This window comes from Dasypus novemcinctus, chromosome 30 (assembly GCF_030445035.2).
Source record: "Dasypus novemcinctus isolate mDasNov1 chromosome 30, mDasNov1.1.hap2, whole genome shotgun sequence".
In the NCBI taxonomy this organism is placed as follows: Eukaryota; Metazoa; Chordata; class Mammalia; order Cingulata; family Dasypodidae; genus Dasypus; species Dasypus novemcinctus.
In genome coordinates, this window is record NC_080702.1 from 25,781,736 (window position 1) to 25,853,824 (window position 72,089).

Genomic DNA, 72,089 nt, shown 5'->3' on the forward strand with positions numbered 1-72,089 from the left:
TTTCAGATTGTTTGCTTCTATGTTATAGAAATACAACAGACTTTTGTGCAAAAAAAAAAAAAAAACCAACCTACAGTATCCTTGATCCCCAACCCCTTAGCCTCTTACCACATATCCCTCCTCAACCCACCCATTACACAGTAATAGACTCAAAATGCCTTTTTCACAACCCCCCTAGAGGAAGACTTTCAAAACATCTTTGATTTTACATGGACACACTCAATTGAGCCCCTAAACCCTACACAATTAACTTGGGCTGTTCTTCCTCAAGGCTACAGAGTTAGGGCCCATATATTTGGACAATCAGGACATCTAGATCTCTCTACTCTAAACCTCCCCTCCAGTACTCTTCTCCAGTACATCGGTGATCTCCTCGGCAGTCCCTCCTTATCCATTGTTATCTCTAATACTATTACCTTACTCAATTCCCTTGGAGAAAAAGGTTCTCAGTTATCTCCCAATAAAGGACGGTTTTTCAAAACATAAGTTCCTTACCTAGGGCTCTTACTGTCTCCCACCCATAAATATATTACAACAGAACGAATTCAACTCTTTCAAAATTACACCTTACCTCAAACTAAATCTGACCTCTTATCTTTCCTTGGTTTTGTTTATTTCTTTAGGCTCTGGGTTCCTAATTTTGGACCCACATCCAAACCTCTTTACCAAGCTGCCTCTGGAAACCCTCATGAATCTCTAGAAAACCCTTGAGCCCTCTCTGGCCCTTTTAACCAACTCAAATAAGCTGTGTTAACAGCTTCTGCCTTAGCTCTCCCCAATTCCTCCAAACCTTTTTCTCTTCACCTAGATACCCAGCAGGGCTCTGCAGTAGGACTCCTAAACACAACCACAAGGACCAGGTGAATTCATCACTGCTTACTTCTCAAAGCAATTAGACTCTCACTCTGGGTTTGCCTGCTTGCCTTAAAACCCTCGACACTGCAACCCTCTTTATACAGGAAAGCTTTAAATTAACTCCTATCTTGCATCTTGATGCTTTTTCCTCTCAGTCTCTTTCTCCCCTTCTCACATGCTGGGTTATAGCCTCCATCTCATCTACTCGATTGCAAACTCTCCATGCTACTGTATGACAAAATCCCAGTGTCTTCCTACACCAAAGCTCGTTTCTTAACCCTGACACCTTACTTCCGACCAAAACCCCCTCTTCAGACCCCCATAACTGCCTCAAGGTTCTGGATCTTTTCCTGCAACCACTTCCTAATATCTCCGACAACCCGCTTCCCAACCCAGACCATGTGGAGAAGTAGGAGCCTGTGACCACCCCCACCTGAGAGGAAAATTCCACAGCCCCCTAACTGCCTATATCTTGATTCTGTAACAAGCTTGCTTGACTGTAAAACCTTATCTCAAGGCCTCCTCCTGTAGAAAGTCTCATCAGCCCCTGCCAAAAACCAACCTGACCCAGATCCTTGTAAACAACAAGAACTCTCCAACTGCTTGTCTCCCCTGATAGAATTCCCAGCACTTGATTGACCACAAACACCTGCTTCTGTACATGCTTGCTTGCTGAGCTATTGCCCCCCACCCTGAACATATAGGCCTATATAAGCAAACTCCCCCCATGACTCAGGGCTGCTCTCCCCTCTGCATAGGATGAGACAGTCACCGCATGGCTAATAAAGCTCTCAGTTGGAACTTTATTCAGAGTCTGAGTCTGGTTGATATTGCTGGTCTATAACAACCACACTTGGTTCAGTGAGGGCGCACGGCGGACAGCGGGCGGTGTCAAGGGCGGACGCACAGCTGGCGTGAAGAATGCTGCGGAGACGGAGAGTGGTGGCAACGCGTCTGCTTTATTGAGGAAGACAAGCGTTTATATAGGCTAGGGCACTGGCGGTAGCAAGGCTAAGCCAAATAAGGCAATGTATGTGAGGGGAGGCCGCTAATTGGCTGGGGGACGGTTGGGGGTGAGGTACGAGGGTAAGGGGCGACGTGTGGGGTGCGGATTGGCTTAAGCTGAAGGCGACCTCCGATTGGTTGTTGGAGGCTGTTGCTAGGTAAAGGGGCAGAGGTGAGGTTACCATTCTGGCGGGGGGGTATATGGGGGCTGGGGCAAAAGATAAGGGGAAGTTGTGGGTTGGGTTCTGGTGAGGCGCGGGAGAGGCAGGCCAATTACCCTAGGGCGGCCCCTATGGAGACCAGATGCTGGGTGGAGATAGAGGAGGCAGCCCTTACGGGCAAGAGTAGCAGGGGGGCGACAATCTACCCGCACCGAGCACTCACCCAGCAGGAGACGAGGCCTCATCTCAACGTGCTGGGCCTGCCCAACGATGGTAGCATGCTTGTTACCTCAGTTCAGAGACGGCAGTTCCACAAAAATTAATGGCACCGCTCAGGCAGGATATGCTGTAGCCACTCTGATCGATGTGATTAAATCTGGCCCACTTTCCCCAGGAACTCCCTCTCAACAAGCCGAGCTTATAGCCCTCACTAGAGCACCAATTAGAGGCAAAGGCCAAACTCTCAACATTTACACAGATTCCAAATATTCCTATCACATTATACATCCACAAACCTCTATTAGGAAGGAAAGGGGCTTCCTAACTTCTAACAGTTCCTCGATTGTAAATAAAAACCTTATCTTACAACTCCTTCAGACTGCTTCACTTCCCACATGTTCAGTCATCCCTCACTGCAAAGGGCATCAAAAACCCCATACCCTGATAGCCAGAGGAAACCACAAACCTGACACTGAGGCAAAAACTCAAGCAATGAACACTTACCCATCACCACACCCAGTCACTACCCCTATTCTTTTAGCCTTTCCTTTTCCAACTCCCCTCTATTCTCCTGATGAAGCCTCTGAATATTCTCAAAAAGGGGCAGTTCAAATAGAAAGTGGGTTTGTTAAAGATGGCAAAATCTTACTACCTGAATCTGAAGCACATAACATCCTCACTACTCTGCATACTCAATATCATGTTGGGAGTAAACCGCTCTCCCATCTCTTATCCAACTCCCTAACTTATACTCACCTCTCAAAAACCCTGAAAGAAATTACCAAAAATTGTACAATTTGTCAGCAAACCAACATACAAGGAATCCACCACCCTTTACCCTTTAAAACACATTGTATTAATCAGCCAAAGGGGTACTGATGCAAAACACCAGAAATTGGTTGGTTTTTATAAAGCATATTTATTTGGGGTAGGAGCTTACAGATACCAGGCCATAAAGCATAAGTTACTTCCCTCCCCAAAGTCTATTTGGGGCAAGATGGCTGCCGACATCTGTGAGGGCTCAGGCTTCCTGGGTTCATATGTTCCTGGGGCTTGCTTTTCTCTGGGTTCAAGGTTCCTTTCTTCCTGGGACTGGCTTCTCTTTCCTCTGAGTGCTGACTTCCTGGGGCTCCAGCTTAAGTCTTCAGCATCAAACTCCAACATCAGAAACACTCAACTCTGTTCTTTGACATGCCTTTTATCTGTGAGTCCCCCACCCCCTTGGTGGGGACTAATCATAACTCAATCATGCCCAGGTACAGATCAGATTACAAGCATAATACAATATGATGTTGGAAACTGAGGCAAAGTGGCCTCTCAAGGAGAGACGTGCTGTGTCCATGGTTACGCTTGCAACCTAAGCAATGTGGTAATTAAGAGTTCCTGGCAAATGGGAGAAACTGTTAAAGGCTGAAAGAGAAGATGAGCACATACATTTTTTAGTGAATAGAACACTTAGACTTTGTACCTTGAGATAAGATTTTTTAAATTCCTTAGACTATGGGTAATGCTGATAGTTAATACATGTTGCTGCTTGATGGCACATAGGCTGCTATGTGTTTATGCTTACTGGCACATATGCTACATATGCCTGCTTCTTGGCACATACACCATGGTATATAAAGAGCCCCTTGTAAACAATAAAGTTGTCTGAGGAGTCATTACTCGCAGACCCCCTGATCCCAGCTCTCTCGTTCTTTTGTTGTAGAATTTGAGACAGGTTCAATTATTTGCGTATAGAGAGGCCAGGACTCAGGAATGATTTTGAGAAGGAAAAATGGTTTATTGATGGCCAGCAGGACTCAGGAGCTTTTGTTTCAATCCTGAGCCCCAAACAAGATTTTTGAGTTTCTTTTATACAGAGAGGAAAGGTTAAATGGTTCCTTTGTTTCAGTTCTCAATAGGCTTGAATTAGCATATATATCTTCCACATCTTAGGTAAGCTTTTAGCATGGACTTCATACATTCTAGTAAACTTTTAGCATATTTTGTTTGCATTTCCCCTGAATACTTAAAGTTTATAGACCTTGCATTGTTGAACTGTTTCCTGGGACTGGAGTCATTGCCATTGTCACTAAGGGCAGGACTGCAGCCTCTTACCATCTCACACCCACAAGTCAGACAGCTTAGGTTATCTCCGAAGAGACAAAGAACCTCCCACCCATAGCCTACATCAATTTCTCTTTGTTTCCTTCTCCCTTTTCTCTTACTTTCATTCCCAGTACCCTTCAGGTCCAAATCTCCAACACAATATTTCTTTTTGGAATTCATCAATTATATCAAACTGCTACACTCCACCCTCTGAATTCCAAAAAGGTCTTAAATCAGTTACAATGCAAGTACTAAATCATATTATAATCAATTTTTTAAAAAATACAGTTTGTCTTGGGGCAAAGCCCTGTCTCCTATAGATCTCTGAAATTTACAAAACAATTTATCTGTTTCCAATACACAAATGGACAGACATATTCATTACAATAAGGAGAAATTGGGAGGGAAACATGAGTCACCGGTCCTCTACAGTTCAGTAAACCTGCAGGGCATCCTCCATTTGAGTTCAGTCTGAGAGCCATTCTTCAGAAGATGGTTTCTTCTCCTTGGGGCCATATGGGGACCCACCCTTTCCACAGTCTTGCCCAAGAGCAGTTTTCTTGGTTCCACCCTCATCAAGCATCTGGGTGTCGATCAAGCTCCAGACCTCACCCTTCAAGAGTGTTGGGGTGATTGCCACACCTTATCCAATCTTTGGGTTACAGCCTTAACCCTCCTAGTAAAGTGATGTAAACACAATATTCCCCCTAACCTTTGGCATACAGGCTCAACCCTCTCAGAGCAATGAGTTGACCACCTGGTCTTCCCTAACCTTTGGGGACAGGTAGACCCCTCTCAGACCTGTTGGGTGCTGGCTTTAATTGTCCTAATCCTTGGGGAATGTGCTCCACCCTCTCTGTACCCCAGGGCAGCAAAACTCTCCCAGAACATCAGACAGGAACTTCCACCTTCTTCAACTGCTGGGGCAAACTCACCCTCTCTGTACACATGGGTGGGTTCCTCTCTTGGCCCAAGGTGATGTCGTAATTCCAGATCTCAGCTTCCATGATTTTCCTCTTAAAGGTGTTTCTCCTTCAATATCTCCTTTCCATGTCCCCTTTTATTCCAGGCTGACAGTAGTTTTGTTTATACAGCTCTCTCAAAAAGTCTGTTGGTTTAGCATGTAGGAAACAGGGGTCTGAGGCGCCAGACAGTAAGTCTTTCCACAAGTCTTTCCTAGATAACTGCATCTTCAATCTTGATTTACCGGTTCCAAGTTTAGTTAAGTCCTAAATATCCACAAATCCTGGTGACTGGGTACACATCAAAACACTACATCCCAAACCTCTGACTCCAATGTGGATGGGCCCCTTCCTTGTCCTTTTAACAATTCCAACTGCAGCAAAACTTTCAAACCATCGCCCTGGGTACACTTTCCAGGTTGAACCCAGCACCACCACTGCCGGATTCCTCCACAATCAGCCCTGATGTTGCGAACCGGACCGGCCCATGAACTCTTCAGGTAAGTGTTTCTGTCAACCCCTTAGATGACCTGAGTGAAAATCCTTAAAGAACCCAAAACTCATATCACAAGACACTGAAACCTTCTGTAGAATTTTGTTAGAACATCTTACTCACTTAGATGTTCCACAGATTGTTACTGGTGACCAATATTTAGATATTATCTGAGATCTCTGGCTGCAAGGAGATTTTTCTGATTTCAAACCTGAAGAAGAAATCATGTTCTTTTATTTTGTCACTACTACCCTTCTTTTTTCTGCATCATGTATCTTTTCTACTTCTTCCTCATACACTGCCTCAGCATATCCACTTTACAAATCACTCCATGCCATCGCCTAACATATACTATCTAATCTACAGCTTCAGTCACTAGTCACTCCAACGGCTGGATTTGTCCCGAACACACTCATGCTGAAACCATCTCCATATTAGCATTCCCTTTTAAAAAAAAATTTTTTTTAATTTTAATTTTTTTATTTCTTTTCCCTTCCCCCACCCCAGTTGTCTGCTCTCTGTGTCCATTTGCTGTGCATTCTTCTGTGTCTGCTTGTATTCTTGTCAGCAGCACTGGGAATCTGTGTCTCTTTTTGTTGTGTCATCTTGCTGTGTCAGCTCTCTGTGTGTATGGAACCACTCCTGGGCGGGCTGCACTTTTTTTTTTTTGCATGGGGAAGCTCTCCTTACAGGGTGCGTTCCTTGCATGTGGGGCTCCCCTATGTAGGGGAGACCCTGCATGGCACAGCACTCCTTGAGCACATCGGCACTGCACATGGGCCAGCTCCACACGGGTCAGGAGGCCTTGGGTTTGAACCCTGGACCTCCCATGTGGTAGGTGGATGCTGTCTCAGTTGAGCCAAATCCACTTCCCTTAGTATTCCCTCTTGGTCCTGAAACCCTAGTATGTGTCCTCCCTCAATACACTGTTTTCAGAGGCTGCTGGGTTACTACCCTCCTCCATCTCTACCTGAATATGAAGATACCCTCATTCTCTGACAAGCTTTATTTTTTTTCCTTTTTTAGATTTTTATTTTATTTCTTTCTCTCCCCTTCCACCTCCCCCCATTGTCTGCTTTCTGTGTCCATTTGCTGTGTGTTCTTCTGTGTCCACTTACATTCTCTGCAGCACCAGGAAAGTGTCTCTTTTTTGTTACATCATCTTCCTGTGTCAGCTCTCCATGTGTGCAGTGCCACTCCTGGGCAGGCTGTGCTTTTCTCACGTGTAGCAGTTCTTCCTGTGGGGTGCACTCCCTGTGCGTGGGGTACCCCTACATGGGGGCACCTCTCTGTGGCACTGCACTCTTTGCATGTGGCACCTGGGCGAGCTCACCACATGGGTCAGGAGGCCCTGAGTATTGAACCCTGGACCTCCCATATGGTAGGTGGATGCTCTATCTGTTGAGCCACATCTGCTTCCCTCTGACAGGCTTTAAACTATTCACAAAGGGAAGACAATTCACATGCTATTGGAATAATCGCTACCCTCCTGGATAAGCCCTTCTTATGTCTCAAACACCTCTCATCCCCACTCAATGAAGCTAACTTGGGACACATCTCTTCTCGCTTTTTTAATCACACTATAGTTTTCAATACAACCTCCTTAACTTGGCAAACTAACTCAAAGGTCACTAAAAAACACCTCAGTTCTGCACTAATATGGAATGACGGTGGTATTAATCAAACAATACCACCTAAGTTTAGCAAAAAAACCTATAGAGGTTTTTTGAAACACAAGCTGTCTTGTGTTTCAATATCTCATAAAAGAAAGAACTATTAGGAATTGACATTTATTCTGAACAACTATATAATTCTGTCTAGTCAAAAGCTAAAAAGAACCCAATGAACATCTTTACCTTTCCATTTAAAAACCTTTGTGCCAATCCAATCTCCCTTATGACCCATCTAAACCGTACTATTCTCCATGGTGTGTCAATGTGGTATGTGGTGGGACCCAAATGTTCCAAGATCCCAGTCATCCCAAGGCTTACTTTACCCCTTTTAATCTTTATAACCCCTTATAATCAAAACCCTGGCAGAAACCGAATTTTATTTTCTTTGTGGTAACTTGGCATAGTTAGTTTTGCCAGTAGCCTGGACAGAAATCTTACTGTTGCATCTATAACCCCTAATGCTGCAATCCTACAACCACAAGATATTGCCACCTCTGATTCAATCCCCAACCTTGACTCTTCCCTTGAAACCTCACTTTTCCCAAAACATGAATGCAGAAAAAGACCCTTTTTGGGTGATCCAGAGTTTAAGTACCAGGCCTACAACAACCCAATCCTAGAAAAACCCAGAATAGGACACACTATCTTCCAGAGCCTTTTTTGGTTTGCTGGAATTTCTGTCCTAGAAAGAGCTATTTTCTTTTCTTTTTTTCTGTTTTTCTCTTTATTTTCTTTTACATGTTACATTAAAAAAATTTGAGGTCCCCATATACCCCTCCCCCATTCCTCCCACATCAACAACCTCTTTCATCATCATAGGGCATTCATTGCATTTGGTGAATTCCTTTTGGAGCACTGCTGCATCACATAGTTTACATTGTAATTTACACTCTCCCCCAGTCCAACCAGTGGGCCATGGTAGGACATACAGTGTCCAGCAACTGTCCTTGCAGTACCACCCAGGACAACTCCAAGTCCTGAAAATTCCCCCACATCATATCTCTTCTTCCCTCTCCCTGCCCTCAGCATCTACTGTGGCCACTTTCTCCACATCAATGCTACAGTTTCTTCCATTACTAATACAATAGTTCCATAGTAGAATATCAGTAAGTCTACTCTAATCCATACTCTATTCTTCCAGCCTGTGGACCCCGGGATGCTTATGGAAAGAGCTATTTTATTTTATTTTATTTTAAATTATTTATTTATTTTTAAAAATTACATTAAAAAAATATGAGGTCCCATTCAACTTCACTGGCCCCACCCCCCACTCCCCCCACGGCAACACTCTCTCCCCTCATCATGATACATCCATTGCACCTGGTAAGTTCATCTCTGAGCGTCACTGCACCCCATAGTCAATGGTCCTCATCATAGCCCACACTCTCCCATGTTCCACCCAGTGGGCCCTGGGGGGACCCACAATGTCCCGTAATTGTCTGTGAAGCACCACCCAGGACAACTCCACATCCCAAAAACGCCTCCACATCTCATCTCTTCCTCCCATTCCCCAACCACAGCAGCCACCATGGCTACCCTTCCCACACCCATTCCACATTTTCTCTGTGGACTTTGGATTGGAAAGAGCTATTTTAAACATCTCCTTACAACTACAGCTATCCTGGAATGCCACAGTACAAGCTATCAAGTATCAACTAATAGAAATCAATAGCCTCGCCTCAGGAGTCATTCAAAATCGAAGAGCCCTTGGCGTTCTTACTGCTGTAGCTGGAGGCACAGGTGGTATTACTAATGAAACCTGATGCTTCTACATAAATAAAACTGGACAAGTAGAAGAGAATTTAAAAAGTCTTAAAAGAAAACATTGATATTGTTCAGAGAGCAAGAGATGAAAATGATGGGAGCCCATCTTGGCTCTTCTCTTTTCCCTCATATTTTTCTTCACCTTTAAAAGCTATGCTAATACCCCTAATAACCCCACTAATAGTTATTTTCCTCCTTCTCATGTGTGGCCCTTTTCTCCTCCAGCTCCTCTCCGGATTCATCCACTGAGTTGTTTAAACCACCCCCATATGTAAATGGAGCCTTCCTGTTAGAGAAAGTCAATCAATAACCACCTCAGAATGCAAAACCCCGCGAGCTGTGCCACGCGAGAGGGAAAGTCCTCCTCCCCTAACAGTAGGAAGCAGCCAAAATGAGTGACGCTCCCTTTCCTCCACCCAGCACATGCGAACCTGGTTGTCCACTTTTAAACCTACTTTATTTTTATTTATTTTTTAAAAGATTTATTTATTTATTTCTCTCCCCTCCCCCCCCCCCCAGTTTTCTGTTCTCTGTGTCCATTTGCTGCGTGTTCTTCTCTATCCGCTTCTGTTGTTGTCAGCAGCACAGGAATCTGTGTTTCTTTTTGTTGCATCATCCTGTTGTGTCAGTTCTCCATGTGTACTGCACCATTCCTGGGCAGGATGAACGCTCCTTCACGCTGGGCGGCTCTCTCTACCGGGCGCACTCCCTGAGCATGGGGTTCTCCCATGTGGGGACACCCCTGCATGGCAGGGCACTCCCTGCGTGCATCAGCACTGCGCGTGGGCCAGCTGCACACATGGCTCAAGGAGGCCCGGGGTTTGAACCGTGGACCTCCCATGTGGTAGACGGACACCCCAACCACTGGGCCAAATCCTCTTCCCTTTATTTTTCATTATTATAATCAAAACCCAGGAATGACAAGACTAGGCCCCATTCCTAGTGCACATAACAGCCACAACCTGCAGAAGCTGCAAGTTTATTATTAAACCTATCTCACTGTGAAAGGGCGACTAACCGTTTACTAGAAGAAACTACATCCCATAATATAGAATACCCCCGTCGTGGACCTACATGTCCAGATACAGTTCATTTCCTCAGAAGAGTAGACAAAGAAGCCACCCACCCCACCAACCCCTCCTGCACCCCTAGAGTTCACTGCCCTTAGCCCACCACTCCCTAACCAGCCCCACAGGCACTCAGGCCTTACCTAAGCGCAAACTCACTCCCATTAGCATGTTCCCACCTATAGATGTACTGTATAGATTCATGACTGCCTCTGCCGGGGGTGGGCTGAAGTTTCTATCTTCAGTCCCCTTCCTGTTGGATTTTCTCAATAAATCCTTGCCTGCGATCGCTGGTCTCTGTGTCCCAATTGTCTCACCCTGACATCCAACAAGAGGGAAGAAATTTTATACAAGATTATTCCAATGGTACGAAGTCCAAGAACAGGGAAACTTATTCCTGGAGATATTATCTAGGGAGAATATTAACAAGGAAAGTGGCACCAGGGAATGCTGCGGTGTTGGGAATGTTCTCTAAGTTTGTCATAAATGCTCATCAGTGTTCATATGTGAAAAATCATCTCGGGCAATTAAGATAAGTGCACTTTATGCTCTTTATTATATATTATAGCTTAAAAAAAGTAAAAATAGTTTGTAATCTTGAGTTTTCAAAAGAACTGCACCTTTCACAGTCTGTTCCTCATAATGTTTGGTGTATGTCTACCTCTCACGCTACTGAACCTCTCTCTCCAAGTTCCATTAAAATGTAGATATAGGGGAGCAGATGTGGCTCAACTAATAGAGCATCCGCCTACCATATAAGAGGTCCAGGGTTCGAACCCAGAGCCTCCCGGCCCGTGTGGTAAGCTGGCCCACACAGTGCTGCCTCACACAAGGAGTATCGTGCCTCGCATGGGTGTCCCCTGTGTAGGGGAGCCCCATGCACAAGGTGTGTGCCCTGCAAGGAGAGCCGCCTTGCGTGAAAAAAGCACAGCCTGCTCAGGAGTGGTGCCGCACACACTGAGAGCTGACACAGCAAGAATATGCAACAAAGAGAGATACAGATTCCTGGTGCTGCCAAGAATGCAAGCAGACACAGAAGAACACACAGCAAATGGACACAAGAGAGCAGACAATGGGGTGGGGGGAAGGGAAGAGAAATAAATATAATAAATCTTAAGAAAAAAAAAATGGAGATGTAATACTCTGTACCTTCAATGTGACCTGTTACTTGGGAAAGATCCCCAATGGTTAATGGATATATAAGTGATGACGCACCATGAAACATGAGCCACACTTCTGACTTCAAGGATTTTGAAGATGGATAATGTTTAGGAGTAGCAAAAAGAGAAAATAATTTCTTAAAAAATATACTAAATTGTGTTCAAATGTCCAATCCTGAAACAACTTACTTTCTCTGTTCCCCAAGAGGATTGGAAAATTTTCACTTCTGAAATCCGTGATTACGTTTATATACTCATTTAAGAAACCCTGAAGCTTGTCTCCACAGAGGATATAAAGACAGCACAAGTTCGATTTTTTCCTTTTATTATCATTATTTTTTTTAAAAGATAAATAGATCACATGAAATGTTACATTAAAAAAACTAAGAGGTTCCCATATACCCCACTCCCCACCCCTCCTGCTCCTCCCACATCAACATCCCCATTCATCATCAGTAAGGCACATTCATTGCATTTGGTGAGTACACCCAGGAGCACTGCCACACCGCATGGACCATAGTTTACAAGCTTGCTTTATTATTATTTTCTTCTTTCTTTTCTTTTAAATGTTACATTAAAAAAATATGAGGTCCCCATAGACCCCCACCCTCCCCACCCCAACCCTCTCAGATCAACAACCTCTTCCGTCATCATGGCACAGTCACTGCACCTGGTGAATACAATTTGGAGCACTGCCGCACCACATGGACAGTGGTCTACATTGTAGTCTACACTCTCCCCCAGTCCATGGCAGGACACACAATGTCCAGCATCTGTCCCTGCAGCACCACCCAGGACGACTCCAAATCCTGAAAATGCCCCCACATCACATCTCTTCTTCCCTCTCCCGACCATCAGCAGCCACCGCAGCCACCCTCTCCACATCAATACTATAATTTCTTCCCTTACTAGTCACAATGGTTCCCCAGCAGAACACCAGTGAGTCCACTCTAATCCATACTCTATTCCTCCATCCTGTGGACCTGGGATGGTTGTGTCCAGTCTCCCTCTACATGAAGAGGAGGACAAGCTCCATTTAAAGGCAAGGATAAGGATTCAACAAATGCAATGAGTGTGCCATCATGATGAAAGAAAAAAACAAAAAACGTATGACAGTTTTAAACCTTGGGACAAAAAAAAAAGAAAGCTTGCCACAGTTTTGAACTTGGGGAAAAAAATAAAGCCAAGGATAAGACAGTGAAACCCACAGGTAGTGGGCGGGGCTTAGCGCCTTAAACGGGGCCCCGCCCCTCAGGTGCGCACACCGGAAACAGGAAGTGCGCTCCCTGAGGCCGCCGCCATCTTTCCCCTGCTGCTGCCTCCGGCGGGTTTTCCGCTCTCGGCTCTGGCTGCGGCTGCCTCGCTCTCGGGGCTTGACGCGGGGCTGGAAGGACCTGGCGCGGGGAACGGGCTCTCCTGGCGTTCCCCGCGCAGTCCTGGTCGCTCCGGCTTCGCGGCCTTCCCTGTGGCTTCCTCGCCGGACTCGGCGTCCCGGAGCTCCGGCCCCTTTGCCCGTCCCCCTCCTCCCGGCCTCGCCGCGGGGCGTCTCCTCCGACGGTCCAGGGCTGCTGCCGCCTGCGCCGCCGGTGAGGCCGGGCAGCCAGGGGGGCCTGGCCCCGGGGTGCTCCTACAGGTACTGGTAAGTCCTGTCCGCGCCAGCGTGTTTCCCAGACCCGTGGGGCCTCTAGGAAGCGTCAGCGGGCTCCAGGGGCCCCGCGCCCCTCAGCCTGCCGCGGCCGCTCTCGGGTTCCTTTTCCCCTGCTTCAGCAAGGCAAGGGGTTGTGAAAGTCTTTCTGCTCATGCAAAAGCGGAGACTATTGTGCGGAATGTTTTCCTTCTGCTTTGATGGTGATAGACTTTTAAACTAGATGAGAAGCTAAACTTATATTGGAATTATGAGGTGCGCTGAGAATCCTATTTCTTATCTGTACTTTACTAGGACAATAGTGAGTAGTGGGCCCATTTGGACAATTTCTTAGGCTGTTGTGATAAGCCATGAGTCAAGCCCTGGTTTGTGTGATGCAAAATGTAAATAATGTGGCTGGAGAAGCTTAATGTAGAGTTCTAGAGATCACACACCCGGTCTTCTCTAAGACCTTAAGAACTGACTGAGACAGTAAACGTGCGGGACTGATGGCATGTCAAACAATTTCCGGTAAGAAGGAGCCGTGCTTCTTAATAGGGTGAAGGATTCTTCCAGCAGAAACCCAGCATATTCCCAATGCCAGAGCATCAGATTCTGGGAATGAGGCCAGACGGAAGCCATGCATTGTGAAAGTAATCAGAATACTAAAACAGGTGCAGTACAGCATTGGCAGAGTGCCTAACTCTTTAAATTAGTAATTATTTAGCAGAGTGCTTTTGTTTGGGCAAATTTGAAATGTGCAAGCATTAGAAAGTCATGGTTTCCAGGCAGTCATTCTGAATGTAAAGTAAAACTTTAGTCAATAATAAATGTGTGGCATCTGTAGAGAATTCATTTATTTTAAAACTAAAAGTAATGTAGAATGAAACTAGTATGCATATATCTAATCTTTTAATAAAGGACACAAGGGGAGAAAATGAACAGACAAAAAGTTGAGCAGTGACAGTATATATCTTTAAATATTTAAAGTATGGGTGAGGGGAGTGAAACCAAAAGAAGAAAGAAATGTTAATTGCCAAATGGACAGGAAAAATATTGACCACATATCAAGTGATATAAATGACGTGGATATGTGAAGATAGAACCGTTTTAACTGCACATAATAAAAATCAAGAAAGCATGGTGGATTCATTCACCACATTTGGAATACAAGTTCTCCAGAAAATTCACCTATGTTGATATCGAATGTAAGTGTCTGGTTGATTTATAAGGCACAAAATTACCTAGGTGAACCCAGAGCCTCGATCTTGGGCCCCTAATTCCCTGAGAAAATGAGCTTCCTGTGTTCCAGCCTGGCTAGACCAAGGTGATTTTCCTACGATCAGATAATGAAATTTCGTCATCTCTGATCCTGCTGCCAGAAATAAGAGGCCTGTGGTTCAATATGAAGAATGATGGCGTGTCACACGTTCACATTAAATATAATACTTTTAGGGTAAAACAGTGCCCCAGACCTGGGAGGAAACTGCACAGGGAAATGGCTAAATTCCAAGAACTAGTCACTCTGGCATTCAACCCATCCCCTCCCCATCCATCTTATACTTCAGGTTCCAGCTGTGGCACGGGGACAACTGGTCCCATCTAGGGAGCTTGAGACCCAGGGTGTCCACCTTGTACATCCATACAGTACAAGTAAGGATTTCAGCTGTTCTGACCGACTGTGGACCAGACAATCACCTGCTTCCAAACTCTCTTGGCCCTGCTTCCACTCCATCCCCCTTACGTTCAGTGGCTTCCTGGGCTGTAGAGTACACTTACTTGGACTTCTAGAAGCTGGAGGCGGGAAATGGTGAGTACTACCTAGAGAATAGGGTTATCTTGAGCCTAAAGGGTGAGGCTACATATGGCTTGGTGGTGTACCACCTTTGTCCTAGCCCTTTAGTTTCTTCTCTGGGAAAAAAGGTCGCAGAGAGAAAAAGATCGCTGAACACCGCGGGGCATCCTGAGATACCACCCACTGTCACTAGGCCCTTCTTGACCAAATGGAGTTTTCCAGGCCCTGGAAGCCTAGAGCTATCTTCCTGATGTGATTTTTCAGACTTGGCACCACAGGGATTTAGCTTTCCCATCCTGGGTGTTGGTGCTCTGTATAATGTCAGAATATCCTGACCAGAGCCTATTGGAGTAGCTTATTTCAGCTCCCTCTGGCAAGGAGGCCAAGCCCCATTCCTCCATAACCACCGGCGTCCCATCATTGCTCACACTTCTCTTGGCTTCCTTCAGGCACTGGGGCCTTCCTGTAACTTCAGCTCCACCTCTCACAGTGGGTTGTGGGGTGAAGAAGGGGAGTGGCCGTTATTAGGGGAAGAGCCCTGACTTTATTCTTGGGGTCCTGAGTGGCGTTTGGTGCTGGTGAGAAGGAGCCCTGCTGGATCATCCTTCAGAATATGCTTCAGAATATTACGTGGTCACTGACTCCAGTCACTTCTCTGACTTCACTTATAATGACCCCTTGGCATCTTGTTCTGCCCCCATAATGCTCTTCTCTGCTCTTCCTAAAACCTGCTGAACACACGTACGCCTTCTGCCTGTCCTCTAGCTCTTTTCTTTTTCTAGTATGTTAAATTCCCTGATGTCACCTTGGCATCCGTGGTGTGTCAGCACAGGTGTGTCTTTTTTTTTTTTATGACGCCAAATTAACTGTATAGCCAAATTAACACAGTATGGTCACTTGAATTGTCAGCACTGCCAATACCCTGGTTCCTACTCTACTTTTTTTTCTGCACTATACATAAGATGTACAATTTAATTTTGGATTGTTTAGCTCTCGTCAGCCCTTAGAGAAGAGATCTTTGAGTTTTTTATGGGTTAATCTTAATTATGTAGAAGTGTCTGTCACTCTTGAGGTTCTGTGATTTTCTATTCAGTTGCTTTTGTAATATTGCCTTTCTTTTCATGCTTCTTTCCTTGTGCATTTCATATATGCTGCTTTTTATACTTCCCAGTGTTGTATTTTATATGTTTAGTCTGTTGATAAGGAATTTTCCTTGTTTTTGTTTGGACAGACAGTGATTCTGTCTTTTGGGTGAGGGGCAGTTGTACCCTTTCATTCTCTTGCTTCTGTGTTGAGCATCTGAGATGTATATTGACTTTTGGAAAAATCATCACACTTAGTTCCAACTTTTTAGAATGAAAGTACCTTTTTAAAAACAAAAAAAACCAACCAAAACAGGATTCACTGTCCTGTATTTTCTGAAGTGATTATTTTGCTTTTCTGTCTCATCCCTGCACTACCTCACTATAAGTATACCTTTGTGACTTACTCTGTATCCCCTAACTGAATTGCATTTTCCGTAGAATTTACTACCTCCTAATATGTTTTATCTTACTTGTTCATTACTTTCCAAAGTATTTATAATCCATATGCATCTGAATATTTCTGTTTGTTCCCTGCTTTATCTCCTTTGCCTTGATGAAGTGAGATCTGTGTAAATACATTTTACTAAATGAAATAGCCCAGAGTTAAAGGCCTGGAGGGAAGCTGTCTTGCCTGAGACACAAGGCTTTGGAGGAGGAGCCCGAGGTCTAAACTGAATACAACTTTTGCTTTGCCTACTCTGTACAATTTCCAATAAGGCTTTCACTCATTCCTGGTCTTCTTGGAGAATAATAACCAGAAAAATACCGAAAGTCAACAGACATGACCAGAAATGTAGTGGTCAGGAATTTAGGCCTCAAAGACAAATTGTCCAGTATTCTGACCCAAGCAACAATTGATTCTTTCTAAACTTCCTTGCTTGTGAACTATTTTAAAAATCTGTTTAAATGACCTAGTGTGTGGGAAACTTTTGACAAAACCTTTCACTTATCATGGTTCCTCAGTAGATGGGCCATTTTATCATTTGTATATTGTAGTAATTATATATCGTAGTAATGGATATTTTTAAAATTTACCATTTTTAGAAAAGTTATAATTTATTTAAAAATGCAGAAAATACATAACTGGTATAAACCCTCCTCTGCAACACTTTACATTAGTGCGGGGATTCTTAACTAGGGGTCTGCAGACCCTTAGGGGTCCATGGAAGGATTTCTGGGGAGAAGGGGTCCTATCAGCTTGAACTAATTTTTCCTAAAGATTGATTGATTGATTCATTCATTCATTCATTCCCCCCCTTGCGGCTTGTTCCTTTCTTTGCTGTCTCTTCTCTCTGTCCATTCGCTGTGCTTTTTTTTTTCTGTATCTGCTTGTCTCCCTTTTGTTGTGTCATCTTGCTGCGCCAGCTCTCCGCAGCACACGGGCCCTCAGTTCTCTGGCACACGTGCCAGCTTTGCCTTCACAAGGAGGCCTTGGAACGTGAACCCAGGGCCTCCCATATGGTACATGGGAGCCCAACTGATTGAGCCATAGCCACTTCTCTAGTTTGAATTAATTTTGAATAATGCTAAAATTTAATTTATAGGCTTGCTGATGTTGAGTGTCATAAAACTATCTGTTGCTACATTCTGAGAAAGGGTGTGTGATTTTCAACTGACTGGCAAAGGGGTTCATGGAACAAAAATGGTTAGGAACCCCTGCATTAGTGTGATACCTTGTTACCAATGAAGAAACAATATTATAATTATACTATTAATTACATAATCCAGAGTTTACATTAGGGTTCATTGTGCTGTACAGTTCTGTGGATTTTATTTATTTATGTTTTTAAAGATTTATTCATTTCTCTCCTCTTCCCCCACCCCCCCGTCCCAGTTGTCTGCTCTCTGTGTCCATCCGATGCGCGTTCCTTTGTCCGCCTCTGTTGTTGTCAGCGGCATGGGAATATGCGGTCTCCCCTTGGTGCGTCATCCTGCTGTGTCAACTCTCCTCGTGTGCGGGGCCACTCCTGGGCAGGCTGAACTTCCCTTCGCGCTGGGCGGCTCTTCCCATGGGCGTACTCCCTTTCTGCGGGGCTCCCTTACACGGGACAACCCCATGGCACGGCACACCCTGCGCACATCAGCACTGCGTGTGGGCCAGCTCCACATGGGTCAAGGAGGCCCGGGGCCCGAACTGGGACCTCCCATGCAGTAGATGGGTGCCCCAACCACTGGGCCAAGTCCGTTTCCCTGGATTTTAAATTTTATATTCTAGTAGCACAAATATAACCTAAAATTTCCTCTTTTAACCACTTTCACATATATAATTCAGCCTTGTTAATTACATTCTTAATTTTGTAGTATCATCACCACCACCTGTTACCAAACAATTCCATCATCCCAGATAGAAACTCTTTACCAATGAAGCAATAAATCCTTATTCCCTATTGTCACCCTGACCCTTGGACATCTGTATTCCAGTTTCTGACTGTAAATTTGCTTATTCCAATTATTTTATACTAGTGAGATCATACAGTATCCTGTTGTGTCTGATTTATTTCACTCAACATGATGTCTTCAGGTTCATCCATGTTTTCACATGTATCAGAATGTCATTCCTTTTTAAGGCTTAATCTTCCACTTAATATATATGCCCATTTGTTTATCCGTTCATGTGTTGATAGACACTTGCGTTGCATCATCTTGGCAATTACGAATAATACTGCTGTAAACATCAGTGTACAATTATCTGTTTGACCCCCTGCTTTCATTTACTTTGGGTATATATCTAGAAGTGGAATTCCACATCTTATGGTAATTGTACTTGAGTTTCTGAGAAACTGCCAGCTATTTTCCATACATATCAATAGTGAATGTGTTCCTCTTTCTTCACATCTTCTCCAAGATCTGTTACTTTTTGTGTTTATAATAATAGCCATTCTAGTGGGTGTGAAATGGTATCTTATTTTTGGTTTTGATTAGCATTTCCCTACTGGGTTTACTGATGAGCATATTTTTATGTACTTATTGGCCATTTGTAGATCTTCTTTGGAGAAATATTCAGTTCTTTTGCCAATTTTTAATTGGTGGTTTTCTTTTCATTATCAGGTTGTAAGATTTCCTTTTATGGTCTGGATATTAAACCCTTACCTGATAATGTGGTTTCCAGATATTTTCTCCAATCTGTAGGTTGTCTTTTTATTGTCATGATAAAGTTCTTTAACAAATATGAGGTTTTGATTTTGATGAAATTCCATTTATCTAATTTTTTTCCCCTTTCTTGGTCATACTTTTAGTGTAAAATCTAACAAGCCTTGTCTACTACAAGTTCTGAAGATGCTGTCCTATCCATAATAATCACACATGATTATAGATTTTGGATGCTAAATTTTAGGTACCATGGTGTATTAGTCAGCCAAAGGGGTGACACAAGGCCAACTGTAGACTATTAGGTGACTAACTCTGTTTCTCTCCCAGGACTTGAATCTCTCTGGGCTCAGCGGCTCTGCCTCTCTGTGTGATTACTTCCTGGGCTCCAGCTCAAAACCCCAGCATTAAAACTCCAACATCAGAACTCCATCTACCTCATCTGCTGTATTGTGTAGTTTTATCTGTGAGTCTCTGCCCACCAAGGGTGTGGGAACTCAGCCTACTGACATAGCGCAATCAAAGCCCTAATCATAATTTAATCATGTCTAGGTACAGACCAGTTTGCAAACATAATCCAATATCTATTTTTGGAATTTGTAAACCATATCAAACTGTGATACTGCACCCTCTGAATTCCGAAAATACATTACAGTATTCCAAAAAAACCTTAAATCAGTAGCATTGCTAAGTATAGAATCACATTATAATCAGTCTAAAGAAATACAGTTTGTCTTGAAGCAAAGTCCCATCTGACTATAGAATTCTGAAACTTATAAAACAATTTATCTGCTCCCAATACACAAATGGACAAAGGATAAACATTTCTATTAAAATAAGAAGAATGGTGGAGAGAGACATGAGTTATGGGTCCTCTACAGTTCAGTAAACCTACAGGGCATACTTCATTAGATGTCAAAGTCTGAGAGTCATTCTTATGATAATGGTTTCTTCTTCCTGGGGCCTCACGAGGATCCACACTTTCTACAGGCTTACCCAATGGCCGTTTTCTTGGCTCCACCCTCATCAAGCATCTTGGAGGCAACCAAGCTCCAGACCTCACCGTTGAAGAGCATTGGAGTAGTTGCCACACCTTACCCAATCCTTTGGGTTAGAGACTTAATCCCTAGCACAGTGACGTGAAGACAATATCCTCCCTAACTTTTGGCATATAGGCTCAACCCACCCAGAGTAAAAAGTTTATCACCTGACCTTCCCTAATCCATGGGGTATAGGTACACCCCTCTCAGCTCTTTGGGGTGCTGACCTTAACCACCCTAACCCTTCAGGAATGTGCTTCACCTGCTGTGTACCCTGGGGTGGGAGAACTCTCCCCGCACATTGGGTGGGAACATCCACTCTCTCCCACTGCTGGTGCAAACTCACCCGCTTTGTACAAATGGGTGGGGTTCTTCTCTTGGCCCAAGGTGATCTCTTAATTCCAGATCTCATCTTCCATGGCTTTCCTCTTAAAGCTGTTTCTCCTTCATCCTCTCCTTTCCATGTCCAAGCTTGACAGTGGTTTTGTTCATACAACTCTCTCAAAAAGCTTGTTGGTTTAGCATGGAAGAAGCAGGGTTCCAAGCCATCAGGCAGTAAGACTTTCCCCAAGTCTTTCCGAGATAACTGCATCTTCAATCCTGATTTACAAGTTTCAAGTTTAGTAAAGTCCTCAATTGAGGCACTATCATCTGGGGACTTGATTTCCAGAGGTTTGGAATTTCCAGAATTCTGTTTTCTTTATGCCCAACATTTCAGTCCTCAGCATATTTCTCTTGTCCAGCATTTTGCTATAAGCTGCAAGGAGAAGCCAAGCTGCATTCTCTGGGTTTATGTTAGAAAGTTCTTCAGCTCAATGCCAGGCTTGTCATTTTCAAATTCTTCCTCCCGTAAAACATCAGGTGTCAATCTTGGTAAGTTCTCTGCAACTTTAAAAATGGATTGCCATTCCCTTAGTTTCCAATAATAGTTTCATCGGTGAATTCTAAGGCATCATAAAAAGTCTCTCTAGTATCCATATTGCTCATATTGCTATCAACATTCTCTTCAAAGGTTTTTTTTCCATCTAGCATTTCACAATTCTTCCATATACCCATTATCCATTTATATTAAGAAAACTGTTCCAGCATTTTGGTAATTGCAAAAGCACTTCTCCACTCCTTGACACCAAACTCTGTATTAGCCAAAGGGGTGCTGATGCAAAATACCAGAAATTGGTTGGCTTTTATGAAGGATGTTTATGTGGGGTAGAAGCTTAGAGTTACCAGGCCATAAAGTGTAGGTTATTTCCCTCACCAAAGGCGGCTGCCAGGTGTTGGAGCAAGATGGCCACCAACATGTGGAAGGGCTCAGGCTTCCTTTTCCTCTTCAGGTTCCATGGTCTCATCTTCTTCCAGTATCAGCTGTAGGTTGGGATAAGTCTCATCTCTCTTCTGGGGCTCGTTTCTCTTTGGGCTCTGCTGCTCTGCTCTCTCCACAAGGGCACCTGTAAACTATCAGGTGAACAGTCTTATCTCTCTTCCTAGGGCCTCTGCCTTGTCTTTTTCCTCAGATACCTGCTTCTCTGTGTGTTTACTTCCTGGGGCTCCAATATAAAAGAAAAACCGACACCTGCTCTGCCATGTGGTTTTCACTCTTGAGTTCGCGCCCACCAAAGGGGTGGGGAATCAACATCCTACTTATGTGGCTCAATCAAAACCTTAATCATAATTTAATCAAGTGCAAGTGAAACCTCTGAATCCAATATAATCTAAAATACCCAAAGGACAGACGAGCTCAAAAACATAATCCAGGGAAATGGACTTGGCCCAGTGGTTAGGGCATCCATCTGCCACATGGGAGGTCCGCAGTTCAAACCCCGGGCTTCCTTGACCCGTGTGGAGCTGGCCCATGCACAGTGCTGATGTGTGCAAGGAATGTCGTGCCACGCAGAGGTGTCCCCCATGTAGGAGAGCCCCACACACAAGGAGTGCGCCCAGTGTGGAACAGTGCAGCCTGCCCAGGAATGGTGCTGCACACATGGAGAGCTTACACAACAAGATGACTCAACAAAAAAAGAGACACAAATTCCTGTGCCGCTGATGACAACAGAAGCGGACAAAGAAACAAGATGCAGCAAATAGACACAGAGAACAGACAACTGGGGTTGCGGGGGTAGGGGAGAGAAATATGTAAGTAAATAAATAAATCTTTAAAAAAAAAAAAGCATAATCCAGCATGTATTTTTGAAATTCATAAACAATATCCAACTGCTACAGTGTGTGTTGCCCTTCTTGGATATTGATATTTCTGTCTTTCGTAAGGGTAGGAAAGTTTTCAATCATTATTTCTTCAAATATTTTTTCTGTCTCTTTTCCATTTTCTTTTCCTCTGGGATACCGACAGTGTGTATGGTTTTGCATTTCACATTGTCATTCAGTTCCCTGAGACACTGTTTCATACGCTTCTCTTTCTGTTCTCCTGTCTTTTCCAGTTCAGATGCTCTATCTTCAAAATAACTAATTTTGTCTTCAGGCAGTTCAGATCTGCTCTTATGTTCCTCTAATGTATTTTCTTAAAAGATTTATTTATTTATTTATTTCTCTCCCTCCCCCCCTCACCCCAGTTCTCTGTTCTCTGTCTATTTGCTGCGTCGTCTTTGTCCGCTTCTGTTGTTGTTAGCAGCACGGGAATCTGTGTTTCTTTTAGTTGCGTTGTCTGGTTGTGTCAGCTCTCCCTGTGGGCGGCGCCATTCTTATGCAGGCTGCGTTTTCTTTCACGCTGGGTAGCTCTCCTTATGGGGCGCACTCCTTGTGCATGGGGCTCCCCTACGCACGGACACCCCTGCATGGCAGACACGCCTTGCACACATCAGCACTTTGCATGGGCCAGCTCCACACGGGTCACGGAAGCCCGGGGTTTGAACCGCAGACCTCCCATGTGGTAGACGGACGCCCTAAACACTGGGCCAAGTCAGTTTCCCCCATCACTCTTTTAAAGCTGCATTTTCTTCACTTGGCACTTGCCCAGTTACTTCAGGCATTTAAATGTTTTCTAAGGTTTTGCATAAATTGGCTGTTAGTTTTACTTGTTGGTCAGAGAATCTGTGGGAGAACAACACATGTTGGCTGACTGGAAGACACGGTGAAGGTTTTTGACTCCTGCAAAATGTGAAATTTGACCTTTTGCAATGGAGGAGCCTTGAATGTTGGCTCTGGGTGTAAGTTGGCAGTGAAATCACCATTGTAAGAAGTAGAGATGACATAAGCAGCTGTCTTTACCCCTGCCCTGACACAGGGAGCCTTCCTATTCTGCTTTATTGCTCGGGCAAATTAAAAACATCAGAATTCTTTTCTTCTATCACTGTATGTGGAAGCCACCAGGTCGATGATCTTTCTTCTCAGGGTCCAGTTATCAGGGTGAACCTTAGAGCCCCCAAGTTGCTACAGTAATTGGAGTTCAGATAGTCATGGGCAGTGATGTGAAGAAATTTTAGTGTCAAGCCTCCAGAGGACTGGTGTGAAAGTCTCTGTTTCCTAGGATGCACAGACAAATTAACCGATAAAATAGGAATCTCAACCGTTTCCTCTCAGTTAGCAAAGAAGACAGCATCTTCTGGCTCCTGTGGAAATAGGTCTCTGGCATATTATGACATTCAAATGTTCTTATTTGTGTGTCTGGGTGTATGTTTGTTGAGCAGAGTAGTCACTAATAATTGGTGTGCACATAGTTCCAGGCTAAGTGTGGGAATTGTGGGGAAGTCTGTATTCTCTTGCTTCTGCTCTCATTTGAGTTCTTTTAAATTCTCAATACCCTTGCCTTTCTTAAGGGAATGGATAATATGACAGTGAAATTGCTGAGTTCTTGAAAAATGGACAACAGATATGTAAAACTTAATACTTTTCCAGAAGATTTTCTTGGCAGATGATTTTGAGGATGTGTAGTTCTTAAAGGAATTATGGTCAGCTCAAGGCCTGGGTTGAGAATTTGTTCTTACACCTGATAGTTTGTCTCTAGGACCTTCCATGGCTGATGTGGAACAAAAGGAAAAGCTGCCAGTCCCTAACTGATTCCCAGTTATTGCTATCTCATCCCGGTTCCACCCTTTGCCTCATTGTTGTTGAATGTTCTGGTGGGCTTTATGACAAGAGGAGAAAATATGTTTTGTATAAGGAATTAATGCTCTGACTGTGGAAATAAGGCTTTCATTTGTAGGGCATTTCTCTCGTTTGTGCTATGTGCTCTGACTCTTCGAAGCCGTAGAGACAGAGGAAGGAGACTGGAATTGTTCACCAGCAGTGTGAGGAGATCTGCCATGATAGAAGGTTGTTGAATCTGTAAGACAGAATGCAATGACTTTAGGAAGTGAATGTATATGGTGAGAGCAAGATGCTGATAGCCAAGCCCTAGTGTAGGTCTTGATAGAACCCAAAATTCTCTGAACTTCCTAAGACTTTAGCTCTCAGCCTCACTCATCCTCTTACACACACTGGGGAGATGGTTCCTTGCTGACTCAGAATATGTGGGGTGTTTCAGGATTCAGTAGTCTTTGAGGATATTGCCATGGACTTTACCCAAGAAGAGTGGACTTTGCTGAATCTTGCTCAGAGGAAACTCTACAGAGATGTGATGGTGGAAAACTTCAGGAACCTGACCTCAGTAGGTAAGGATGACATCATTTTTAAATGTAATCTTTAGTGAACAAATATATTTTACTCATTGACCTAAGCCTAGGATTTTGTGTGAGGAATTGTACTAGATTAAGAAATAAGAAAGGCGTGGTTGTTTTTTCTCTGAAACGTTTATCCACTGGCCTTCCCATGAACATTAAAGATCTGTATACTAATCCCACTTTTTATTTCTGTTATGCATTAAAAAGTCTTGAAACTCTTCAGGGTGGTAAGTGTGGTCCTTGGCCTCAGGTGTCACTTTGGGACATAGAGAAGATGAATGATTTGGGAACCTCATTAGAATTGTAATGTCTTTGAGAAATTTGACGTATTGAATTTGCTGCAGATAAACTCATGCCTTGCCCTTTTCAGGAAACCAGATTATTGGGCTTATGACCAGGCAAATGTTTGATGTTCTTCCTATTATGCCTTTATCCCATGAGGACAATGTCACCTATATTCATCCCATTTTTTCCCCTAGAGATGAAAGGAAAAGACCTGAGGAGAGTAAAGACAGGAATTATCCAGAGCCATTGCATTGGGGAGTACCGGAAGGCAAAAACCCTCTAAAGGATGAACCATGTATAGTGGGAATCCTATTTTAATAAGTTGAAAAAATTCTCTCGGTTTGAGAAATCTTAACTTCCTTTTTGGCTCCTCAACACTTCTTTCACATCTGCCTTGTTCATAGAGAAAAAGGCCTTCCCTGTTTCCTTCTCTAATATATGTTTGGGCCCATGAGCTATATACAGTACCATTCTTCTTTTGCTCTGCTAACTATACCCTAATTTTATCATTATCACTCAGTCTTCATGGAATTATTTTTTGGTAAGGTTTATCCTATGTTGGCCCTTTCTCACTATTATTTCTAAAGTCTTGACTAGCAATGGAAGAAATTTCATCATTGATGTGAAGACAGTGTCCACAGGAGGTGCTGAGTGCAGGGAGAGAGAGTGAAAAGGAGGTGTGATGTGGGGGCATTTTCAGGACTTGGAGTTGTCCTGACTGATACTACAGGGACAGATGTAGGACATTATATATCCTGCCATAACTCACTGAATGGACTGGGAGAGGATGTAAACTACAACATGAAGTATAATCCACGCAGTATAACAATGCTCCAAAATGTACATATCAAATGCAATGAATGTACCACACTAATGGAAGAAGTTTCTGATGTGGGAGAAGTGGGGAGTGGAGTATATAATAACCTCTTTATTTTTTGTTGTAACATTTTGTGTGATTTATGTATGTTTAAAAAAAAAAGATAAAAAAAATTAAAAATCCTGAAACACATAAATGCCTCAAGCTTTTCGTTGCTCACAGATGTCTTCTTCCTCCTAAAATTTCTTTACCTTTTTGTTTCATATTGTAAAACTCAACTTAAAATCACTGGTGCAGTTTTTCAGCAGGATAATCATGGAGAATACTTATCCAATAAACATGTAATAGTGCAACTCATGAAGAATGACTCCTGTCCCTCCATGTTACGAAAAATATGCCGATTCCATGGCATTAAAGATCCACACAACAGCCAGAGAAGATGTGGGAGGTGAGTGTGATTCACACAAAATGAAGAAGCACCTCAGTAATTCTATTATGGCATTAAATGCCATAATACATAAAAATGATAAAAAGAAAACATACATCATGCATAAATGTATGCATATAAGTTTTCCATACATGTGTACATATGTACCTCTAAAAGTGTGTATTCATGCAATATCCACAATATTTCTAAAGCTGTGAGTTGCATATTGAGTATTTGAAACATCTCTTATATGCCGTTATGAGAAAACCACATACTTCAGAAACACTATCCCAGTAAAGCCAGCATTCTGCTGGATGATTCAGCTTCTACAACATGAGACTACATACATATAGGGCAGACAATTTACATGTTCACTGTGGATGGCCATGGTGAAGTGGTAATTTTTTTTCTGACAGCATGCTGTTTAATTTTAACAGAATGCCTATGTTCAAAAGACTCCATGAAAGTGATGAAGGTCATCATGGAAAAATCTTCAGCCAGATTCCAAATCTTACTGTGCTTAGAATAACTCCTACTGGAAGAAAATCTTATGAATGCCACGAGAGTGGAAAAGCCTTCACGAATTCTTCATCACTTAAGCATCACATGAGATCTCATACTAGATGCAGAGCATGTCCGTGGAAAGAATGTGAAGAAGTGTGTAGTTCTGCTTACCTAAGCACTCAAGTGAAAACTGTTACAGGAGAAAAACCCTACAAATGTGAGGATTGTGAGAAAGGCTTCCGCTGTCGTGCATCTCTTAAAAGACATGTGACAGCGCTTCCTGGAGAGAAGCCCTATGAATGTAAGGAATGTGGAAAAGCCTTCAGTTGTCCCTTATTTTTTCGGAGACATATGAAAAGTCATCATACTCAATGTGAAGAATGTGGCAAAATTTTTACTCGTTCTTCATCCCTCACTTTACATAAAAAAATCCATAGTGGAGATAAACGATATGAATGTACTGAATGTGGGAAGGCCTTTATTCGTTCCTTTGCCCTCGCTGAACATAAAAAATATCACACTGGAGAGAAACCTTATAAACGTCAGGAATGTGGGAAAGCCTTTATTCGCTCCTCATCCCTCATTGTCCATATAAGAAGTCACAGGGGAGAAAAGCCTTTTAAATGTAATGAGTGTGGGAAAACCTATGCTAGTTGCTCGTCGCTCACGGAGCACAAAAGGTGTCACAGTGGAGAAAAGCCTTATGTATGTAAGGAATGTGGGAAAGCCTTCAGTTGCTCCTCATCCCTTACTAAACATATCAGAATTCACACTGGAGAGAAGCCTTATGAATGTAAGGAATGTGGGAAAACCTTCAGTCGATCCTCAACCCTCAGTCAACATAAAAAAACTCAGAAATCTATGAATGTAAAAAATGTGGAAAAGCTTGCAATTTGTCAGAATAGGAGCCACTTAGGAGTGCTGTATACAAAAGGGCACTCCAGGGAAAATGACCTATAGAGAGACTATTAATAACTCTTGTGCCCTCACTAATCCAGTTTCAGTCAGCTGGACCATCTTAAGGCAAAAGAGACTTCTGAAGAGACTTGCCTTTCTGCACTTATTCCATTTAGCTCCTTGGGGTGGAGTACTCTACTGGGAAGAGTCTGGAGGTAGGAGAGCCTCATGGAGGAAGAAAAGGGGCAAGATAGAATTGAACTATTGTAAGATAGTCTCAGAACTGACACGTGTAAGGAAAATGGGACAACAAATAAGCCTGAGAATTTAAAGGTGGCAAGAAGCTCTGGCAAAAGTCTGCAAAAAAAAAAATCAGCATTTCTGAAGAAGGAACAGAGAAAATTAAGCACAGTCCAGGAGATGAAATAATTGCACAAAAAGGGCAATCTTAAAATTACACCACATATTTCAAGCAAGAATGAAGAAAACCTATACAGCTATACATGAGCTATTCTGAAAGTCTAGAACAAGTTAGACCAAGCATGAAAGTAGAGTCAACACAAAACCAATCAACAATAAAACCCTAGACAAGAGTGAGAATCAGACCTTCACATTTAACTCATCAAGGTAATTCATATGCCTGGAGAGGACCAAAATAGTTAACAAGTCATGCTAAGAAACAGAAAGATGGCTCTTTGTAGAGGACAAATTAAATTTTAGAGGACACATAAGTTGGGACAACTAATAACCTTAAAAAGAACTTTCTAAATCAGTTCACAGAGATGAAGAAAATATGCATAAAGAAATAAAAGATATTAAGAAAATATGTGGCCATAAAGTAGAATTTGCAAGTATAAAAGAAGTAGAAGAGAAATTATGGGGCTGAAAGGCACAATAGTAGTGTTTAAGAGTGTATTAGTCTATACTAGTAGTGAGCAAGCTGAAGATTAAATCAAGGAAAAAAATCCCATTTTCAAAAGCAACTAAGAATCAAATATCTAGGATAATTTTGATCGAGAATGTAAAGGACCTATAGCCAGAAAATGACAAAACATTTCTTCTATCAAAGACGATTTAAGTCAGTGGAATGACATTCTGGCCATGGATTGGGAGACTAAGTATCATTAAGATGTCAATCCTACCCCCAAATGATTTATAGATTCAGAACAATCCCAATCAAAATTCCTGCAGGCCCAAATTTATTTGGAAGGTACGTGTCCCATATAGCCAAAAAACATCTAGAAAAAGAAGAACAAAGAGGACTCACATTTCCCTCCATCAAAGAATATTACAAAGCTACAGTGGTCATATTATGGTAATGGCATAAGGATAGATATATAGACCAATGGAATCAAATTGACAGTTCAGAAAGAGACTCTCACACGTAGGACCATTTGATTTTTTTATAAGGCTTCCAAGTCTGCCCAACTAGGACAGTGCTGCTCAAATGGTGCTGAGTGAACTGAATATCCATATGCAAAACAATGAAAAAGGACACCTATCTCACACTCTGTACAAAAGTTAACCAGAAGTGGATCAGATGTTTATGTAAGAGCCAGGAGTACAAACCTCACGGAAGAAAATGTAGGGGAGCATCTTCAAGGTCTTGTGGTAATCAGCAGTTTCTTAGATAGACCTGGCTCGCAAAGCACATGCAACAATAGAAAAAACAGAAAAATGGGACCTTCTCAAAATTCAAAAGTTTTTGTTCATCAAAGGACTTTGTCATAAATGTGAAAAGACAATTACTCAATGGGAAAAGATACTTGGAAACAACATATCTGATAGGTGTAATACCCAGATAAAAAGAAATCCTACAACTCTAGCACCCTGCACTGAAAACTTACAGAGAAGTATAAGATCCAGGCCCATTTTTCATAGGACAGGCCAAAAGGATGAATTTGCTGCTGAGTCATTGCATTGATTACCAGGACAATGACCAGTGTGTGCCATTGTCTTATATTCGGTGTGATAGCTTAGCTCTTGGTCCCAGCTGTCTTCCCTTCCCCATCATGGCCTGCTTTTCTCTGTACCACTTAATATGATACTTACCGTATATCAGGCATTGTTCTCATTGTTCATGAATTAACTGGGTTGCCATTAATTCCGTTAATATTAAGTAATCTCAGTAAGCAAAGTACTTCTGTTTCATTTTGTAGGCCTAGAGGTCATAAGCTAAATGTGAGGACAGAAGCCAAGAGCTCTAGGCTAAAAGCACTTCAAGGCACACCAGTCTGTGGGTGTCAGGGAAGATAATCCAGAGCTCTGGGCCTTAACCACAGCCCCACTTTCCAGGATAGGATACTACCCCAGCTTGGTATGGACACAGGCCCATGGCACATGGAGCAAAATAGTATTTCATGCCTTTAAACACGTGGGAGAAAAGGTTGCTGACTTTCATTTCCTTGGCCAGTCTCCATGCAGAAACTGGAAGTGGCTATGGGAGCCTGAGTCTGCACACTGGTGGCAATCTTAGCTGTTGTACCCTCCTGCATCTTGAGATAACTTGTATCCAGCCCTGCCCAGGTGTAACCATACAGGACGGGAAAGTTTCAAGGAGGGGAGTGCAGAGACAAAAGCCTTCAGTGCCTCCAGATTGTGATGCTTCAGGATCCTGGGGACCCTGCTGAGTGGTGTTGCATCCTCTGGGAGCCTGACCCTTTCCACCTGCACCAGGTAGGGCTGGGATTTATCCTAGCTCTCCCAGGATTATGATATCTGCTGGGGGCTCAGTTCCCGGTTGGAAGGAGTTTGGTAAATTAGTTCTGGGGGGATGGGCAGGGCCTTTTCTCCTTCCTTGTTCTACCTTTCAGGGAAGTGTCTCAAGCGACTTTTGTGGCCCCAGAACCCTCCTGTCACTGGCGTAGGTGATTCTAGCCTGTGCCAATGAGCCCTGGAAGGGATTGCTCAAACTGTGGGTATTGTTATTTTATTGAAGTTGGATGAATTATATTCCAGTGGAAAGATCAGGTTTTTTGGAAACACAAGTACCTGATACAAATTCATACAAGTCCAAAATATACCACCTAGGAAAGGTCAGACTCCTCAGCTTTTCTCTCAAGTCTTTTTTTTTAAAGATTATTTTTAAAATTTCTCTCCCCTAACCCCCCCTACCCCCCACCCCCTCCGTTTTCTTCTTTCTGTGTCTAGTCAGTGACTGCTTCTATCCTTATCAGCGGCACCGGGAATCTGTATTTCTTTTTGTTGTGTCATCTTGTGTCAGCTCTCCATGTGTGCGGTGCCATTCTTGAGCAGGCTGCACTTTCTTTTGTGCTAGGTGGCTCTCCTTACGGGGTGCACTCTTTGCACATGGGTCTCCCCTATGCAACGTGAAAAAAGTGCAGCCTGCCCAGGAGTGGCATTGCAGACACAGAGAGCTGGTGCAGCAAGGTGACACAATGAAAAGAGACACATTCCTGGTGCCACCGACAAGAATATAAGCAGTCACAGAAGAGCACACAGCGAATGGACACAGAGAGCAGACAACTGGGGGGAGGGGAGCGCAGGAATAGGAGAGAAATAAAAAATCTTAAAAAAAAATAATGCCAAAGGTGAGATATTTGTGTTAAGGCCATGTGGAACAGAGAATGTTTTTACATTGAAACCGAAAAATAAAACAGTAGGAATTAGCTGTGTGGGGAAGGGGTGGAAATAAATCAGAACATAGTCTGGATTCTACTCCTAGAGAAACTTGATTTTGTAATTAATTGGCTGATAATTGAAGATAAGGTTGAGAGAGTGAATGGGAATCTTCCCAGGATTTCTGAAAAGCTTCTGCATTGGTGGTGTCATGACTAGAGATTGGGATGGGGGTGTGGGAAGCAAAGCCAAAGGAAAAAAGAAATAGCTTCTTTATTTTTTCTCTATTAATAATAGAAATATATTGATATATTCTAATAGAATAGTAGAAATAGCTTCCATTCAATCCCTCATACCTTAACTGGCTTCCCAGGTTGTAAAGAGAATATTCACTTGATCTTGCAGAAGATGGAGATAGGGAAAGGTAATACCACATAGAACTGGGTTATTTTAAGCATGAAGGGCTGAGGCTAGATATGACTTGTTGGGGCACCAACTGTGTCCTCCAGACCTGCATTTCCTCTCTGGGAAAACATGGCAGAGGAGACCATGGGCCTGAGCACTGAGAGGCATCCCGTGTCTCTGCTCCACTGTCAGTGGGCCCATCTTTACTAAATACTTTGGAAGCCTACACTTGTCTTCCACATTTGATTTCTCAGACATGGTATCATGGGCAATCAACATCTCCTCCCTGGGCCTTGGTTCTTTGTGTTTAAGACAGAATCCTTAAGCAGAGCCTGTTGATGGAGCAACTCTGCCTTCAACTCCATCTGGCTGAGGAAGCTGAGCCCCTGGCCTCCATAATCACCCTTCTCCTCTCATTACACAGTTCTCTTGTCATCCTTCAGGTATTGGAGCCTTCCATGCAGTTCTATAACTTCAGCTCCCTCACAGTGGGTTGTGGGCTAAAGAAGGAAAGAGTTTGTTTTTAGGGGAAGGGCCCTCACTTTGTTCATGGGATCATGAGTGGGGCTTGGTGCTGGAGAGAGTGAGTGTAGTTGGATCATATCAGGTCTCCAGGTCCATTCTTTTTTCCCAATGGGGAATGGTTTTGCTTTGAGGCTTTCAGGTGAGTAAGAAGCATGCTACCCGATCTAAGTCCTGGTCCTCCCAGCCTAGGTGATCCCAGCCCTGGATTAGAATATAAAATTAATGTGTTTTGTTGTTGTTGTTGTTGCTAGAAAAGTTCAAGATAAAAGAAAGTTGTATTTAAATTCTTAACTTTATAATTTACAGTATAAGAAGATTTCAGGTTCATTTTATATTTCTGAGAAATTTTCAATTTAATGGATAGAAAACTTCTAAAGCACAGAGGAATGCCTTTTTAAACTGATGTAAAATTTACTCTGATTAATTAGCTTATAATAATCTATTCACTTATAGTAGTTTTTGTTGTTTTTTTTTTTTTTGTTTTTTTGCCTGTGGTGTTGATGGAAATTCTCTTTTCTGACTATTAAAATCATCACTTCTCCTTTTAAGGCCTTCAGTTGATTGGGTGAGACTTCTCTCATAGTTGAAGACAGTCTCCTTGGTTGATCGTGGATGTAATCAGCCATAGTGCAATCACCTTACTGAAGATTTAAGTCCATGATATATCTTCACAGTGACAATCAGGCCAGTGCTTGCTTAACCAAACAACTGGACACCATCACCTGGCCATGTTGACACATGAACCTAGCCATCGCATTCCACCCTTTATCAACCTGGTAGCCATACCGCTTACCTTAATCATAATCTCTGAATTAAAAAAACCATATTTCTCATCTAATACTCAACTGTCCTATATAAAACCAGAAATGCACTAAATCTATCCAGAATACTGTACAAGTCCTTGGGTAAAATTTACTCTTGAACTTGATATAACTTAAATTCCATGCCATGAAACTAATGTAACTTATGGCATATGATAAGGTGATGGGTTAGGGGGAGAAAAGATATTTTGTCTTATGTACATACACATATAACAACACAAAGAAGAAATATTCATAAATATTACAGTCCTCATGTCTGTACCTGCTCATGTGATCACAGTTCATATATATATCACTACCTTCTTCCACTCCCCGGTCCATATTCCTCTACCCTCATCAAGCACTTCAGCTAGCCATGGTTCTTTGTCAGGTGGGGTGGCCCAAACCTTTATTCCTGAAGTTTCTGGGCCATTGTTAGTCCTGCCTGGATTGGGTTGTTGCAGTTTTCCATTGACTTTAGTCACAGGGTGTAGTAGAACTAAGGGACACAATAGGGGATCTCCTGATTTCCAGGCTCTGCATTACCTCATTTGTGTGGTTGGAATCCTATTTCCTCTTGGTAGTCAGGATCAATCACCCCAGCCAGTACAGTAATTCCCTTCTTTACCTGTTGTTTTCAGAGACATGAATACAAGGTGGACAAGTGGCAGTGTTAACTTGCAGTCCAATGGCATTGTATCTCCTGATGGAATCAGACCTCCTTTTGGACTTAAGACCTGTAGACTAGCAGAGATTAAGTTTTCAGGGACAGGAAGGTAAACTTCATTTGGTATGTCATTAAGGGTAATAGCGAGTGGTACCACTCCGATTTCCATGCCTTGATTCCTAGACCTGTGAATCCTGGTGTTTTAATTTGCCAAAGGGGTGGCAATGCTAAGCACCAGAAATAGGTTGGCTTTTATAAGGGGGATTTATCTGGGGTAAAATCTTACAGTTCCAAGGACATGGAAAGTTCAACTCAAGGTACCATGAAAGGTGCTTTCTCACCAAAGTCAGCTGCCACATGGTGAAGCAATATGGCCACTGATCTCTGCAGAAGTTTTGTCTCTTACCAGGCCTCCTCAGTCTCATGTCTCCACTTTCTCCCTGAGTCCAGCTGTAAGCTCTCAGGCATATGGTCCATTTCTCTCTGGGCCTCAGCTCTTTCAGCCTCTTGGGAGCTTCTTGCAACTCAGCTGTGGGTGAAACTGGAGTCCCTTCTTTCCCATTGCAGGGTCAATATGGCAGCTTTCTTTTCCTGTGTCTGTCTCTCTGTGTGTCTCCATTCATATCAGACCGAAACAGAGATTGGAGATCCAATCTGGCTCATACCTCACTGATGTAGTCCAGTCAAAAGCCCTAAAGCAATCTTATCAAGGAATCTAATGAAGCCCCCTCATCTGAATTTATTGCAATCAAAGGGTTTTGCACCCACAGCAATGAATTAGTTTAAAAGCATAACCTTTCTCTTTCAGGGATTCATAAAATAATCTCAGACTACCACATCTGGCCAAGGGAGAAACAGTACCATAAAGTTGATGCTGATTTTAAGCATACACATCTACCTGTAGAACATTGCACCATTCCTGCAAGTTACTGCCACGTAGTTGTCACCATAATTGAGTCTTCAAAGACCTTTCCACTGGTCTATCATTCTAACTGCTTTAGGATTCTGAGGAACATGGTAAGACCAGTGAATCCCATGAGCATCTACCCATTTTTGCACTCCATTTACTGTGAAGTGGATCCATTATTCAGAAGCATTGCTGTGTGGAATGCTGTGGCAGTGGATAAGGAATTCTGTAAGTAACAGGTGGTGGTTTTGGCAAGAACATTGTGCAGGGAAGGAAACCCCATATCCAGTGTATGTGTCTATTCCAGTTAGAACAAATCACTGCCCCTTCCATGATAGAAGCAGTTCAATGTAATAAATCTGCCATCAGGTGGCAGTAATACCATTTATTAGAATGTATCAGGGATGGTGTGTTGACATTTGCTGTTGGAAGATTGTACACTTGGCAGTGACTATAGTTATGTAAGTGGAAGACAGTGTGGAGTACACGCATATTTTCCATTTCCATCACAAGTTGGCCCTCTCATTATGCACCCATTGGACAATGAGAGGAGTAGCTAGGGAAAGACACTGACTGGTATACACAGAACAGGGCATCTTACCTGCTCATTAAAATCTTACTCTGCTGAAGTCACTCTCTGGTGAGCATTTATATGCCATGCAAACATCTTCATGTTTTTTGGCCCCTTAGATCTCTCCTCATACTTCTTCCTCAGATCTCTTTGTTACCAATATTCCAAGCATGTTATTTCCAAGTCTTACCATCCAGCTAAACCATTGGTGACAGCCCAAGAAGCAGTATATAGTTACGCCTCTGGCCATTTATCTGTCCAAGCAAAATGACAAGATGCGGTGCTCAAACTTCTGCCCACTGGGAGGACTTCCCCTCACATCTCTTCAGGGATTTCCCAGATAGGGGTTGCATAGTGGCTGCTTTCCACTTTTGGGTGTTACCTACATTTATGTTCAAAACCATCTGTAAACCAGGCTGGAGTTTGGTCTCCTCTGTCTACGATTGTAAAGAAGTCCCAGGAGGCCATAGCTGAAGCTGGAAAAGAATGTTGTAGAAGTGGGGGTTGTGGGCATTTGGACCACTTCCTCATGTAATTTACTTGTGCCTTCAGCACCTACTCCAGCTTTTTCTCCTATATACCAGTTCCATTTTATGATGGACTGCTGTTGCGCATGCCAAACTTATAGCAGGCATGTCAGAAAACACTGAGCTGATGTCCTGGTGGCCCATGTTTAAGTGTTCTGTCTCTATTAAGGCCCAGTGGTAAGCCAAAAGCTTTTCCTCAAAAGGAGAGTAGTTATCTTCAAGATGGTAAGGCCTTCCTCCAGAATTCTAAGGGTCTGCATTGTGATTTTCCTCTAGGGCCTGCCAAAGGCTCCTGGCAGCCTATTTGCCGCTGATGACTTCCAGCACCTTTGGGTCTGCTGGCCCATATGGCCCAATGGGAAGAGAAGCTTCCACAGCAATCTGCACATATCACAGAGCTGCCTGTTATTTTGGTCTCAGCTCAAAACTAGCAGCTTTTCTTGTCTTGGTAAATGGGCCAGACGAGCACACCCAAATGAGGAATATATTGTCTCCCAAATCCAAAGAGGCTAATTAGGTGGTATGCCTCCTTTTGGGTCATAGGAGAGCCAGATGCAACAAACTATCCTTCACCTTAGAACGGATATCTCAAAATTCTCCACACTACTGGACACCTACAAATTTTACTGAGGTGGAAGACACCTGTATTTTTGTTGGATCTGTCTCCCATCCTCTGACAATTCCTTACCAATAAGTTCATAGTGGTTGCTACTTCTTGCTTACAAAGTCCAAACAACGTGATATCATCAAATATAATTGGAGGGAGAGATGAAGGTCCCTGCAGACTTAAATTATGACTTAGGGCTGGAGAGTTGATATATCCTGAGGTAGGACAAGAATGTGTATTCCTGGTCTTGCCACTGCAAGAAAACTGTCTCTTTTGGTCTTTACTAATAGTGATTGAGGAAAAAGCATTTGCCAGACCAAGAGTTGTACCCCCAAATACCAGGGGATGTGCTGATTTGCTCAATCAGTGATACCATATTTGGAACAGCAGCTGCAATTGGAGTCACCATCTGGTTAAATTTATGCTAATCCATTGTCATCCTCCAAGATCCATGTGTTGTTTAGGCAGGTGAAATAGGTCAGTTGAATAGGGATGTGGTGGGAATCTCCACACCTACATCCTTCAAGTCCTTGATGGTGGCACTAATTTCTGCAGTCCTTTCAGGAATCTTGTATTCCTTTTGATTTACTGTTTTGCTAAGTAGGGGCAGCTTGAGTAGCTGTTTCTTCTTTTTTTTTTTTTTAAGATTTATTTCTCTCCCCTTCTCCCCCCCGCCCCAGTTGCCTGTTCTCTGTGTCTATTTGCTGTGTGCTCTTTGTCCGCTTCTGTTGTTGTCCGTGGCACAGGAATCTGTGTTTCTTTTTGTTGCATCATCTTATTTTGTCAGCTCTCCCTGTGTGTGGCACCATTCCTGGGCAGGCTGAACTTTCTTTCACGCTGGGCGGCTCTCCTTATGGTGCGCACTCCTGGCGTGTGGGGCTCCCCCATGAGGGGACACCCCTGCGTGGCACGGCACTCCTTGCATGCATCAGCACTGCATGTGAGCCAGCTCCACACTGGTCAAGGAGGTCCGGGGTTTGAAACACGGACCTCCCATGTGGTAGATGGACACCCTAACCACTAGGCCAATCTGCTTCCCAAGTAGCTTTTTCTTGACCATCCCTACCATATTAACACTCATTATACAAGTCAGGGAACCAATGTTGCTATTCGGCCATTTGCTGAATGTATCTATTTCAATCATACATTCTGGGCTGGGAAACTAACCATAGAATGGATCTACAGAATTGCTGAACCCACTGTGAGATGCACTGGGCCAAGACTCCCTTGGTCAGCTTTCCTCTTATATTAGGATTCTCTAGGGAAACGTAATTGACAGGAGAGATCTGTAAATAGAATGAAATTTTTAAAAATTGTCTCATAACAGTCATGAGGATGCAGAATTCCAAATTCCACGGGGCAGGCTACAAGCCAGCATCTCCAATGAAAGTCCTTGATGAGTTCCAAAGAGACACTGGCTGTCTGAAGTAGAGGTCAGAATTCTCTGTCTGAATGCTGAAATTAATTCCCCTTTTAAGACCTCCAACTGATTGGATGAGACATTACTCATTGCTGATGGCAATTTCCTTAGTTGATTGTAGATGTAACCAACCATCTATGCAGTCACTCACTGATGATTAAAGTCCATGAAATGCCTTGTATTACAATTAGCCCATTGCTTGCTTGACCAGACAGCTGGACACCATTACCTGGCAAAGTTGACACAGCCTAACCCTCACAGTCCACCCCTTTTCAACTTGACAGCCATACCATACACATCAACTTAAACGGTACTTAGTTTCTAAATAAAAGCTATATATATATACACACACATAACAAATATATATTTCTGTCTAAAAATATTCAACTGTCCTGTATACAATTGGAAATGCACAAATTTCCTCCCAAATAGGGTTCAAGTTTTTAGGTAATCTCTTAAACTTGACATCCTTGAATACTGTGATATGAAACGAATACAGCCTATGTCATATGATAAGGGGAAATGTTAGGAGAGGAAATAAAGATATTCATTTTATGTACATATACAAACATACTCAAAACAAGGAAGAAATATCACCATTACAGTCCTTGTTTCTTAACTGGTCATGTGGTCTGAGTTCATAGTTGACATTACTTTCTTCCACTGCCCATTCATTGTTCCCTTTATCCTTAGGAACAACTCAGCTGGCCACGGTTCTTTGCTTGGTGGAATGAACCAAAATTTCATTCCTGAAGACTCTTGGCAGTTGTTAATCCTCCTTGGATTGGGTTGTTGCAATTTTCCATTGACTTTAATCACAGGACATGGTAGTACTAAGTACGCCCTAGGAGATATCCGGTATTCCAGGCAAACTCTTCTTTACCTCCATTGTTTAGGTGCAATGCTATTTCCCTTTGAAAGGATCAATCACCTCAGCCAGTACAGTAATTCTCTTCTTTGCCAATTGATTCAGAGGCATGAGGAACCCAAAGTACCCAGGTGGTAGTCTTAACTTCCCATTCAATGAAATCATGGTTGTGTTCCCTGGTGGAAGCACTCCTCCTCTTGGAACCAAAACCTGTAGACCAGCAGAGCTTAAGCGTGCAGGGACAGGAAGCAAACATTTTCCTGGTGGGTCACTAAGGGTAAAAGTGATTGGTGCCTTTCCCATTTCCACCCCTTGATTCCTGCACCCATGAATCCTGGCTATGGGAGAAACAGCACCATAGAGTTGATGCTGATTTAGAGCATATACAACTTCCTTGAGAACATTGCCATAGCCCTGCAAGGTATTGCCACCTAGTTGGTTCTGTAAATGAGTCTTCAAAAGGCCATTCCATCGTTCTATCAGTCCAGTGCTTCAGGATGATGGCATGCATGGTAAGATCAGTGAATTCCATGAGCACATGCCCATTCCTGCACATCATTTGCTGTAAAGTGGGTTCCTTGATTAGGAGCAATACTGTGTGGAATGCCATTGCAGTGGATAAGCCATTTGGTAAATCCATGGGTAGTTGTTTTGGAAGGAGCATTGTGTGCACAGAGTGCAAACCTGTATTTGGAGTATGTGTCTATGTCAGAAAGTGGTCCTATATAATCAACTTGCCACCAGGTAGCAGGCTGATTACCTTGGGGAAAGGTGCCAGTTCAGAGGCTGAGTGCAGATCTCTGCTACTGCAGGTTGGGCACTTAGCAGTGGCTGAAGCCAAGTCAGTTTTGGTGAGGGGAAGTCCATGTTGCTGAGCCCATGAATAACCTCCATCTCTACCACCATGGCCACTTTGTTCATGAGCCCATGGGCAAAGAGACTGTTAGCCAGAGAGCAGGTCATCTTATCCACTTGATTATTAAAATCTTACTCTGGTGAAGTCACCCTCTGGTGAGCATTCACATGGGGCACAATTATCTTCATGTTTTTTCCCCACTCTGAAAGGCCTATCCACATACCTCTTCCCAAGACCTCTTTGTGACCAATTTTCTAATCATGTTCCTTCCAAGTTCCTGACCATCTACCAAACCATTGGCAACAGCCCATGAATCAGTGTACAAATACACCTCCAGCCATTTCTTCTTCTAAGCAGTATGAACAACCACATGCACCACTTGAAGCGCTGCCCAATGGGAGGCTTTTCCTTCACCTCTGTCCTTCAGGGATGTCCCAGAAAGGGGCTGAAGTGCTACACTTCCACTTTTTAGGTGGTACCTGCATATCGTACAAAACCATTTGTAAACCAGGCCCACGTTTTCTCTTCCTCAGTCAACTTAATTGTAAGGAACTGCCCAAGAGGCCATACCTGTGAGCTGGGAAAGAGAAGGTAATGTGGCAGGAGTGGTGAGTGGGCATTTGGGCCACTTCCTCATGTAACTTACTTGTGCCTTTAGGACCTGCTCAAGCCCCATCTTGCATATATCACTTCTTATGATGAGTGCTGCTGCACATGGCCAGCTTTATGGTTTGGTGGGTCAGGCAACACCCAGTTCATGATAGCCAACTCAAGTCTCATGGTAACTTGATGGCCAGTGGTTAAACAGTCTGACTCTACTGAGGCCAGTAGCAGGCCAAAAGCTGTTTTTCAAAAGGGGAGTAGTTACCTACAGAGAATGGTAGGGCTTTACTCCAAAATCCTAAGGGTCTGTGTTGTGATTCTCCTATAGGGGCCTGCCAAAAGTTCCAGACAGCATTTCTATTTGCAGTCGACACTTTGCACACTTCTCCTGAATCTTATGGACTCAGGTGACAGTGCAGTTTGCACAGCAGCCTGAATCTGTCACAGAACCTCCTCCTGTTCCAGTCCCCACTCAAAACTAGCAGCTTTTCTGGTCACTTGGAAAATGGGCTGGAGTACACACCCAAATGAGGAATGTGTTGCCTCCAATATCTGAAGAGACCATCTAAACATTGTGTTTCTTTTTTGGTCATAGGAAGGGCCAAATGCAACAGCTTATCTTTCACTTTAGAAGGAATACCTTGACACTGGATCCCTAGAAATTTCACCAAGGTGCAAGGCTCCTGTATTTTGTTGGATTTATCTCCTATCCTGTCACATATGCCTTACCAATATGTTGAGAGTAGTTGCTACTTCTTGCTCAATAGTTCTAGTCATCATGACATCATCAATGTAGTGTGGGAGAGAGACTGTCAAGGTCCCTGTGGACAATATTATGACATAGGGCTGGAGAGTTGGTATACCCCTGAGGCAGTACAATAAATGTATATTGCTGACCTTGTCAGCTGAAAACAAACTGTTTCTGGTGGTCCTTACTCATGGCAATTGAGAAAAAAGTATTTGCTAGATTAGTAGCTACATACCAGATAACACACTATTTATTGTTTTACTTAAGTCTTGAGACCACATCTGAAAAAGCAGCTGCAATTGGAGTCACTGTGGTTCCATCCTCATCCCATAAGGGGCAGGAGGAACAGTTATTCCCACAGCCTCTTGGCAACAACAGGTGTATTTGGCCCACATGGATTAGATTGTTGGGCACTTCAAAGTGTACATCCCTTCCCTTGGCAGAGGAGGAGGGGACCAGTGCTACGTCAATCTACTTGGGCAGCTGTGGTCATTTTGGACATACATGGCATAGATTGTTGCCCACCCCTTGCTGCTTCATTCCCAACAAAGGCAGGGGAGGAGGGGACATGAAACTTTGTTAGTCTCTCTGGGCAACTACAAATGGTCTTCTATTTATTTACTTATTTATTTAATTCTTTTTTAAAGATACATAGATTGCAAAAAAAATGTTACATTAAAAAATATAAGAGGTCTTTCTTTACACAACTTGGATTATTACACATGGCTGCAGCTCTGTCCCTACTGCTGGCAGAGGAGAAAGGTGGGAAAAGTTTCTTTGGTCTCTGGGGCAATGTGAACAGCACCAGCTTCCAGAGCTTATAGTACTAACTACATCCTTGGCCACTACTACAATAACAGCAAGGGAGAAAGGGCAAGAAAGCTCTAAAATAAGGAGAGAAACTATACACAGAATAAATATATCTAGTAAGCTAGGTGTCAACACCAAAAAAAATGACATTCCATACCAAGGAATGGGAAGATATGACCCAGTCAAAAGAACAAGATAAGCCTCCAGATGACATAAGGGAGTTGAGACAAGTAATCATAGGTGTTTAATAAATTCAATGAGATGACTAAAGAGATTAAGAATATTAAGACACTGGGTGAGCACAAAGAATTTGAAAACATATAAAAATAGCAGATCTTATGTAAATGAAAGGCACAATAAATGACATTGAAAATAGACTGCTGTTATACATATAACTGATTTTAGGAGGCAGAAGAAAGAATCAGTGTGCTTGAAGACATGGCCTTGAAAGCGAACATACAAAACATGAATAGAAGAATGGAAAAAACTGAACAGGATCTCAGGGAATTAAAGACAGTGAAATATGTGCAAAAATATGTATCATGGATGTCCCAGAGTAGAAGAGAAGGGAGAAGAGAAAGTATATCTGAAGAAATAATGATAGAAAATTTCCTATTGAAGGACCTAGATACCCATATACAAGAAGTACAACATACTCCTATCCAAAAATCAATCAACCAACTCTAAGGTACATACTAATGAGAATGTCAAATGCAAAAGACAAAGAGAATTTCAAGAGCAGCAAGAGAAAAGTAATGCATAACAAATAAGGGATGCCCAATAAGATTAAATGCTACTTTTTGATAAGAAACCATGGAGGTTAGAAGTCAGTGGTATGATCTATTTAAGATACTGCAAGAGAAAAACTGTCAGCCAAGAATCTTATATCTAGCAAGATTGTCTTTCAAAAATGACTGTGAGTTTAGAGTATTCACAGATAAACCAAAACAGAGTTTGTAACCGAGAGCCTGGCTTTGCAGGAAAATACTAAAGTAAGTGCTACAGCCTGAAAAGAAAAGGCAGAAGAGAGAGGCTTGGGAGAGCCTAGAAATGAAGATTATATCAGTAAAAGTAACCCAAAGTGTGAAAGCAATGGTGAAAATAAAATGACAGATAAAACCCAAAGGTCAAAATGGGTGAAATAATAACTGCATTTACAGTAATAATATTGAATGATAATGTATTAATGTCCCCAATCAAAAGGCACAGGCAGATGGAATGGATAAGAAAATATGAGCCATCAATATGCCATCTACAATAGACTCACCTTAGACCCAAGGATACAAACAAATTGAAAGTTAAAGGTAAGAAAAAGATATTCCACGCACATAGTAACCAAAAAGAAGCTGGCATAGCTATACTTATATAGGGTGTGATAGATGGACATCTCAGCAGGATCTCAGAGACAGCCAAAGTAGATATACCTCAAGGTAGTGGTGCTCCTGAGGGCTATGGAGAAACTCAGGCCCTATTGTCATGACTCTGGAGTGTGGGACTATTTTGGAATTTGTGCTCCTGAGTGTGATGGAGTTGGACTCAGATGTGACCTCTATACACATGCCTCTTCTGGCCTTTTACTGAACCTGTGGATGGCACTGGGGTTGGTGCCTGCTCAGGAGACTTGAATCTCTGGACTGTATGTGCTAGCTGGGCCCTGATCCTCAGCAGAATTGCAGCACCTACTCTCCAGTTTGTTGGCCTTGCCCAGGTTGGCTAATGGAGATGATGGTTGGCTGCCACACCAGGAAGCTGAGGGAGTCTACAGCTGTGGGCAGGGGAATTCCATCCATTAGCCATGTGGGATCTGGATCCCCTCTTGATTTGGAGGTGGAGTGGAAGTCGCCTTTCTGGGGCCCTCAGGATGGAGGAAGATTGTGTGGATTAGAGTGGATTTACTAGTATTCTACTGTGCAATTGCGATTCTAACAATGGAAGAAATTGTGTCATTGATGTGGAGACAGTGACTGTGAGAGTTGCTGTGGACAAGGAGAAGGAAAAAGAGGTGTGATATTGGGGCATTTTCAGTACTTGGAGTTGTACTCAATGATGTTGCAGGGACAGATGCAGGATGTTCTATGTCCTGCCATGGCCCGCTGGGTGGACTGGAGGAGTGTAAACTACATGGACTGTGATCTGTGCTGTGTGGCAATGCTCCAGAATGTAATCATCAAATGTGGGGAATGTATCACACTGATGAGGGAGGTTGTCAATGTGGGAGGAGTGGAGGGTATGGGGAATGGGGTAAATGGAATCTTATAGTTTTTATTGTAACATTTTGTGTGATTTATGTATCTTTAAAAAAGATAATAAAAATTTTAAAACAAATCTGTTCATACAGGTAAGGAAGGACATTATATATTATTAAAATGGCAATTCAGGAATAAATAATCATAAATATATACGCACCTAGCCAAGATATATGACACAAACACTGGCAAAACTTAGAGTATAAATAGATATCTCTACAATAATAGTTGGAGACTTCAATACACCACTCTCAGCACTCTATAGAGTATCTGGAGCAGAGGATCATTTAAGAAACAGAGAACTTGAATAATATGATAAATGTACTAAACCAAATAGACATATATAAAGCATTGGACCCTATTAGTCACCCAAAGGGTACTGCTGCAAAATACCAGAAATTGGTTGGTATTTATAAAGGGTATTTATTTGGGGTATGACCTTACAGATAGCAGGCCATAAAGCATAACTTACTTCCCTCACTAAAGTCTATTTCCACATGTTGGAGCTAGATGGCTGCTGACATCTGTGAGGGTTCAGGCTTCCTGGGTTCCTCTCTTCCAGGGCCTTGCTTCTCTCTGGGCTCAGGTCCTCTTTTCTCCACAAGGTCAGCTGTAGACTATCAGGCAATTGGCTCTGTCTCTGTGGGGTTTCTGCTGTGTCTAAGGAGTCATCTCTATTCCTCTGTGTTCTCCTGGCTCCAGCTTAAGGCTTCAGCATCAAACCCCAACATCAAAAATCCTCAACTCTGTCCTTTGCCATGTTTTTTATCTGTGAGTCCTTACCCACCAAGGAGCAGCGACTCAGTGGCCTAATAATGTGGCTCAGTCAAAGCCTTAATCATAATTCAATCATTCCCAGGTACAGGCCAGATTACAAACATAATCCAGTATCTATTTTTGAAATTCATAACCATATCAAACTGCTACAGACCCCCAAACAGGAGGCTACACATACTTCTTGAGTGCTCTTGCATCTTTCTCCAGGAGAAATCATATGTTGGTTCACGAAGCAGATCTCATAATGGCAACAAGGTCAAAATTACCTAAAGCACTTTCTCTGATCATAATGGAATAAAGTTTGAAATCAACAAGGGGCAGAAAAAGAAATTTCACAAATATATGGTGATTAAACAATATTCTTAAGTAATCAGTGGGTCAAAGAAGAAATTGTGAAAGAAAATGAGAATACAGCATATCAGACCCTATGGGATGCAGCAAAGGCAGTGCTGAGAAAGAAATTTATAGCCTTCAATGCTTATGTTAAAAAATAAGAAAGAGAAAATCAATGACTTAACTACACAGCTGAGGAACTAGAAAAAGAACAGCAAACTCCTGAAAGCAAGTAGGAGGAATGAAAAAACAAAGATCAGAGCAGAAATAAATGAAATTGAGAACAACAACAGAAATAGAATTAACAAAACCACAAAGTGTTTTTTTAAGATTAGCAAAATCAACAAACCATTAGCTAGAATGACAAAAAGAGAAGATGCAAATAAAATAGAAATGAAAACAGGGACATTATCACTGACCCCACAGACATAAAAGAGATCATAAGAGGGTTCTGTGAACAACTGTACTCCAACAAACTAGATAGTGTAGGAACTGACCCTAGAAGAAAGAGAAGACCTCAACAAACCAATCACAAATAAAGAGATTGAAACAGTTATCAAGCACATCCCTAAAATGAAATGTCCAGGATCAAATGGCTTCACAGATGAGTTCTACCAAGCATTCAAAGATTAATACCAATCTTTTATTTTTTAACAGTGAATAAAATTTATTATGACTTCATCCTCAGGTATGGAAGAGGAAGACAGTCATTTCTTTTTATCCTTTGTATTATTTTTGCTTTTTTATTGCTGTGGTTGAAATCATATTTCACAACAAAAGGAAGACGTTACTTTCAATTCAAAGCAGGAAATGGCCGGGTGGTCTTTCTTCTAAAGCAGTGGAATATCATCTAGACCAGAATGTTAATGAAGCAATACCTTCTATGAAGATAATCAATGATTATATTTCTTGAAATACTGTGATCTGACTTTGGTTATTATGTAATTATATCTGTTTGACTCCCTACCCCAAGATGACTCCCTCATCTATTCACTCATTGATATTGCTTGTTGTCTGCTCATTTTTAATACCAATCTTAATCTCTTGCAAAACATTGAGCAAGAAGGAACACTACCAATCTCATCCTATGAGGCTGATATCAGCCCAATACCAAAACCAGGTAAAGTTATTATGAAAAAAAAAATTACATACCCATTTCCCTAATGAATATAGTTGCAAAAGTTCTTGAAAAAAATAAAATACAACAACACATTAAAAGAATTATTCATCATGATCAGGTTGGTTGTATACCAGGCATTCAAGGGTGATTCAACACAAGAAAATCAGCATAATAAACCACCTTAATAAATCAAGGAGAAATCACATGATCCTATTTATTGACACAGAAAAGGCATTTGACAAAATACAGTATCCTTTCTTGATAAAAATACTGCAAAAGATATGAATTGAAGGAAACTCAACATGATAACAGCAATATATGAAAAACCTACAGCTAACATTGTACTCCATGGTGTAAAATATAACTTTCCTTTTGAGTTCAGGAAAGGGACGAGGATGCCCATTGTCACTTCTGTTGTTCAATATAGTGCTAGGGATTCAAGCTGGAGCAATCAGGCAAGAAAAAGAAAAGGCATCCAAATAAAAAGTAAAGATGTAAAACTTTTACTATTCACAGATAATATGAGTGTCCTGAAAAAACTACAACAAAGCTGCTAGAGCTAATAAATGATTTCAGTAGAGTGGCAGGATAAAAGATCAGTATGCAAAGTCAGTGGTGATTCTATACACTAGTAATGCACAATCTGAGGAGGAAGTTGGGAAAAAATGCCATTTACAGTAGTGACTAAAAGAATCAAATATTTAGGAATAAACTTAACCAAGGATGTAAAGCACTTGTATTTAGAAAACTACAATGCCTTGGTAAAACAAATTTAAAAAGACAAATAACTGGAAGAACATTCCATGTTCATGGATAGGAAGACTAAATATCATTCATATGTCAATTCTACCCAAATTCATATACAGATTCAGTGCAAACCTGATAAAAATTCCACCAGCATTTTTTAAAACAACTGGAAAATCAATTCTCAAACTTATTTGGAAGGGTAAAGGACCCAATGCCAGAAACATCTTAAAAAGGAAAGGGAAAGTTGGAGGACTGTCACTTCTAGACTTTAAATCATATTACCTAGCTACAGTCGTAAAAAATAGCATGGTACTGGCATAAAGATAGACACATAAAATGATAGAATCAAATTGATGGTTCAGAAGCAGAACCTCACATTTTCATTTTTTATTAGCCCCCAATTTTTTATTTAAAAAAAATTTTAATTTTATGTCTCACTTTAAAAACTAATCATTATTTAAATTTCTTATTAATTGTATTTGGCTCTTTTATTGGCTTCATTTTTGAAGAAGTTTTGGATCACAAGGGTGAAAACTGATGGGGAGGATCTTTAGTTTGGGGTGTCAGTGATGGAGGATACATGGGAGGAGGTTCACTTGGGCATACATATAAGGCATATAAATGTGTTCAAATGATCATGGGGCATTGTCATGGTGGGTGGAGATTCACACAATAATGGAAAGAATATTGAATTCCCATCCTGGGGAGCTCTGCCACATTCTCTAATGGAACAGCAAGAATCCCCCAAGTACAGAGGCAATCACTAGTGAAGGAGGATGGTCCATTGATGGACCCTTTATATTGATAACTGTGCTTATGAACCATTACTCTTGAAAATGAAACAGTCTAGTATTATGAGGTATCTAAGAGTTAGCTCTCAAAAGCCTCTCTGTTGTTCAAATGTGCCCTCTCTCTAAGCCAAACTCAGCATATAAATGCAATAACTTCTCCCCAGTGTGGAACATGACTCACAAGGATGAGCCTCCCTGGCACTGAGGGATTACTACCAAGCACCAAATAGCAATGCAACTGGAGGAAGACCTTGACTCAAAAGGGGGAAAAGGTAAAGACAAATGAGTTTACATAGCTAAGAGACTTCAGAGTGAGTTGGAAGGCCATTCCAGAGGTTATGCTTTTGCACATCTCAGCAGGGTCTCATTGCCAAATTAGACACTACTCCAAATAGTAGTGCGGCGGCTTGCTCAGTCGGTAGAGGTGGGGTCTGGCTGCGGACGAGGGGTCGGTCCAGCTCTGGACGAGGGGTCGGTCCCGCTTGGGACGAGGGGTCGGTCCGGCAGCAGACGAGGGATCGGTCTCACAAGGGGTTGCGCGGTTCGGCTGACGGGGTCGCCCGGCGAAGCCGGCGACGAAGGGGTCGCCCGGCGAAGCCGGCGACGAAGGGGTCGCCCGGAGAAGCAGGCGACGAACTGGGGACAAGGGAGGCCAGGCCCTTGTCGGGGGCTCTCAGGACTGGAGGGCGCACGGCAGAAGAACTACCGCGGAGACAAGGTAAACACGCAAGTCCACTTTACTGAGGGAGAGGCAACAGTTTTATAGGGGCTGGGGAAGGCTGATTGGTCGAAGCCACGCCCTGTTCTGATTGGTTGCCGGCGAAAGGTCAGTGGGCGGTACTGGGCGGGGGAGGGGTGGTGGTTAGGGATTGGCTGTCGCTGTTGCTGGGGGAAGGGGCAGGGTTTCGGGATTGGTGGCTGCTGTTGCTGGGGTGGAGGGCAGACTTGAGTTTCCCGCCCACGCCTGGCTGTTGCTGCTGTCGGGGGAAGGGAAAAGGGCGGGCTGGATTTTTCCGCCCACGCCTGGCTGTTGCTGCTGTCGGGGGAAGGGAAAAGGGCGGGCTGGATTTTTCCGCCCACGCCTGGCTGTTGCTGCTGTCGGGGGAAGGGAAAAGGGCGGGCTGGATTTTTCCGCCCACACCTGGCTGTTGCTGCTGTCGGGGGAGGGGAAAAGGGCAGACTGGAATTTTCTGCCCTGCGCCTGCGCAGGGAGAAGGAAGAAGAAGGGTGCCGCCCCACAAGGCATCGGGTGGCGCCATCTGGGAGGAGGGGTGGCCGCGGAAGCATGGCTGCCGAGAAGGGGAGACCCGAGGGCACTCTGCGCCCATGCCGAGCTTCCTTCAGGGGTGGCGGTGGGCCCGACCAACCACCCTATTATGGGGGCAGCGGAATTAGGCCTACCGCGGCCGCTCCCCTGCCAGGCCAGCAAACCACACTTCAGCCGGAGGGGTGACCGCAAGTAGGGCTCCTGAGGGCTCTGGAGACATGCAGGCACTATGGTCAGGGCAGATAGCTCATGAATTTGGTACCTTGCAAGTGGGTCCTACTTTGGGGTTTGTGCTCCCCATTGTGGCAGAATTGGTCTCAGTTGTGTTTTCCCTAATCATGGCTCTTCTGTCTCTTCTATTTGAATACATAACTGGAGTTGAAAGGTGTACATCCAAGAGACTTGAATCTTTGGGCTGTCCATGTGCCAGCTGGGCCCTGAGCCTCAACAGAGTTGCAACACCTACTCTCCAGTTCATTGGACTCACCCAGGACAACTAACACAGATGATGATGGACAACCACCATACCAAGGTGAAAGGGTCAGTCACTGCCTACCCACTCTGTTACCATTTTCTTGGAAGTCCTAGCACTGATAAAAAACATTTGCGAAATAAGAATCAGGAGGTATCTTTCTCAACATGGTAAAGCGCATTTGTGAAAAACCCACAGCTAAGTTCATACTCAATGGTGAAAGACTGGAAACCTTCCCCTGTTATCAGAAACAAGACAAGGATGTCCAGTTTCACTATTTCTATTCAATATTGTACTGGAAGTTCAAGGGAAAGTGATTTGTCAAAAGAAAGAAATGAAAGGCCTCCAAATTAGAAAGAAGTAAAACATTCCCTATTCACACATGACATGATCATACACACACACACACATAACGTACACCCACAAAATGACAAAATATACAAGGAAGCTCTAGAGCTAATACTCAAAGTAGAAGGGTACATTGTCAATATATAAAAGTCAGTTTCTGTACAACAAAGAGCATTCTAAAAGGAAATCAAGTGAAAAAATTCCATATAAAATATAGCAACTGAAAGAATAAAATAGGAATATGATAGCCAGGCCCTGACCTCAACAGACTACAGCTCCTACACTCTGATTTATTGGACTTACTCCACTCAGCTAACATGGAGTTGAAGAATGTCAACCACCACACCATGGAGCCTAGAGTGCCTACAACTGAAAGCAGGAGGATTGCATCCAATATCCATGTGGAATCTAGACCCCCTCTTGACATAGATGTGGAATGAACACAACCAAGCCAAGGTCCACAGGAAGGAGGAATACAGTAAGGATCAGAGTGGACTTAATGATATTCTATTCATGAACTATTGTGGTTAATAATCAAGAAAATGTGGCATTCATGTGGAAAAAGTGGCCATGGTGGCTGCTGGGTGTGGGGAAGGGGAGGAAGAGAAGAGATGTGGAGGCATTCTCGGGACTTGGAGTTGTCCTGGGTGGTGCCCCAGGGACAATTGCCAGATGTTGTATGTCCTCCCATGGCCCACTGGATGGAACGTGGGAAAGTGTGGGCTATGGTGTGGAACATGGGACATGGGGTGCAGTGATGCCCAGAGATGTACTCACCAGACACAATGGATGTGACATGATCATGGGGGAGAGTGTTATTGGGGGGGAGTGGTGGGGTGGGGGCAATGGGGCGAATGGGGACCTCATATTTTTTTTAATGTAATATCTTTTTATAAAATGAATAAATTGAGTAGAATTTGAAAAGTAAATAAGTAAAAAATAAAAGCTGTAAAAAGAAGAAATTTTCCCAAGGATGTTGTTGGGAATTGAATCATATACAGAACAAAAGACATGTTAGAGTCTTAACCCATTTCTCTGTGAGTGTGAACCCATTTGTAAATAGTATCTTTGAATGCATTTAGGTAAGTCAATGTGTGAGTTCATCTGTGAATATGATCCTATTTAGATAAGTCCAAGTTGAATCATGGTGACCCTTAACCCATATTTCTGGAGCCCTTATAAGAAAATAAATTGAATAGGGAAGAAGACAGAAGACAGAATTCAGGAGAAATGAGAAAAGGCCAGAGAGGAGTAACAGATCACCATGTAAAGAACTGCCATCAATGCAATGTTAAAGCCAAAAAGAATGGCCTTGCCAAAATCTGGATTTTGGACATCTCTTCAAAACTATGTTTAAGCCAACCTATTCTGCAATATTTGTATTAGTATTTTTATTTGTATTAGCTCTGGAAACAAAGACAGATCAAATGATGAGTACATGGAAAAATACAAATCCATTACTGAAAGATGTTAAAGACCCAAATAAATGGAAAAGTCTTCCATATTCATGGATTGGGAAAACCACATAATGTCATTTATATATCCAGTGCAATCCCATTCAAAGTTCCAACAACCTTCTTTGTAGAAATGAAAAAGGTAATTATCAAATTCGTATGAAAGTGGAATTGTATATGAATTTGAGGACTGCTATTTCCACTCTTGTAAAAAATTCTTGTGGGATTTTGATAAGTATTTCATTGAATTATGGATCACTTTGGGTAGAAATGACATCTTAATATTTAGGTCTTTTTTTTTTTATTCTTTTTTTAAAAATATTACATTCAAAAAATTGAGGTCCCCATTCACCCCCACCACCCCCGTCCCACCACTCCCCCCACAGCAACACTCTCCCCCATCGTCATGACACATCCATTGCATTTGGTGAATACATCTCTGGGCATCGCTGCACCTCATGGTCAATGGTTTACATAATAGCCCATACTCTCCCACATTCCATCCAGTGGGCCATGGGAGGATATACAATGTCCGGTAATTGTCCCTGATTTAGGTCTTTAATTTCTTTCAGTAGCGTTTTGCAACTTTCAGTGTACAAGTACTTAAACTCTTTGGTTAAATTTATTCTTAGCTGCTTTATTCTTGTAGGAGCTATTGTAAATGGAAATGTTTTTAAAATTTCCATTTGAGAATAGTCTTTGCTGATGTATAGAAAGACATATGATTTGGGGCTATTAATCTTGTAGCCTGTAGTTTTTCTGAAATTGTTAGTTCTAGTAGTTTTCTTGTAGAGTCTTTGGGGATTTTCTAATGATCATAAAGGATCATGTCATCTGTGAGTAGAAATAGTTTCACCCCTTCCTCTCCAGGTTGGATGCCTTTTTTCTTCCCAAATTCCTCTGGGAAGAACTTTCAGTACAGTGTTGAATAGCAGTAATGAAGATGGCCATTCTTGACTTCTTCCTCATCTCAAGGAGAAGACATTCAGACTTTCACCACTGAGTATAAAGTTAAGAGTGTTTCCCCCCATATATGTGTTGTGTCATATTATTGATGTTGCACTCTAACCCTATTTTTCTGAGATTTTTATCATGGAAAGTTATTAAATTTTGTCACATGACTTTTCTGCATGATATAGATAACCATTCTGTTAATATGGTGTATTGATTCATTTTCTTATTTTGAGCCATCCTTGCATTCCTGGGATAAATCCTCTTAGTCATGCAGTACAGTTATTTTATTATGCTAGTGAATTTGGTTTTCTACTATTTAAGGATTTTTGCATCTATATTTATAAAAGATGAATAATGTTCTATTTTCTTCTGGTATCTCTAATTGACTTTAATATTAGGGTAATGTTGGCCTCATAGAATGAATTAGGGAGAGTTCTTAGTTTGCTAGCTTCTAAAACAAATACCATGCATTGGGTTCGTTTAAACAACAGAAATTTATTGGCTAATAATTTTAAAGCTAGGAGAAATCCAAAATGAAGGTTTCACCAAACAATGTTTTCCAATCAACCAATTTCTGGTTTCTTTACACCTAGTTTATTTATTTCACAATTTATCATAAGCTGCAAGGAGAAACAAGGCTGCACCTGCCATATTTAATTTGGAAATCTCTTCTGTTAAATATCTAAGTTCATTGCTTTCAAGTTTTTCCTTTCCATCTGGCAACAGATCTCAATTTCATCAAGATTTCTGCCACTACAAAACAAGGATCACCTTTCCTCCCATTTCCTTTAACACATTCATCATTTTTTTCTAAGGGCAGATCAAAAGTTCCTTTAACATCCATATTTCAGAGCAATCTAGGAATTTTCTATTGGGCACCTCACAATTCTAGCCTTTGCCTGTTCACTAATTGTAAAGCTGTTTCCACTTTTTTTTTTTTTTTTTTTTTTTGTATTTGCAAAAGCAACACCCCACTCTTTGTAACAAAACTGTTTGTTTCCTGGTTGCCAATACAAATACCATGCAATGGGTTATTAGTTACACAATAGGAATTTTTTGGCTCATTGTTTTGAAGCTAGGGGAAATCCAAAATCAAGGTGCTACCTAGGTGATGCATCCTCCCAGAAAACTGTGACATTTGGGGGATGGCTGCTGGTGATCCCTGGTCCTTGGCCATTTTGTCCATTTTGATCTGTTATAGGTCTGTTGTCATCTTCTATTTCTACTACAATCATCTTAGGTAATGTGTGTTTCCATCTATTTGCTCATTTCATCTAGATTATTGAATATGTTGATATACAATTGTTCTGAGTATCCTTTTCTAGACATTTCTTAAATATTCTTCTAAATTTATTTTAGGGAAGTGGATTTGGCTCAACAGATAGAGCATCCACCTACCAAAAGGGAGGTTCAGGGTTAAAACCCAGGGCCTCCTGACCCATGTGATGAGCTGGCATTTGCACAGTGCTGATGCACTCAAGAAGTGCCATGCCATGCAGGAGTGTCTCCCACATAGGGGAGCCCCACATGCAAGGAGTGCACACCATGAGGAGAGCTGCCCAGCATGAAAAAAGTGCAGCCTGCCCAGGAGTGGTGCCACACACATGGAGAGCTGAAGGAGTGAGATGACTCAACAAAAAGAGACACAGATTCTGGGTGCTGCTGACAAGAATACAAGCAGACACAGAAGAACACACAGCAAATGGACACAGGAAGAGACAACAGGGGGAGGAGGGGAGAGAAGTAAAAAATCTTTAAAAAATAAATTTGTTTTATATTGAAGTTTCTAGTTACTCAAATAACACAAAAGAAGAAATCTGCTTTACTCAGTGGTTACACTCCATCCCTTATTTTTTCCATTTCTCAAGCCTGAGGGATTTGGGATGATATCCACTCTTGCAGGTTGAGAATAAGCATAGATCTTACAAGGCAGAGGAATGGAATTGTTTTGCTTGCAGTGGAAGATAATCCTTGCAGTCAGGATGAGATTGGTCCATCATAATCATATTGGTAATTGGTCAGAGAAAACCCTAAAAACTGGAGAGTAAGGGTTGGCTGCATGTCTGATGGATTTCAAGACTCAGCTGGCATAGGAACAATCCAAATGCTATAAACCTCTTAGAAATATACTAAACAGGGGCAAGGTGGTGTCAGAGTATGTATACCCACATCGCCTTTCCTAGAAAACAACAGCTGAGTGGGGCAAAATCCTGCCTGAGTGAGCTGTTTTGGGAACCCACAAAGCAGGAGGCTTCAGGGCATCCATCTGGAGAGTGTGACAAAAAGAGTGATTGCTCAAGGTAAAATTGTGGGTTTCTGGTGCTTGAGGCCAGGGCTGTGAGACAAGCCCCTCCCTCAGGGAAGGAAGCCACAGAATTACCTGACCACTGCTGGTCAGTCAGATGGAAGAGACAAACTCCAAGAGTGGGAGTGTTCTGGTGAAGGGTGAAGAAGGATCTCCTGACCTATTGTCTGGACTCCCTTTTGTGAGCTTTGAGATGCATACCAGCAGGCTTGAGCAGAAACCAGGAAGTGGGGAAAGGTGAATCTGCTGAGGCATTCTGATTTACCTAACCTCTGTGGGATAGAGAAAATTGATGTGGGAGAAGGTGGAGTCAGGCAATTAACTATTCCTGTGCAACTCACCCAAGGGAGGGGGAAAGTAGGAAGTGCTTAATAAGCTTCCAAGAGCATATTTAGGGTTCCCAGCAGGATGTGGGTGTTCTCTCAAAGTTACTGAGAGTCATTTTTTTCCTGTGGTGAGTTAACTCACAGGGTCGCATTTGAGTTTCAAATGGGAACTCACACAGGATATTGCTTTCTGCTGCTCTGGGTGAGAAAACAATAAAAGGGGGCGGGGGAAGAGGACAGATTCCTAATCAGCAGTTGATCCAATTGCAAAGAGTCAATCCCACCCCAGGATTGAAGAGCTAAGCAACCCAGTAGAAATGATTCGCTGAGTGGAGGGGTTTCAGGCTTGAATATACAGTCTCTAGTTCAATTCCCAGTTCCTCTAGAATAGTTACACACTGGGATATTAAGCATCTATCTCATATTTTAGGCCAGGGAAAACATAGACATTATCCTTTTATTAGCTTCCCTTGGGCCTCTTATTTTTTAAAAGATTACTTTTGGTACATAATTTAACTTAGTTTATGCACTAAAACCCATTTCAAAAACTGCAGTGAAAAAGCTGTAGGGTAATTGATTGATAAACACTGGCAGCCTGAGAAGCTCCATGGGGGCTTAACAGGGAAGTCTGTTTATTCTTAGTGTTTGGTTGACTCCTGGCCTGTGGGTTTGTCTGGGTTTTTTTTGTTGTTGTTGTTTTCTTGTCTTTGCTTCCTCTTATTCTCCCCCTCCTTTTTAATGAAGTGCTGCCAGTATGTTTCTTCTTTGCTGCTGTGTCCCTCTCCTTGGATTTCCACTTTTCTATATGTACTTATTCCAGCTATCAATGTTATCTCTTTTCCCACCTTTATCTTTCTATCATCCACCCTCTGTTGTTGTTCTTACATCCCATATCTCTTTATTTAGCCCCTAATTCTGGCTTTTTATTTCTAACACTTCTATTCTGTTTTTTATCTTTTATTAACTCTTTCTGTTTTAGTCCTTTATTTTTTCTTTCCCTCTTGCCTCATCACACTGGCCTTTTAATTCATACTATATGCTTCATCATTTTAAGTTTCCCATTTCATTGTAGGTACTCACTTTTTTATTCCTATAACTCTACACTGCTTACATGAGTTTAATATTCTCCTAGGTCTTATATGGTTCTTCTGCTAAGTTTTCTATCACTATTACTATTACAGTTTTTGTTTTCTTAACTCTTTTGCTTTCCCTGGCCCTAATTTTTTGCTTCAAGGGCATTTAGACAACAAGGAAATACAATAAGAATAAAGTGTAAAAGAGAAAACTTACAAATATAGCAACTAAAAAAGCCCACAAGACTAGAGGGAGAAGCTAATCAACTGAACAAACCAACATAAAATGATGAGGTTGTGCTGAGGTGTTCCCAAACCCTGAGTGGGCTGTTTAGGGGGCTTGCAGGGCAGGAGGTATCTGGATGACAATTTGGTGAGACAGTAACAGAAGAGATTCTTGCAACAGGTAGATATTTGGGTCTCTTACATGGAGGTCAGAAGTGGGTGGGAACCTTCCCCCTAGGGCTGGCAGCCCAGCTGCAGTGATCCATGAAAACTTTGTTGTGCTGAGGTGTTCCCTGTCACAATTTGACACTGCTTCCGTTTTCCACTGGACTGAGGCATCCCCCAGGCTGGCGGGCTCGAACTAGTTGGCCCCAGGGGAGTGAGGACGAATATGGGGACTATGCACACTCTGGAGACAGGGTTCTGGACCAAATCTAACTTTATTATGTAGGAACAGCAATTTATAGTTCAGGGCAATAGGAAGGGAGGCTAGGCAGTATTAGATTAGTGGGGGTGAATATACGTCCAAACAAGGAGAGGGGTAAGCTATGGGGGATGGTTAGGTTGATCATGTAGGCTGAGCTTGTTCGCTCCATACTGCCTGATTGGTGGGGATTAAACAAAGGGAGAGGGGCTCGGAGAGGAGGAAGATGTGGTGTACCTGGACAGGGCTTGGTTGCTATTCTGTTTGACCTCGTGGTCAGCAGCCATTCTGTTCAGCTGTGTGGTTGCCTTAGAGACCGTGTGTCAGCAACTGACAAGCTATGCCTTGTTGGCTGTGCACAGGGTGCTCTTGGGTGCTTTTATTCTCCTATAGTCCCCAAACCCTGAGTGGGCTGTTCCAGGGGATTGCAGGGCAGGAGGTGTCTGGATGTTGATTTGGTGAGACAGTGACAGAAGAGATTCTTGTGAGAGGTGGAATTTTGGGTTTCTGACATGGAGGTAAGAAGTTGTGCGTGGGGCCCTTCCCCCTAGGGCTGGTGGCCCAGCCACAGTGATCCCTGAAATCTTTGTGTTGTGGTGTTCCCAAACCCCATGTTTACCAGATGCCTGGTTCCCAGGTCTATATCCCCTAAACCCTGATAGCCCACGCTCCAGAGACTCACACATCTTGAGTCTGCAATATCTCAGACTTCCCATTCCCGAGTCCACCGCACCCTATGGCCCTTGATTACCCTAGGCCTCTGCACTTTTGTTGTTGTTTCTTTCTCCTTGAGCTTGGAGGAGTCTACCAGCTGACTTGGGGATAGTCTGGGAAGAAATGAGAGGCTAATCTGCTGAGAAAGCCCAATTTACCTAAACGTCCTTGGACAGGGAACTTGGTCTGGGAGACGGTGGAGTCAGAAAATCAATTAGACCTCCCCTAGCACATCTAAGGGGAGGGACTATAGGACGTGCTATCTAAGCTTAGTGGCATTGATGTGAAGAAAGTGGCCATGGTGGCTGATGGGGGTAGGGAGTGCGAGGAAGAGATGTGATGTGGGGGCATTTTTGGGGGTTAGAGTTGTCCTGGGTGGTGCTGCAGGGACAGTTAGCAGACATTGTGTGTCCTTCCATGGCCCACTGGGTGGACTGTGGGAGAATGTGGGTTCCAGTGCAGCAGTGCTCAGAGATGTATTCACCAAATGCAATGAATGTCTCATGATATAGAGGAGGTTGTTGTGGGCAGAGGAGTGGGGTGAGGGAGGAGGGGGGTATGTGAGGACCTCATATTTTTTTAATGTAACAATAAAAATATAAAGAAAGAAAAAAAATTTTTTAAATATCATATTTGGGGTTTCTGGTGAGGTGTAGGTGCTCTCACGCTGGAAGTAAAGAATCATAGTCTATGTTGAGTTGATTCAACAAGGAACCACTTGAAACTCCTACCAGACCTCTCAGGCAGCTTTTCTGCTGCCCTGGGAGAGAGAGAAGTGAGGAAGGGAGAAAGGGGGAAGGTCAGATCCCTAAGCGTTTTATTTAACTGCAAAGAGGATTCCGAGCTTGAAACATTGGTTCTTTTTTGTTGTTGTTCTGGTTACTAATATTGCATTGTCTCCTGGTCTTTTCTCTCATTTTATCCCCCAAGGTCCTTTTTCATTTATTTAGTTTTTTTCTCTTTTTCTGCTAGTTTCCCCCCTTTTCTTTACCCTCCCTTTTCTCTTCTCTTTTTTTCTTTTGTCTCTTTTTCTTCTTTTTTATTTTATTTTCTTTATATAATAGGTGCTGCAAGGAGTGCTTCACATTTGCTGTGTTTCCTTATCCTCCATTTCCACTTTTCTGTGTGTACTGATTTTGGCCACCTACACTATCCCCTTTCTCCTACATCTTTCTATCCTCCAGCATCTACTGTTTCTCTTACATTCCACCTCCCTTTGGCCCCCAAATTGTCTGACTTTTTATTTCTAATACCTTTGTTCTGCACATTTGGAGGAAGTAGGAAGAAAACAAAGTAACCCCTCAGGAAGTAGAAAGAAAGAAATAACAACGATAAAAGCAGAACTAAATGAAATAGCAAATAAGAAAGCACTTGAAAAGATAAAACCAAAAGCTGGCTCTTTGAGATCAATAAAATTGACAAACCCTTAGCTTGACTAACAAAGAATAAAGAGAGAATATGCAAATACACAAAATAAGAAATGAGAAAGGAGATATCACAGCTGACCTCACAGAAATAAAGACTATCATAAGAGGATACTTTGAAAAACTATATTCCAACAAAAATGACAATTCAGAGGAAATGGACAAATTCCTAGAAGCACATAAGCAGCCCATATTGATGAAAGAAGAAATTGATCATCTCAACAAACCAATCACAAGTAAAGAGATAGAATCAGTCATTAAAAACCTCCCAACTAAGAAGAGCCCAGGGCCAGATGGCTTCACAGGTGAATTCTACAAAACATTTCAGAAAGAACTAATGTCAATCTTGCTGAAACTCTTCCAAAGAATCAAAACAGAAGGAACATTACCTAACTCATTCTATGATGCCAACATTACCCTAGTACCAAAGCCAAACAAAGAACAAGAAAGGAAAATTACAGACGAATTTCTCTAATGAACCTAGATGCAAAAATCCTCAACAAAATACTTGCTAAACTTATTCAACAAGACATTAAATGAATTCTACATCATGACCAAGTGGGATTCATTCTGGGTATGCAAGGATGGTTCAACATGAGAAAATCAATCAATGTAATACACCATATAAACAGATTGAAGGGAAAAAACCACATGATTATATCTCTAGATGCAGAAAAAGCATTTGACAAAATACAGCATCCTTTCTTGATAAAAACACTGCAAAAGATCAGAATACAAGGAAATTTTCTGAACATGATAAAGACTATATATGAAAAACCCACAGCCAACATCGTTTACAATGGTGAAATCCTAAAATCCTTCCCTCTAAGATCAGGAACAAGACAAGGATCCCCACTATCACCTCTTCTATTTAACATTGTCTTAGAAGTACTTACTTCAGCACTGAGGCAAGAGCCAGATATAAAATGCATTCAAATTTGAAAGGAAGAAGTCAAAATTTCATTATTTGCAGATGACACAATCCTATACATAGAAAACCCTGAGAGGTCTACAACAAAGCTTCTAGAACTCATAAATGAGGTTAGTAAAGTCACAGGTTATAAGATTGATGCACAAAAATCAGTACCATTTCTGTACACCAATAATGAGCAAGCTCAGGAGGAAATCAAAAAACATACCATGAGATGTCCTGGGTGGTGCTTCACGGACAATTACGGGACATTGTAGATCCCCCCAGGGCCCAATGGATGGAACGTGGGAGAGGGTGGGCTATGATGTGGACCATTGACTAAGGGGTGCAGTGATGCTCAGAGATGAACTTACCAGGTGCAATGGATGTGTCATGATGATGGGAGAGAGTGTTGCTGTGGGGGGAGTGGGGGGTGGGGGTGGGGGGGTTGAATGGGACCTCATATTTTTTTAATGTAATTTTTAAAAATAAATAATTTTAAAAAAACATACCATTTTCAATAGTAAAAAATAAATAAAATAAAATACCTAGGGTAAATTTAACTAAAGATGTAAAAAACTTATACATGGAGAACTACACAAGCCTGTTCAAGGAAATCAAAGAAGACCTAAATAAAAGGAACAATATTCCCTGTTCATGGATAGGAAGACTAAATATTATTAAGATATCTATCCTACCAAAACTGATCTACACATTCAATGCAATCCCAATAAAAATCAACACAGCATTCTTTAAGGAACTAGAAAAACTAGCTATGAAATTTATTTGGAAAGGTAAGAGGCCTCGAATAGCCAAAGACATACTGAAAAAGGAAAATGAAATTGGAGGAATCACACTACATGACTTCAAAACATACTACAAAGCTACAGTACTGAAAACAGCATAGTATTGGCACAAGGAGAGACACAGAGAGCAGTGGAATTAAATTGAGAGTTCTGATATAGATCCTCATATGTACAGCCATATGGTATTCCACAAGGCCACCAAAACCTTAAACTGGAAGAGAATGGCCTCTTCAGCAAATGGTGCCTGGAGAACAAGATATCCATATGTAAAAGAATGAAAGAGGATTACCAACTCACACCTTATATGAAAGTCAATTCAAGATGGATCAAAGACCTAAATATAAGAGCCAAGACCATAAAGACTTTGGAAAGCAGTGTAGGGAAGCATCTACAAGACCTTGTAATAGGAAATGGCTTAATGAACTTCACATCCAAAGCACGAGCAGCAAAATAACGAACAGATAAATGGGACTTCCTCAAAATTAAAGCCTTCTGCACCTTGAAGGAGTTTGTCAAGAAAGTGAAAAGAGAGCCTACACTATGAGAGAAAATATTTGATAACCATATATCTGATAGGAGACTTATAAGGTGCATAGGTAAAGAACTCCTATATCTTGAAAAAAAAAATTACAGACAACCCATTTTAAAAATGGGAAAAAAATTTGAATAGACACTTCTCCAAGGAAGAAATACAAATGGCTACAAAAGCACATGAAAAAATGCTCCAAATCTCTAGCTATCAGGAAAATGCAAATCGAAACTACAATGAGATACCATCTTACTCCCATAAGATTGGCAGCTATGAAAAAAACCAGAAGACTACAAATGCTGGTGAGGATGTGGAGGAAGGGGACACTTATCCACTGCTGGTGGGAATGCAGAAGGATCCAACCATTCTGGAGAGGACAGTTGGTGGTGTCTCAAAAACGCTAGCTATAGATTTGCCATATGACCCAGCAATTCCACTGCTGGGTATTTACCAGAAATGAAAAGAAGCACACAAACCGATATATGCACACCAATGTTCATAACAGCATTGTTCACTATTGCCAAAAGTTGGAATCAACCCAAATGCCCATCAACAGATGAATGGATAAATAAAAGGTGGTATATACATAGAATGAAATGCTACTCAACTTTAAGAATGAATACACTACAAACACGTGATAACATGGATGAATCTTGAGAGCCTTATGTTGAGTGAAGCAACCCAGGCATTGAAGGACAAATACTACATGACCTCAATGATATGAAGTAAGTAAACCAGGCTGCCTCAGAGAGCTAGAGACTCGATGATAGTCTTACAGGAAATCGTGGGTTAAAGGAAAGATGTAAGCTGACACCAACATGAGTGAAATCTATGATAAGCTGGCGGTAAGGAAGGGATAAAATGGGGGCATAGGGTTATCTTTGGGTGGGGTTTTGTGGGCTTGAGGGAGGCTAGGGATGGGAGGATGGGTAATATTGCCTGAGAAATTAGGGAGAATATGGGAGAACATATGACCATAGGGAATTGTCAGATATTTGGTTGAGAGTATAATGCTGAGAAAACTTTTTCAAAAATGTAATAAGGAAGGTTACATGTTTAAGTTCTTAAAGGGGATAATCTGACCCAGGACAGACTTCTAGGGAGTGTGTGAGTGGTCATTTTATCATAGTGAATTATATCATTGGATCGAGACCCATATAATGAGAGTGAAGGTATACCCACATCCTGGGGAGGACTGATGTTCTCAGATAGAGGGAATTGTATCTCTCGAGAGAAATGGTGGCTCCCAATGTGTTTGGGCAATTGAGCATGTCAAGCCCTTAACACTGTTGCAAGTATCTCTGAACATGGCCCTTCAAGCAATGAAGATTGACTGTCACTGTGGACCCTAAGGGGAGAGGGAAAGAGGTATTGAATAGATGGAATCAATGTAACTGTGTGGGCAATGAAGTGTTCCACAAGACTTTGCAATGATGGATATAAGACATGTTAAATTACACCAAAAATGTATAGAGGCCAATAGGCTGAAATGTAAATCATCATGTAAAACATAAGATAACTAAAAATTTAGAAAATTGTATAGTCTAAAATATAAACCACAATGTAAACCCAAATGTTACCTTATTTGAAAGCTATGGTCTCAATATATGTACATCAGTTTCAGTAAATATAGTATGAATATGTAAAAAGGTTATTGCTGTGGAAGTGAAAAGTGTTTTATGTTGGATATGTGGGAGAACTCTATATTGTATATATGAATTACTGTGATCTAAATCTGTTGTGAAGACAAGCTTAATAATTAGGAAAAAAAAAAGAAAAAGGGACGTAGACACTGAGGAAAAGATGGAAGAAGTTGCCTTGCCATTTTGCATACAGGGCAATGCTTATTGCAGTGATGGAAGGCAAAACATCAAAAGAAAGCTTTTGCATTTTTAAATTTTCTGAAACCCCAATTTATTTTTACCTTAATTTTTTCTAAATTAATATGTATTCTATATCTAACCTTTAAATTCATCACTATATTCCATTTTACTATTAATGGAACCTGGCAATATAGCAGGCTTCATTATTGAAGAAGTTTTGGATCACAGAGAAGTTCAACAATGGCAAGGGAGGAATACTGTTGTGGGATGTTACTGACAGGGGACACATGGTTGGCAGGGAGTTCTGCAGGGCATATATTCAGGGTACATAAAAATCTTTGGATATTTTCATCGTGGTTACAATTAAAAACAACTGAGGGAGTGCTGAGTTCCTAGCCAGGGGAGCTCTGTCACATTCCCTAAAGGAACAGCAACAAACCCCAAGTGCAATGGCAAAGACCAAAAAAGAAGGAAGGTCCGACAATGAGCCCTTGATACTAATGACTATGCTTGTGAGCCTGAACACCTGAAATAAGAACAAGGCCTAGAGCTGCAGGGTGCCTAAGAGTTGCCTCCTGGGAACCTCCGTGTTGCTGAAATGTGGCCAGTCTCAAAGCCAAATGCAGCTTGTAAAAGCATTGCCTTCCCCCCAGTGTGGGACATGACTCCCAGGGATGAGCCTGGCTGGTGCCAAGGGATTACTACCAAGTACCAGCTGATGATGTAACTAGAAAATGACTTGAATAAAAGGGTCAACTCAGACCAGCAGAATATCTCAGTCTACATGTAATACCAGAGTTAAAAATGTTTTTTGACCTGAATAAAGGGGGGAATGGAAAGGACAAATGAGTTTATATGGCTATGAGTCTCCAAAAAGAGCTGGGAAGTTATCAGAGGAGTTGCCCTTATGCACACCTCAGCAGAGTCCCAGAGACAGAAAAGTAGATACAACCTCAGGTATTGGTTTTTCTGAGGGCTACAGAGACCCACAGGTTCTATGGTCATGGCAGATGGAGTTCAGTGCCATGTCAGTTGGCCCTACTTTGTAGTTTGTGTTTCTGTGTGATGGAGCTGGACTCAGATGTCATCTTCATTCACTAGCCTCTCCTGTTCTTTTACCGGATCTGTAGTTGGCATTGGGGTTTAGTGTATACCCAGGGGACCTAAATCTCTGGACTGACCATGTGATAGCCAGGCCCTGAGCCTCAACAGACTTGCAACTGCTACACTCTGGTTTATTGGACTTACCCCACTCAGCTAACACGGAGGTGAAGAAGGTCAACCACCACACCATGGAGCCAAGAGTCCCCACAACTGAAAACAGGAGAATTGCATCCAGCATCCATGTGGAATCTAAGCCCCCTCTTGATATAAATGTGGAGTACACAACCATTTCAAGGTCCACAGGATGGAGGAATAGAGTATGGATTGGAGTGGATTTACTGATATTCTGTTCATGAACTATTGTGATTAGTAATCGAAGAAAATGTGGCATTGGTGTGGAGAAAGTGGCCATGGTGCCTCCTGGGGGTAGGGAGTGTGAGGAAGAGATGTATGTGGGGGCATTTTGGGGACTTGGAGTTATCCTGGGTGGTGCTGCAGGGACAATTACTTGACATTGTATGTCCTCCCATGGCCCACTGGATGGAACATGGGAGTGTGTGAGCTATGGTGTGAACCACTGACCATGAGGTGCAGTGGTGCTCAGAGATATATTCACCAAGTGCAAGAATGTCTCATGATGATGGAGGAGGTTGTTGTTATGAGGGGTGAAGTGGGGTGAGGGAGGTAGGGGGTATATGGGGACCTCATATTTTTTTAATGTAACATTAAAAAATAAGGAAAAAAAGATAAAATGATGATGAGACAGCAAAACAAAATAACAATCCATACCAATAAGGAAGACATGGCCCAGTCCAATGAACAAACTAAAAACCAGGAAGAGTAGCAGAATATCAAACAACTAATCAAAACTGTCCAGCAAATATCATGGACCAACATAATGAAATGAAGGAAGAGATTAAGGATATTAAGAAAACACTTGGAGAACATACTGAAGAAATTGTAAAAATACACAAAAATGTAATGGATATAATGGTGATGAATGGCACAATCCAAGAAATCAAAATGCACTCTCAGCAAATAACAGCAGATTTGTAGAAACAGAAGAAAAAATTAGTGCTGTGGAAGACAGTACATCTGAAATCAAACAGATAATAGAAATGAGTGATAAAAAGACTTAGGGATTTGAATGACAACACAAAATGCACAAGCATGCATTATAGTCATCCCAGAAGGAGAAGAGAAGAGAAAGGGGACAGAAGGGGTGTTGGAGGAAATAATGGCTGAAAATTTCCCAAACCTATTGAGGGAAATGGATATACATGTCCAGGAAGGACATCACACCCAAAACAGTATAAATTAGAACAGCACTACTCCAAGACATATACTTGTCAAATTATCCAATGCTCAAGACAAGGAGACAATACTGAAGGCAGCAAGAGAAAAAAGAGCCATCATATATAAAGGAAGCTCAATAAGATTAAGAGCTGATTGCTTATGTGAAACCATGGAGGCTAGAAGGCAGTGGTATGACATGGTCAAAGTACTAAAAGTAAAATATTTCCAGCCAAGAATACTCTTTCTGGCAAAGCTAGCATACAAATTGATGGAGATTTCAAAATATTCACAGATAAACAGAAACTAAGAGAGTATGCGAGTAAGAAATTTACCCTCAAGAAACATTAATATGAGTGCTGCAGGTTGAAATAAAAACAAAAACAGGAGAGAGAGCTTGAGGAGAGTGTAAGAACAATTAAAAAGACAAAAAGAAACAAAAAACACATATGACGTCCACAAATCCAAAGAAAATATGGCTAATATAATTCCTGGAGAGTAATAACACTGAATATTAATGGATTAAACTCACCTGTGAAGAGACACAGATTGGCAGAATGGATAAGGAAATATGACCCATCTATATGCTGTCTACAAGAAACCTACCTTAAGCCCAGGGATTCCAGGTGGTTGAAAGTGAATGGCTGGAAAACAATCTTACAAACAAGCAAATAACTATAAAAAGGGCAGGAGTAGCTTTACTAATATCAGGGGGGAAAAAGACTTTAAATGTAAAACTATTGTGAGGAACAAAGGTGGACACTATATATTAGAAAAAGGGGTAAGTTTTCAAGAAGAAAGAAAAATAAGTATTTATGTACTGAACCAGTGTGCCACAAAATACACTAGGCAAACACTGGAAAAACTAAGTGGAGGTTAGATGCCTCTGCAATTATAGTGGGCAATTTAATACACCATTATCACCATTAGACAGAACATCTCAACAGAGAATCCTTAAAGAAACAAAGACTGAATAATTTATTAGAGGATCTGAACCTAATAGACATACCAAATACTACACCCAAATACGGCAGGATATACATTCTTCTCAAGTGCACGTGGATTATTCTCCAAGATAGACCACATGCTAGGCCACAGAGAAAGTCTCAATGAATTCAGGAATATTTAAATCATACAAAATAATTTCTCTGACCACAGTGGAATGAAGCTGGAAACCTGCAAGTGCCAGAGAACCAGATTAGGCATAAAATTATGGAAGTTAATCAGCACACTCATTGACAAACAGTGGGTCAGGGAGGAAATTTTAAAAGAAATCAGTAACTACCTTGGAAATAATAAAAATGACATAAGAAATAAAAAATTATGGGATGTTGCAAAAGCTGTACTGTGGGAAATTCATAGCCATAAATTTATATATCAAAAAAGTAGAAAGAGCTAAAATTGAAGACTGAAGTTCACAGTTATAGGAATTATTTTTTTAAAAAACAAGAAACTACCCCAAAGGAAGAAGAAAGAAAGAAATAAAGATTAGAGCAGAACTAAATGAAATTGAAAATTAGAAAGCAATGTAAGAAAGAAACAAAAACAAAGAGCTAGTTCTTTGAGAAGAGCAATAAAATCAACAAATCCTTAGCTAGACTGACAAAGGAAAAAGAGAAGATGCAAATACAGAATAAGAAATGAGAAAGGGGATATCACCACTGACCCCACAGAAATAGAGTATCATAAGAGGATACTTTGAAAAACTATATGGCAACAAGAAGGACAATTAAGAGGAAATGGACAAATTCCTAGAAACAATAAGCAGAATACACTGACCAAAGAAGAAATTGGTGATCTCAACAAAACAATCATAAGTAAAGAGATAGAATCAGTCATTACAAACTTCCCACCTAAGAAGAGCCCAGGGCCAGATGGCTTCACAGTTGAATTCTACAAAAACATTCCTGAAAGACCTTGTTTAAACTCTTCCAAAATTTGATATAGAAGGAGCATTGCCTAACTCATTCTATGATCCAATATTACCCTAATATCAAAGTCAAAGACACCACAAGAAAGAAAAATGACAGGCCAACCTCTCTAATGAAGCTAAATGCTAAAATCCTCAACAAAATACTTGCTAATCATATTCAACAAAACATCAATCAAATTATACACCATGACCAAGAGGGTTTCATCTGTGGTATCCAAGGATAGTTGAATCTAAGAAAATCAATGTAGTACACCACATAAACAGATAAAAATATAAAAATCACATGGTCATATCTATAACTGCAGAAAAAGCATTTAGCAATATACAGATCCCTTTCCCAATAAAAACATTGTAAAAGATAGAAATAGAAGGAAATTTTCTGAATGTGATAAAGGGTATGTATGAAAAACCCACAGCTAACATCATATACAATGCTGAAATCCTAAAATCTTTCCCTCTAACAACAGGAACAAGACAAAGATGTCCATTACCACCCCTCTTATTTATCATTGTGTCAGAAGTACTTGCTCAAGCACTGAGACAAGAAACAGATATAAAAGGCATCCAAATTGGAAAGGAAGAATTCAGATTTTCACTCTTTGCAGATGACATGACCCATACATAGAAAGCCCTGAAATTTCTACAACAAAGCTTCTAGAACTTAAAAATGAGTTCTATAAAGACACAGCTTATAAGATCAATGTGCAAAAATAGTAGCATTTCTGTATACCAATAATAAGCAATCTGAGGAGGAAATTTTAAAATACCATTTACAATTGTAAGTGAAAAAATGAAATACCTAGGAATAAACTTAACTAAAGATGTAAAAGACTTGTACACAGAAAACTGCAGAACACTGTTGAAGGAAATAAAGTCTTAAATGAAAAAATGAAAGAATATTCCCTGTTCATGGATAGGAAAACTAAATATTATTAAAATGTCTGTCCTACCCAAAATGACTTACAGATTTAGTGCAATTCCAAGAAAAATCAAGACTGCATTTTTCAAAGAACTGGAAAAACTATGAAATTTATTTGAAAGGAAAAGAGGCCCTGAATAGCCAAAGAAATATTGAAAAAGAAAAGAGAAATCAGAGGAATCACACTACCTGACTTTAAAACATACTACAAAGCTGTAGTGGTCAAAATTGCGTGGTATTGGCACAAGGATAGACATAGTGACAAAAGGAACTGAACTGAGAGTTCTGATATAGATCCTTACATATACAGTCATCTGATATTCAACAAGGCCACCAAGCCCACTCATCTGGGAGAGAATGGCCTCTTCAACAAATAGTGCTTGGAGAAGTGGATATCCATATGCAAAAGAATGCAAGAGGATTACCATCTCACACCTTGTACAAAAATGAACTCAAGATGGATAAAAGACCCAAATATAAGAGCCAAGACCATAAAGATCTTAGATAGCAATGTAGGGAAGCATCTATAGGACCTTGTAATAGGAAGTGGCTTCATGAACTTCACACCAAAAGCATGAGCAACAAATGAACAAATAGATAAATGGGACTTCCTCAAAATTAAAGCCTTCTGCCCCTCAAAGGAGTTTGTCAAGAAAGTGAAAACACAACCTACCCAAAGGGAGAAAATATTTGATAACCATATATCTGGTAGGAGACTAAAATCCTGCATATATGAAGAACTCCTATATCTCAAAAATAAAAAGACAACCCATTTTAAAAAATGGGCAAGAGATTTGAACAGATGCATCTCCAAAGAAATACAAATGGCTAAAAAGTACATCAAAAGATGCTCAAAATCACTAGCTATTAGGGAAATGCAAATCAGAACTACAATGAGATATCATCTTACTCGCAGAAGACTGGCGACTGTCAAAAAAACCATAATACTACATGTTGGAGAGGATGTGGAGGAATGCAAGCACTCATTGACTGCTGGTGGGAATGCAGAAGGATCCAGCTTTTCTGGAGGACAGTTTGGCAGTTTCTCAAAAACCTAAGTATAGATTTGCCATATGGCCCAGCAATACCACTGCTGGGTATGTACCAGAAGAATGGAAAACAAGGTCACAAACTGATATGCACACCAATCCTCATAGAGGCATTTATTCACTATTGCCAAAGTTGGAACAACCCAAATGCCCATCAATAGATGAATGGATAAACAAAATGTGGTATATACATACAATGCAATGTTACTGAGCTATAAGAAGAAATAAGTACAAACACATGGGATAACATGGGTGAATCTTGAGGACCTTATGTTGAGTGAAGCAAGCCAGGCATTGAAGTACAAATACTGCATGACCTCTCTGATATGAAATAAGCAAACCAAGCTATCCCAGAGAGCTAGATACTGGATGATAGGTTTACAGGAAAATGGGGGACAGGGAGAGGAAGGTTGTGAGCTGATGCCTAGATTGGTGAAATCTATGATAAAGTGGAGGTAAGTATTTTTACAGGGAAGGGATAAGATGGGGGCATAAGGATACCTTTGGGTGGGGCTCTGCAGACTTGAGGGGTCTATGGTTGGGAGGATGGGTCAGATGGCCTGAGGAAATAGGGGGAGGATTGAGGTGAACAGTTGAACATGGGAGATTGTTGGTATGTAATTGAAACTATAATGTTGAATAACCTCTTTACAAAATATAATAAGGATTACTTGTTTAAAGTGCTTAGGGGGAGGTATCTTGCACAAGGGCAGGATTCTAGGGAGTGTGTGAGTGCTCATCTTTCATAGTGTGTTATATCATTGGGTGGAGACCCATGCAATGAGTGGGAAGGTGTACTCCCATCCATGGGAGGCCTGATATTCTCCAACAGAGGGAATTGTGTCTCTCAAGAGAATTGGTAGCTCTCAGTGGGGTGGACAGTATGTCAAGCCCTCAGCATTGCTGCAAGTATCTCTGAATCTGGACCTTAAAGCCATGAAACTTGATTGTCACTGTGGGCCCTGAAGAGAGGGGGAGAAAGGAATAGAATTGATGGAAGCAGGGTAACTGGGGGGCAATGGAAGTGTTCCACAAGATCGTGCGATGATGGATATAAGAAATGTTAAATTTCACCAAAATGGATAAAGTCTGTAGGCTAAAATGTAAACCATAAGGTAAGTAAAAATTTAGAAAACTGTACAGTTTAAAATATAAACCATAACATAAGCCAAAATGGAACCATGTTTGGTAGCCATGTTTCAATAACTACATCAGATGCAGCAAATATAACATGAATATGTAAAAAGATCATTGCTGGGGAAGGGGGGAAAGGGTTTGATGTTAGATATATAGGAGTCCCCTATATTATATATGTGATTTTACTGTGATCTAAAACTTTTTTGAAGACAAAATTAAAAATCTTTTAAAAAGCATATAGACAATGGTGAAGAAATGAAAGAAACTGCCTTGCTCCTATACATATAGGGCAACACGTATTACAGTGATGAAAGGGAAAACATAAAAAACAAAGTTTAATGATATTCTTCATTTTTTAATATGCCAATTTATTTTTACTTTATTTTAGTTTTTCTGAATTTGTATGTATTCTATTTCTAATCTTTACACCTATCATTACCATTTCTTTTTCTTCTTAACTGAATTTGGCAATATAATAGGCTTCATTTTTTCCCCTTTTTTGTCCTTTATTTATTTTTTGTCTTTATTTTTTTAATATTACATTAAAAAAATATGAGGTCCCCATATACCCCCCACCCCCCTCATCCCACTCCTCCCCCCATAACAACAATCTCCTCTATCATCATGAGACATTTGTTGCATTTGGTAAATACATCTCTGAGCACCACTGCACCTCGTGGTCAATGGTCCACATCATAGCCCATACTCTCCCACATTCCACCCAGTGGGCCATGGGAGGACATAAAATGTCTGGTAACTGTCCCTGCAGCACCACCCAGGACAACTCCAAGTCCCCAAAATGCCCCCACATCTCATCTCTTCCTCCCACTCCCTACCCCCAGCAGCCACTTTCTCCACATCAATGCCACATTTTCTTCGATTAATAATCACAATAGTTCATGAATAGAATATCGGTAAGTCCACTCTAATCCATACTCTATTCCTCCATCCTGTGGACCTTGGAATGGTTGTGTCCACTCCACATCTATATCAAGTGGGGCCTGGTGTGGTGATTGACCTTCTTCACCTCCATGTTAGCTGAGTGGGGTAAGTCCAATAAACCAGAGTGTAGCAGTTGCAAGTCTGCTGAGGCTCAGGGCCTGGCTATCTCATGGTCAGACCAGAGATTCAGGTCCCCTGGGTATACATTAAACCCCAGCACCAACTACAGTTCCAGGTAAAAGTAACAGGAGAGGCTTGTGAACAAAGATCACATCTGTGTCCAGCTCCATCACACAGGAACACAAACTCCAAAGTAGGGCCAAATGGCATGGCACTGAACTACATCTGCCATGACAATAGAACCTGTGGGTTTCTGTAGCCCTCAAAAGAACCAATAGCTGGGGTTGTATCTACTTTATCTGTCTCTGGGACTCTGCTGAGGTGTGCATAAGGGTAATAGGCTTCATTTTTGAAGAAGTTTTAGACCACAGAAGGGTTCAGCTATGGTAGGGGAGGAATGCTGGTATAGGGTGTTATTGATGGGGTCACATGGTTGGGAGGGAGTTCTCCAGGGCATGTATGTAGGGCATATAAAAATGTTCAGATATTCATTGTATATTTTCATAGTGGTTACCGTTATGAATGACAACTGAGGGAATGTTGAGTTCCTAGCCAGGGGAGCTCTGTCACATTCCCCAATGGAAAAGCAACAATCCCCCAAATTCAAGGGCAAAGACCAGTGAAGAAGGATGGTACAATGATTAGCCCTTGATACTGCTGACTATGCTTTTGAGCCTGTGTGCCTGAAATATGAACTAGGCCTAGAGCTGCAGGGTGCCTAAGAGTTACCTCGTGAGAGCCTCCATGTTGCTCAAATGTGGCCACTCTCTAAGTCAAACTCACCATGTAAATACATCACTTCCCTGCCCCTGCCCAGCATGGGAAATAACTCCCAGGGATAAGCCTCCCTGATCCTGAGGGATTACTACCAATCACTAATTGGTAATGAAACTAGAAAAACACCTTGAATAAAAGGGATGAATGGTAAAGACAAGTGAATTTATATATGGCTAAGAGTCTTCAAAAAAGAGTCAGGAGGTCGTCAGAGGGGTCACGCTTATGCATGACTT

The 72,089-nt window shown here is 41.8% G+C and overlaps 1 protein-coding gene across 1 annotated transcript; it reads left to right on the plus strand.

The window, feature by feature from the left end:
• Positions 1-12,735: 12,735 nt before the first annotated feature.
• LOC101418263 (zinc finger protein 699-like) lies at positions 12,736-53,805 on the plus strand. The gene is given in 7 exon segments (XM_058290242.2): positions 12,736-13,089; positions 14,643-14,884; positions 24,556-24,682; positions 26,091-26,241; positions 26,658-27,571; positions 27,574-49,335; positions 53,383-53,805. Coding segments are annotated over 5 exon segments (1,251 nt in total). The 5' UTR covers positions 12,736-13,089; positions 14,643-14,881; the 3' UTR covers positions 27,630-49,335; positions 53,383-53,805.
• Positions 53,806-72,089: the final 18,284 nt, after the last annotated feature.